The sequence below is a fragment of the Pinus tabuliformis genome, chromosome 9 (genome assembly GCF_031772625.1).
Source record: "Pinus tabuliformis cultivar Carrire ecotype Pingquan chromosome 9, CPIR1, whole genome shotgun sequence".
Classification (NCBI taxonomy): domain Eukaryota; kingdom Viridiplantae; phylum Streptophyta; class Pinopsida; order Pinales; family Pinaceae; genus Pinus; species Pinus tabuliformis.
In genome coordinates, this window is record NC_142307.1 from 1261228841 (window position 1) to 1261300929 (window position 72089).

The window sequence follows — 72089 nt, forward strand, 5'->3', positions numbered from 1 at the left end:
CCTATCTAGGGGAAAACCTAGTCGAAATTATTCCTTCAGTAATTAAGACAAGATAATACACGACTCTTGAACCTAGATACAAAATTCCTCCAACCACCATGTCAACCCTTCCTTCTAGCAACATCGATCTAAATATTTGACCCTGTAGCAGCAACACTTCGACCTAGAAAATCAAGAATTTCGACCTTCCCAGCAATAGAAATTCGACCTAACAAATCCATAACTTCGACCTTCCCACCAACAGAACTTCGACCCAGAAACTAGCCCAATAACTTTGCATAAAAAAGAGAGAAAGATAGCCCAAAAACTTTGACTTGCAATTCTTCCTTCTTCTCCTTGAACTTCACACTTTTCTGCACTTGCTTCTTGTGTATCAAACTTGTTGAGTTGGTAAGCAAATATATCTAACAACACTTGTATATATAGCCTCTTTTGTGGGTCAAATTGTCCTCTTGTAGGCCGACTTCACCAAGCAAGGGCCTAGTTGGTGTGGAGGTGTCAAATTACATATTTGACTCAATAATAATTATTTTTACATTATTCAAGGGCCCAAGTAGGGTCTCATTAAATGGAAAATGATTCTAATGAATCAATATAAAACCTAGAAGTCCTCAATGGGGACTTTGACCTATAAAATGATGACCCAAGCATGAAACTCATGCTTTAATAAGTCATTGTAATAATAATAAATTTTTCTTTTTCATTCTTTGATAAATACGTTTCATAATGACTCAAATATGAATACTAAACCTAATTACATTCTTCAACATAGATTAGATTTTTTGGTTCACAGTCGTGGGGATGCTATAAATAAATTTCGGTTGCAGTTGCTCGCACGCAAGCCTATGCATGTGGTTGAGATGCATCAATCGCACGCATGATCATTTGTTGCATGTGACAGAGACTTAGGATTTATTCTGATGTGACTTTAGATTCAGATGCCAATTGACTACAGATGACCATAGTCTGGGAAAGTTATCTAATCAATATTATGGTTGAGATCATATTTTGGATATTGTTTGGTTGATTTTGCTAGATAGTTTTGTAATTTAAGATTGGAGGATTGTACTCTCTCATTGTTGAACATTTTATGACAATCTAATAAGAAGAAGAATTTGAAAGGGTTTTACCCCTTGTCAGGTTTTTCCTTGGTCTCCAACCAATCTTAGTGTCTCTATATGAATTATTGTCTTCTATTGTTCCTTTATGTTCCACTGCATTGTTCATGATATTGTTCTTTCTACATAATTTCATATGATATAATAATTTTATAATGTTGTGGGGTGAATTAAATTTGTAAATGATAAAATGCAATTATCTAAAGCAAAGAACAATATAGCGCTAAAAAAAGTAGCAATCAAGTCAATTTTCTAGAATTCACTAGAGAGATATTGATTTGTCTCAATTAATACTAATTAATCAACCCATTTACCTAAGTTAGACATAGAAAATAATTAAAATTGGTTAATAAATTTAATTAAGACATTTTCACTTTATAAAACAAAATTGGCTTGGAGATAATTAATCCACTTGTGTTAAAGACATACTTGGATAATAACGCTCCCCCGATGGAGATCTGCTCTGAAGCACCTCAGGGTTTAGGCTAGGGTTACGGTTATCGCCCCACTTTCGTTGTCGTTGCACCCGCCATCAACTTGTAGTGTGGCTCTATCACCGTGATGGATTGTGGTCTCCTGCCATACCTCATCATCGACCCATTACCCTTGACCCCATTTATGTCTATAGCTTGTTGGAATGGAGATTAATGTTGTCGATTATTTAGTTGACTCAAATCCTTATGAGCCTATTTGGTCACTCCCTCATGCAGTGCCAGAAGTGTTAGACTCTGGAACACCATGCGCGCCTCCTCCCCGTGGACATGATCGTCGTTTGTTAGTGTGATTCCCAGACCCTTCGTGCCCTAACAATCGCTTTATGCTCTCTTTTTTTCCTATATGGGGCTCGATTTCCCTCCACTCTCACCTTCCACCCTCAATATTCTGGTCTCCTGCATATCCCCCTCCTCATCTTTCAATCCCCTATCACCTGATGCATCTCTACAAGCTTTCTCATCTGCCCAACCCTCTTCGATAGGGTTTACACAAGTTGGAAGCTTCCCACATCAATCCTCTGAATCCAGACAACCTCTCTAACCCTACCTTCGTTCCAGGGCAGTCTACCATCCCCTCAAGCTGTTTCGACATTCTAGTCGTCAATCCTCGGAAAAACTCTCTCTCCCCGTAGGTGGACACACAAGGCACAGGGGATCCCTTCAGGGATCATCCAATGGCCCCGCGATTAGGCAAGGAAAAGAATAACAAGTGTGTCAAGCCATCGCGCAAGGACCTCTCTCTCTGTTTTAGGGAAGGAGTCACTATGGGTGAAATGGTGGACACAACGAATAGGGTTCTGATGGGTCGTGTTAGGGGTAGCACATATTCAGCAGAATGTCTTTTCCTCTGGGTCATGGAGATATGGGGCAATATTCTTAAGGAACTTCCAACTATCACTACATTGGGGTGAGGCTCGTTTGCTCTTAGTTTCCATAGGGAGGAATACACTGAATGGATCCTATCCTACTTTTGGCATATCAAAATGGCCTCTATGCTTCTTAAGAGATGGAGCCCTCTCTTTGACCAAAAATGATATTGATTAGGTTTTAGACCGATTTGGGTCTTCCTACTTGGTCTACCACTGCATTTCTTGTTGAAGGATATATTTATTCACATTGGCAATGCCATGGGCACCTCTTTGGATCATGATAAGTCCTATACCTCATTAAGAAATATCATTGGCTCACATCCTGGTTCACCTTGATACCAGGGAGGGACTGGAAGAGAATATCACACTTCATTGGAAGCATTTCACCCATATTCAAAACTTAGATTATGAAGGGGTTCCCTTCAGATGTAGAAGGTGTCATAAGGTCGGGTATCTATTTAAAGATTGCCCCTATCTTCGGCAACATCACTTGCAAAAGGCATAGAGACTTCACATGCTAAGGCATCTCCGATGGGTGAATAGACTCATCGCGCTACTAGTCCGATAGCTATGGATCGGGTTACTACACAGGCAACCATTTTCATCTCTCTACGGCCTCCATTTCCGCCTATGATGAGATCTCAGATTTTTGTTGTTGCCGCCCTCTCCTCGGGTACTCTTTCTCCTCTCTACTCCTATGTTTCATTATCATGCACTGCACAAAAATTACATGTTTCATTTGCATCCATTGCATGCATGTCTACTTCCCCCCTCACTTGCCCGTTGGACCTACCTAACTCTATTTTCTCCACTACCACTCCCTCGGTTACTGGTGTAGCCACCATCTCATCCCTAGAGCCCTCCACTTCATCTTGTCTTTCTCATCCATATAATCTTTGTTCCTGGGTATCTCTTCCACCTGAGCCTTATGGAATTGGTCTCATTCCCCCTCTTAAAGAGACCAAGATCCCTTGGGGGCGTCCATCAATGATTTCGAGAGCTATACTCCTTGCTGGGGAAGATGTGGCCCTCGACAGACAATCCACTATTGACAGGGTTCTTAGAGAAAAGAACACCCTCCCCCGATTTCATCCATGAAGTGGTTGTCCTTCAACTATAGAGTGTTGGCTAGCCCTGCTAAAAAATTAGCCCTCAAGAGACTTCTGGATTCAGAGCTAACTGACATCATATTTTTACAAGAAACCTTAGGGAAGGCAGAGAAGGTCGCTCAGATTTTGCACTTGATGAAGCCTGGATGGGGTTTTCATGCCCTTCATGTCAATGGTCGATCTGGGGGTATAGATCTTGGTATAAATACTCACTCTATCAATCTCATCACAGCCTGGGGGGTGATGGATTCATTGGCATGGATATATACTCTTCGGAGATGGGAAGGAACTTCCAAATCATTAATGTCTATGCACCCTATCTTAACAGGGTCGAATTTTGGAACCGTTTAATGCATCTTTCCCTGACTAATTCCAATAATCTTATCATGGGAGGAGATCTCAACTTCACAATTTTCCATGTGGAATCCTTGGGACATAATGCACAGCTGGATCCCCTATCTGAATATATGGAACAAATTTTGGACCTACACCAAATGATTGATGTTCCCATGAACAAAAAGCAACCGACATGGCATAATAGAAGGATAGGTGATGTCACTCTGGGTCAGAGATTGGATCGTTTTCTCATGACAAACTATCAACAATGGGTAGGTTCTGGGGGTATCTATGACCATTCCCCCATCTATCTGGAATTAGCAGGCCCCTTTCAAAAACCTAGAGCACCATTCAAATTCAACTCAACCTGGCTGATGGATCCTGATTATCATAAATTGGTCATTGATTATTGGAGAGCTCACCCTCCCTCCCAGGGGTGGACTTTGGCAGAAGGTTTTTGTCGAAACCTCATTGAACTTAAAAGCCTCTCCATACAATGGGCAAAAACCAAACATGCTCGGGATGATTTGACACTCTCCTCTATTGAGGATAAGTTGGCTGATCTACTGGATGAGCAGGGTTGGGGTTTCATCTCAGTAGAAGCTAAATCTACACTCACCGATATTGAGGCCTAAAGGTCCAAAATACTTCAGGAACGAGAGGAGACCTAGAGACTTAGAAGCAAAGCCATCTAGCTGAAGGAAAGGGATGACAATACTAAATTCTTCCACAATTTTTCTAAAGGGATACAAGATTATAACACTATTTGGAAGATGCCAACTAAACATGGTCAGTTTGCACATAGCTTTCATCAGCTGGCTCATCTGGGAAGCTCTCACTTCCAACAACTTTTCAAGGCTCCACTTGGGACCTCACTTGCTGAAATTATTCACATTGGTGAACTCTTTCCTTGGTTTGTAGACCATCATGCATTAGAAGACCTTACTAAGCCAATATCTATGGGGGAATTGGAAAGTACTCTTAAATGGTTCAAAAATGATAAAAGTCTTGGACCAGATGGATGGTCGGTTGAATTCTATCTTGGCTTTTTTGAGATTATAGGAATGGACCTTCTCAAGGTTGTGGAGGAATGCCATTTCGGGTCGCATGTATGAGGCAATCAATTCCACCTTCATTGCTCTTATTCCCAAGGTAGATTCTCCTCAATCTTTCAATGACTTCCAACCCATCTCCCTCTGCAATTGTTTATACAAGATTATTGCCAAAATCATTGCCAATCGTATCAAGCCTATTCTCTCTGCCAATATCTCATCTGAAAAATTTTCCTTCCTACACAACCGACAGATTCATGAAGCCATTGGTACTGCTCAGGAAGCTCTCCATTCCATAAAATTGAAGCATCTAAAAGGAGCCATCCTCAAAATTGATCTCTCCAAGGCCTTTGACCAAGTCAGCTAGCTTTATCTAAGAATGCTTCTCACTCATTTAGGTTTCCCTATCACTTTCATTCAATGGATCATGTGTTGTATTTCCTCTGTCTCTTTCAATGTTCTTATCAATGGGTCTACCTCCAATTTCTTCCATGCTGAGAGGGGTCTCAGACAAGGGTGCCCACTCTCTCCTCTACTTTTTCTGATAGTTATGGAAGGCCTAAGAAGAATGATTTTGCACAAAAGAAGAGAAGGGCGACTACAGGGACTTAAGATCACTGATCAATGTACAATATCTCATATTCTATTCATAGATGATGTGCTTATCTTCCTAAGTGGTGGCATCTGAGACTTTTCTACTTCTATGATATCATGTTACTTTTTAGTGCTGCCATTGGGATGGAAATAAACAGGCCAAAGTCTACCATTACATTCTCTGCATGCTATCCACAGGAAACCCGATTTTCATATCTGAAGTTTCCTTTTCAAAGTCACCTTTTGGAAGATGGACTTAAATACCTAGGGTTCTATATCAAATCCCATGGGTACAAAATAGCAGACTGGATCTGGCTGGTGGCTAAGGTGGAGAAAAGACTTCTAAATTGGAATCACCATTTCTTATCCAGAGCAAGGAGGTTGGTGCTTATTAAATATGTATTGGAATCCACTCCAGTTTACTGGATGTCCTTAGCATGGATTCCTCAAGGCATTCTTTTGAGAATCCAAAAAATCTGTTGCAAATTCCTATGGAATGGGCACAAGGAGGGGAAGCCATTTTCCTGGGTGAGATGGAGTCGTATTGCATTGCCCAAGAAATGGGGAGGATGGGGCCTCAAAGATCTTCCAGCCTTTGCACATGCTCTGGTTGCCAAATTGGGATGGCTCCTACTAAAATAAAGAATCCTGTGGACATATGTAAATACACTTAGCTGCTTCACATTATGGAATGGATTCGAATCCCTACTTGGAACATACATGGTATTTCAGTTATGGTTGTGGAAATATATATTGCCTCCCACCGAACCTTGTTGAATTCCTGAATGATAGGGGCATCATCACGATTGCACATATTATGGATTTGGAGAACTCCATTATTTTTATGCAGGCTTGGAAATCAACAGCCACACTTGATATCCCTGACCAGTGGCTACAAGAATGGGAGGGTTACATCACTGCATTGACTAAATCACATGTCCGCATATCAAATGATGAAGATGATCTCATTTGGGCACCTGCAACACATGGAGTATACTCCCCCAAGGAAGGATACCCCATTATTCACACTGTGCACAAGCCACCTGTTCTGGAAGGGTGGTGGAGATCTCTTTGGAAACTTAAGGCACCCCCATGAACCCGTCTCTTTATGTGGAATGTCATTATGAATAAAACACCCACTAGTATAAACTTGATGAAACGATCCCACTATGGTCCGACTTGGTGTGTCATCTGCCAACAGGCCGAGGAATCGAATAAGCATCTCTTCCTGTTTTTCACAACTGTTCGACACATATGGGAACAAGTCCTCTCATCTCTGGCAATCACACAACAATGGGATGGGCGCAATATCTTGGAGGCATGGAATAATTGGTGGGCGGTTTCCACTAATATGAAAAATCATAATCTCCCACTAATTATGTGTTGGTATACTTGGTTAAGTAGGAATCGTATCATTTTCAACAACATGCAAATTCGGTGGCCATTAGTTATTGCTCAGATTATCAATAACTTTAATGAGGTGCCCGATGATGACCACCCACCACCTACTCGTACTATAACACCTGAAGCCATCAACCATAACCAACCTTGGGCCTATTTTGATGGATCTGCCCAAGATCAGGGATGTGGGGGGTATATTACTTCACCTATTAGTCAACCATTTTTTGGGTGTTCGTACAAACAACTTCACGAAACTCATCTCGCTCAGACACTTATTACATTTTTCCTTGGCACATGACTGTAGAAAGATACAGATATTCAGGGATTCCAAAATCATCATAAATTGGTTCAATTGCACATCTGCATGTCATGTTCATACTCTCAGAAACATTTTGGATGATGCCTTGCAATTAAAATCTCATTTTGAACATATTTCTTGTCTCCACATTTACAGGGAGCGCAACCAGATTGCAGATCAACTTTCCAAGGAGGCCTCGAACCAGCCCAGAGGTCTATGGTTAATACAAGAATAGAGGGAGGCAGATTTTTTTCAGTATTATCATAGGCCCTACATCGATCAGCTACAACAGAGGGCCGATAGGCCCTAATTTTACAATATTTTTTGTAGTACATATCAGCTATCTATGCACTATATAATTTTGTATTTTTATATAAAAATTTACATAACTATGACTGTACACCCTTGATGGGTATCTTATGTACAGACCTATATATTTTATTGGCCCTAATTTTACAATATTTTTTATAGTACATATCAGCTATCTATGCACTATATAATTTTGTATTTTTATATAAAAATTTACATAACTATGATTATACACCCTTGATGGGTATCTTATGTACAAACCTATATATTTTATCGGCCCTAATTTTACAATATTTTTTATAGTACATATCAGCTGTCCATGCACTATATAATTTTGTATTTTTATATAAAAATTTACATAACTATGACTGTACACCCTTGATGGGTATCTTATGTACAGACCTATATATTTTGAAGGCTATGGCCACAACATACAACACATGCCACAGGCATTTACAACATGTAATTTTCCAAATTAATAGAAAATTATGATTTTTCCCTGAGGAAAAAAATTAATCCACTTTTGTTCCTAGCCTCATTGACACCACTTGAGACCAGAACACTTGTCTGATCTACATAAAATAACACCCTCTTAGTGAGGAAGGTGTTCTTCACAATACCCAACTTATCTCTTTAAAAGATGAATCTTTTCTTCCACAAAGCCTTCGTCAAGTTGTCTGCTACCTGCTGATCTGTAGGTATATATTGTAGCTGATTTGCCCTATGTTGTATAAAATCCTTGATGAAATGATATATGACTTCTATATGCTTAGACTTGTCATGAAACATCATATTCTCATATAGTTTGATGCAGCTATGATTGTTGTAGTGTATCACTATCATCTCTACCTTCTGACCAAACAAGGCTACTAACAACTTTTGAAGCCAAATGGCCTTGTATGGCGCCATGCTATTTTCTATATGCTTTTCTTTTACATAACTCATTTCCATAGACTTATGCTTCCTTCTATACCAAGATACAACTCTCAATCCCATTCTGAAGAAACACCCTAAAGTGCTATTTCTATCCACTTTATTTCATACCCAGTCTACATCAGTATATTCCATCAACCTAATACCATCCGCTCGAGTACGTCTAATCCCATACTTGATTGTACCTCGCAAATACTACAACACATGATTCACTATTTTCTAATGAACCCTCGTCGGTTTGGACATGAACTGACTAAGAGTGTTTACTACAAAGAATATATCTAGCCTAGTGTTGAAAAAATACATAAGAGAGCCAATAAACTGCCTATAGGGTGTGGAGTCCACATCCTTCTCCTTGGATGTATATACCTTCCTCTAATTGGTTATCATGGGTGTAGATATGGCTCTGCAATATTCCATCCCAAATCTCCTCATATGTCTGCCACATCTTCATGCCTAGAAAGTAGTGCATAAGCCCCAAATATTTCATCTCGAACTTCGTTGCAGGGTCTCTCTTTCATTATTCTATGAGCCCCAATGAACCTATCAAAAACAAGTCATCCATATATAGGACAAGAATGAGTACCTCACCCCCAACCATTAAATAATAGAGGTTCATATTTGCCTCACTCTTCACGAAGCCCATCCTATGAAAGTATATATCAATGTGCTCATTATACCATGCTCTAGGAGCTTGCTTGAGCCCATACATGCTCTCTTAACACATGGGTATCACTGTTGTTTACTACAAAGCCTTATGATTGTTAAATTTACACTTCCTCCTCCAAATCTCCATTTAGGAATGTTGTCTTGAAATCCATCTAATGGATATGCCATCCCATTTGTGTTGCTAGTGAGATCACGACCTTGATAGAAGTATACCCAGACATATGAATGAATGTCTCCTCATTGTCTATTTCCTCCTTTTGAGAAAACCCCTTGGCCATAAAATTTTCCTTCTATTATCAATGCTACATTTGTACCATGTTTGATCTTATAGATCCAACCTAATCCAACATCCACCCTATTTGTTGGTCTAGGAACCACCTCCCAAACATCGTTTTGTGTGATCAAGGTTTACTTGTCAACCATAAAATCCCACCACACCTAATGTTGTGCGGCCTCATCATGGTTGGAAATATCACTATCCATGATCTAACTCACTAATTCCATGTATCCAGTGTACCTGTCTGATTGTCTCTACTCTCTCTTGCCTATCCTAGGCATCCCCACAAAATCATGAATATACACCACATTACTGTATGCCTCTTCCCATAAGTATCATGGCATATCTTGATCATGCATCATGTCCCTCACTACCTCTAATATGACATGGTTCTTCCTCCTAGCATCCCCATTCCACTCCATGTTGTAGGTAACTGTCCACTCTCTCTTGATCCCCTCCCTGGTACAGAACTCATAGAATGCTTTCCCTGTGTACCTGCCTCTATTGTTTTACTGAAGAACCTTCACCTTCCCCCTTGTTGAATTCTCCAAATGGCCTTTGGACTCTTGGAAGCAATTGAATACCTCATCCTTTGGCTTCAAGAAGTTTATTCAGGTTTTCCTGGAGTAGTCATCAATAAAGGTTACAAAGTATTCATACCCTTTGAGAGTCTGCTTCAACATTGGACAACATATATCAAAATAAACTAAAGCAATAACACCTTTGGATCTAGTGACACTCCTTATAAAATCTACCTTAGCAAACTTCCCCAACACACATACCTGACACACATCATTATGGTCCGTGCTCACCTCCAGAACACATGTCATTGTCTCTTGGAGCAACATAAGTGCCCCGTGATGGATATGACCCATCCTTATATGCCAAATATCTCCATTATCTCTTTGATCATTGTTTCTTACTAGTTCCTATGGAGTATCCATCTACAGCTTGTAAATTTTTTTGCTCCTAAATCCAATAACTAAGGGTAATTTCCATTCCTGACACTTTATTAGCACCTTTTGTCCTCTAAAGAGTACATTGTACCCCTAGTCTCATAAGATAGAGAAAAAATCAGATTCATCCCCATTTTTGGCACATGCAACACATCATTGATAGGGATCGGCTTGTCAAAATTCCTCTGAAATGGAATCATCCCCCTCCCAACTAGATTGCACTTAGACTTGTTCACCATCTCAATCTAGAATATGATATCATCCTTATAATTGGTGAATTACTCCCTAAATCATGTTATATGAAATGATACCCCACTATCTATATACCAAATACCATGTGAGGTCGAGCTAATTAGGCAAGCTATGAGTGCAAACTCCTATTCCATTTGACTAGAAAGCTCATGTGCATTTGTTGAAGTTGCCTTCTACTTCTTTCCCTTATTATCGCCTTTCTTCTACATCCAATTGTTGAAGTAGTGGCCAAACTCATGAAATCCATAGCACTTAACCTTTGAAAGGTCCTTCTTGTTATCCCCCTTGGAGTTGGACCCTTTGTTGTATCTATTATTTTCTTTGTTCTTCCCTATAAGGGAAACATTTGCCTATTCTGCCTCACTTTTATGGTCACAGTTGTTGCCACTAATAAGACTCAACTTAGCTCCTCCTAAGTGAAATTGGTCCACAAATGATCCCAGTCAAATTGGTCTTGTCATCCATTGTTCACTTGGAAAAACACATCCCATTGCTTTGATAACCCTTTTAAGGCAGTTCTAACAAGCTCATCATCTTCTATATTTTCTATGGAAGTTGCTAATTCATCCTTCACAAGTCTAATCGTGGTGAGGTAATTGACTACAACTTCACCCTTGTTCATTATAGTGTTTCTTAGATTGTCTCTAAGGATCACCTTCCTATTAATAGTCACATTTTGGAACAGTTTCAAGATGGCATACCACATACTCTTGGTTGTATCCAACTTTGTGATATGAGGAACGATGTGATATTTAATCTCATCCTGGATAATATGCCTAGCCTTCACATCCTCCTTCTTGTAAGTTTCTAATTGTGTCGTATCTGTTAGTATGGCAACAAATACCGTAGCATACTCCTTTAACAATAATAAGATCCTAGGTTTCTAGACACCAAAGTTTGATTCACCATCAAGTCTATCCTGATCCCTCAATATTCCAGTTGAAGCCATATCTGAACCTTCAGAAAAATATAATGAATTCCCAAGTAAATCTAGAATAAATTGAACTTGGTTTTATAAACCCTTAGTTTCCTCTCAGGTACCTTATGTTGAGCTTCTAAAATAATATTCTCCGCCTTAGATATTCTATGATACCATATGAAAATTTTATTGCAATTCATCTAGTAATTATTCTCCTACTTTTAAATGAATATTTGTCCCAATTTTATGAATAAAATCTGTATAAAAATAATACAAATAATGTAAATAACAATAACAATGATTAAATGATTTACTAACTAATAATTAGTAGGGAAGAGGCATGTCTCTGAGGACATGAAAGTTTGTGTAGGAGTAACTACCTAGGTATATAAGCATGCCCTCACCTTTATTGTAATAATTATTCTCATTCATACATTTTAATATATATTCTTGTATCTTCAATGGAGATCTTCATATTCCAAATCTTCTGGAGTATTTAACTTTTTAGTATACGAACTTTTTTTATAACATTGGTATCAGAGTGTTTACAAACTTTATTCATTACATTGGTATCAAAGCATTCCGTAAGCATATGAACTTTGTTCCTTACATTGGTATCAAAGTTGTTCGATCCCTTGGCTACTCCACTGCTGCACAGAGTCAGTATGATTTGACCTTTGGCCATCAATTTGTCGGTAACCTTGTTGTCGTCATAATCGAATCTTTTTACTACACAATGTTAGAGGTTCTCCCTTCTACTGGATTCACTGTCAAGCCTTTGGCCATTAAAAAAAAATGGTCAAAGAAAAATATATAAAAAAAAAAAAGTAAAAAATAAATAAAAAAATAAAATATACATACAAAAAGAAATAATGAAACCGCATTATATTAAAAAAAAAAATTGAAATATATATATATATATAAAATAAAATAAAAATCAAAGGTTTTATATTTAAAAAAAAACAACAACATACCTGAACGTCGTTCAACCATTCAACCTTGCACAACGTTCAACCATTCAACCTTGCACAACCACAGAACATGATAGTCTGTAATCCACAATAGTTGTTTCCTCCGCAGCCTCTGATGACCACCAACAAACCAAGGTCGCCGCTTGAGTACACCCCGTCGTTGGGCCTCTTGCCATTGCTAACTATTTGCCCTGCTATGAACTATTTATCTCGTCGCTTGCAGCTCTAGGTTTCGTCAGTTGTGACTGACACTTCCGCTAGAGAAAACATTACATCCTGCCACCGCCAACCATTCCATAAAAAATAATAGTCATATTTCACTCATCATCGACCTTGTTACGCCCCTTCTCTGCACAATTTTCGAAAAACCTGACCACCTTGTCTCACCTGTAGACCAATTGTCGTCTTTTTATGCCCAGTCTCTGTGTCGTATGCATCGGAGCCACTGTCGTACGCATCGGAGCCACTGAACAAGCGTCACCATTGTTTCACAATTAAACCATTATCAATCTCGCTAATTTTCTCGTCAACCATCACATCGCGACCACAAATCCCCCATCCATCACTTATCTAGCGCACCTCAGAAATAACGAGTCGTTTATTGACATCAAGGAAGATTTAGGTCTGAGCAATTTGGAAGAGATATGACCCATGAATTCTCAAGTTTTCTACTTAGTCACATTGTCGTATTATACATAATTAACATCTTATTTACAACATATGTTGCATGTTTGATTTTTTATTAAAGAAATTTAATAAGGTGGACGTTATATAAGTGAGTAAGACATTTAATATTAATATTGAAATGGGAGATTTTAAAGAGTTAAATAAAGTCTAAAGAAAATAAATTATTATATTCCTAAAGTTCATGAAATGGTATTTTCCAAAATATAATTAGAAGAAATTTTATAAGTTTAAAAAGGAATTAAATTTAACCCTCAGCTCATTTAAAAAAGGGAGTATAGTTCGAAAATGATGAAGGAAGAAAAAATGGAGATCAATGATGCAACATTTCCTAAAATTTTTAGAATGTGTGTTAATGCACTATTTAAAATCAAAGGATAACTTGCAGGAAAGGATGTTATAATCTCTATCAATCCTACTTAATATAATAATTATGTTGGTATTGAATGTGCTAACTAATTAGAGATTCCTTAATCGAACATAATTGAAATGATGGATTCGATGAATAATAAACAATATAACATAAGAAATCTACAACTATGCATTGGAGACTATATTTTTGCCTCATAATTCACCATTAAAACCTTATTTTTCTACAATAGTGACATTATTCTAGGTTCATTCTCGATGGAATAAGTAGGTTCCTTTATCCTAAATATGAAGAATTTTTTAGAATTTTCCTATAGGAAGAAGAAAATAACATTCCAAGACGTTACATTGAATCCAGATTCAGTAACACCAGAAGATATACAAGATATCTCAAAAGTAATTTTTCAAGAAAGTAAAAAGGCAATACAAAAGATGCAAAGGGAAGTTGACAAAATCACATCAGACAAAATTGAAGAAGTCTCTCATCTTAAGGACCATAGTGAAAAATTACTAACACAAATTAAGAAGTTTAGGAATGACAAGAATTCGTTGGAAAACAAGGTAGTACAACTTATTGAGAAGGAAGCAATGAAATATTCAAATGAATAAATTCAAGTTAAAGAGAATGGAATGAATATCGATCCAGTGAATATCACAACTCAAGAAGAATACATGTCAATTGAAGAAAAGACACATTCAATTGTTGCAGTTTAGATGATGAACATTCCATGTGAAGGTTTTGTAACTAACTCAACAACATCGTCACCTAAAGTAAATCAGGAAATTTCCAAACGCACGATAAGAGAAAATCAAATCACCAGTACTCCTTATCGACATCCAAACCACAAGAGTAGACATTCTAATCAATATATGTATCTGTATCACTCAAAACATAAACAATAAACTCATGTACTAAAGAATAATGATGTCAACACAATCCAGGTTGACGATAACAAATTATCCCAGCTATTAAGTAATTTCCAAGTTTCACAAAAAAATAATTTATGATGGTTTGATCCCTTCCCAGTGCGACAATTTTTGTTTATCACTTACAGGATCCTATCATCATGTATCAACTAATATGACAAATTCGAAGAACTCTGAAAGATATGAAAACATGAAAATATCAAGAAACAAAGGAGACACCATGTCAAGTAATAAGCTTTGAGGACAAGACTTTTTGAAGAGGAAGACAATGTTATGAATAAAATATATATAAAAATAATAAAAACAATGTAAATAACAATAATAATGATTAAATGATTAATTAACTAATAATTAGTAGTGAAGAGGCATGTCTCTAAGGACATGACCATTTGTGTAGAGGTACATACCTACGTATATAAGTAGGCCTCACCCTCATTGTAATCATCATTCTCATTCATACATTTTAATATATATTCTTGTATTTTCAATGGAGATCATATTACAAGTCTTCTGGAGTATTTAACTTTTGAGTTTACGCATTTTTTTTATAACATTGGTATCAGAGTGTCTACGAACTTTGTTCATTACATTGGTATGAAAGCATTTCTATGAGTATACGAACTTTGTTCGTTACACACAACAAATTAATTTATTGCAAGTATTGAATAAAACACAACTACATATTTCACCAAATAAAAAACCACGGGAACTGAGAAAACATCACACATAAAATAGACCCCGATATTTTTGGACAAATTATTCCTAGATAAACGCCAAGGTCGGTAAAACCAATTCTACAGATGAGGGTTTATATTATTAATTCTTCAAAAAATAGAGAATGTACATAAGTTGCTTGCCTAACACAGACAAAGCTCTAGCAATTTTCTCTTCACTTCAATTGACCAAATCGAACTAGAAAATAAAAGATCTTCCTCTGCAAATAAACTCGACCTCTACTGGGAAACTAACATTCCCTCTGTGAACTCGCATTATGCACTAAAAATATGCACTATCTATTAGGGTCATATAGTGATAGGATTCATAATTTTGAATTGGCTAAGGTTAAGCCTTGTAATATTGTACATACTTTTGCTTTCTGCAAATGTTTTCCATATTAAAAAAAATTAAAAAATGTAAAGAGGGTATGTCTTAAATGAAATATCAAAGGACAAAAAGAATAAGAAAAGATCAAAAAATGAAAATATATGAACCCCAAAAACAAAAATAGATCATAAAAGTGTGCAAGTCTAAATGCCACAACTATTTTACTGCTTTACTATCTTAAATAATGGTTGTGTACAGCTTGTCATATATGTCACAACCCATGGTATTGAAACTGTTTAATCTTAGCTATTTCATGCTTTCAATTTTATGTTTATAGTTAGAGAATAAAATCTAACCAAACAGTTTAATCTTGGCAGATCATTAGATAGGTATAGAAAATAAAAGGAGCTCAACAATTTAATCTGAGCCCTTGGATGATATAAGCTTAGAATTAGATAGTTTACTTTTCAAAAGAAAAATTAATAAGGGTCTGCTAGCCTAAATGCACCCAAATAAATGAAGAAAAGTTGTTAGGGTAAGTAATGGGTAAGTAGAAGAAAGGTTGTTGAAGTATAAAGTTGATTGGATAAAAGCACATTTATCATGCTTGATTATATGTTTCAATGTGCATGAACATTTAAGAAGGCAAAAACAATTGTTTACAAGTTCATTTAATTAACTGCCCTTCATTCTTTTCACCCTTTTACTTACTAATTTCGCCATCCACAAGTAAGTTCTAGTACTTAAATCCTTCAAGTCATAAAGGCTTAGAGAATTTCTCTGACTTTTGGTGGGCCCGGACCGTCGGATTAATGACTTATGGACATCAAGTGTTAGAATTCCCTTCATAAAATTCATTTCCTTTCATTACCCTAATAAAACCCCTTTTCCTAAGAAAACTAAATGACCCCAAGTTAAAATTCCATTTCATTCAAAAAACCCACAAAATGTGCTTTATCCTAAGTGTAAGTGTATGTGAAGAAAGTGCATCTATATTACATTATGCTTAGTGGTATGTTCACTCTGCACATTCATTTCATATTAAATTTTTAACTTAATTATATAATTCATGATATATCTTTTCCCATATATTAAATAAATACCCTATATAAATATCCCAACCCTTAGTTTTAATATAAACTATACTTTGTCCCATATTCTGACAAAACCCACTTAATACATCACTACACAGTAAAGCTAAACTAATCCCGTCATTAAGCCCCGCTCGATCATTTAATCCCATGATTAAATCCTAATTAATCCCAAACCACCAAGGATTAAAGCCCTGGGCCCCCTCGAAGCCTATGCTCATATCATCTGCGCACATCCCTCGCTTGACTGTTGTTCGATCATCAACACCTACATCCGACGGTCCACAACCATATTGGCTTCACCTGATGACCGAACTTTACTCAACCGATAAAGTGGTTTTCCCCGGCACCCCAACTTCTACATGTCAAGCACTGGTATAGATCGGGTCACCCCTCCTAAATACCGCCTCCTCCATAAAATTGGTGCGATGGCTTGGGAAACTGCCTCCCCGCTCAACCCGAAAAGCTACCCACTGTTCATTCATAAATTACCCGCCAAAAAGTGACCGTTACTTAATAAAAAGCCTGAGAATCCCTATTTCACCTTTTTTCACTCATTTTTTGTGCAAACCTCTGCAAACCAGAGCAACTCCTGAAAACGCTGAATTCATCAATTAACCTCAAATTCCACTCTTGAAGAAGCTACAGAGACCCAAATCAACCTCTCAGTCCATACCAAAGCCATTCAAACTTTTTCAGTTGTCGTGAACTTCGGATTTGAAGTTAATTCACCTAATTCTAGGTATTTGAAAACAATTACTAGTCACCCTTTCAAATTTGAAAACGTTGAGTATGTAAAGTGTTTTAATTAAGTAAAATTAATTGAAATTACTTTAAATTTAAAAGTTTGTGCCCAAACCCTTCTGAAAGCTTCTAGTTTCCGTCAAAACCTCTGAATAAACATGTATTGCCAAATTCAAATCCAGAAGAACTGAATTATGGTTGCCCCCATCGCCATGGATGTTAAACCTATCAAAACTCCCATTTGGACCTAGACCACCTTCCCCTAGCAGATAGGAATTTTCAAATCAGAGACACAAGTTCATATTAGGTCCTGCTCAAAATTCATTGTTTGAGTAAAGACAAATACCTGAACCATTCTGATGACATTGGCCTTTGGGACTCCAATTTACCCAAATACTAGTTTCCACAAGTACATATTTTTCCTGAAACTGTCCATACGTGCCATGCCTGTTATATTCCCAACCAAAGCGCTATAATGTCCCCTAACCAAAATGTTTTGTTCACAATTACAACTGAATCAATTAATGAGATGTTGCAAGTCCAACCAGGTCCAAACCTGACCCTACTCTCCATTGGGGATTTGTTAGACCTGTACACCAAGTTGAGTCCATCTAGACTGGCCCAAATATTTCAAACTTTCATTGCAGAAGAACAACACATTCCTAAAGACACCCCTCCATATGTTTCTGCCATTTCTTCTAAAAGGGGCAAGCATATTGTGACTATGATATCATGTATTTTGGGTTGTACCACTGATGAATTTGTTGAAGAGCTTATCCTCTCCTTCATGTCCATTTTCACCCTAGGAAAGCCTCCTGCTACTTTGTAAAATTGTGCCCAGTTCATAGCTGAAAGGATGCATGAGCAGTTTACCAGAATGCACAATGAGAGAGTATTTAAATACTCATCTGTACTTTACCATATGTTTTTGTATTATCAGTTAGACATATTTCCCTTCACCCTCCAGAAGCTTAATACTAGAGGCCAACCAAGATCTGTCATATTTTGGACATCATTAATCCACAAGTAGTCATCTCCATACATTTATACAGACTTCATTGACTCTTTTGTCCATCCAGTCATGACCATGCTGACAGGAAGTCCTCCACCCAGAATAATCCAAGAGATCAAAATAGTCCTCCAATTGTCCAAGCAAATTAAGGTGGGAGATTGGTACCTTTACCAAACCACACTGAAATAAGAATCTATGGTTTCCAGCTTGCCCCATACAAAATCCCCAAATACCTCCCCATGAGATTATTTGATCTAGAGTATTATAGGTAGATAATGAACTCTAATGAAGTCAACTTTGTCTTAGCTAAGAAAAGAACCCAGTTCAAAGTCAAAAATCAATTAGGCCCTTTCATTTGCAATTCTATAGAAGCAGGGCAGGAAGCAGATCAGATTCTGCAACAAATGAAGTTCCAAAATAGTTTCATGTGGAGATATGACCCTCAAAGGTTTATGACCAAACTTAGACAAAAGGTCAAATTGGGGCTGTCACACGGAATAAGTCGATCTTGCAGACAAGATAGACCTTCCTAGAATCTAAAGAAGACCTAATGACAAGCAAACCAACCAGACACTATCTTTCTCTAAATATGCTTTTATAAACAAAGGCAAACAAGTGTTTTAGGGCCTACCTTAGGTCCAACGCAAGTTTGTGGATGCCCTCGCTTCTTCAATCCAAATGAGCTCCTTTGTCGTGAATCTGCAAACACAAACAAGCAAACAAATTAAATAGCACCTGAAAAGCCAATATCATAAAACATATTTAACATGAAAGTCAAGGAGTTCATGAAACAAATAACATGAGATACTTGTTGAGAAAAATGAGTTTGATTGTATTAATTCAAAAGAAGAACTTTACAACCTGTGCCTTGACACTGTACAAGCTCCTCCCAGGGTCTAGCAAGAAGTCTCCTCTACTTTGACAAGTTTCACTCACTTCCAAATGAAGCCAAAAAGGTATGTGATCTCTCCTCTTAAGCTCAACTAGGAAGTCTTAATTTCACCAGCATTTACCCTCAAAAATCTTCAGCTTCTAACCTCCCTAGCAACCAGCCCAATGCTTGAATTTATAGTGCAATGGAGGGAAGTTACTAGGTCCTCCTTCAAAGGGATAAAGCCCTCCTTCAAAGGGATAGCTCCTCTCATCAAGGGATTAGCTCCTTCTCTTTTGGGATGCATGAACCACCTAAGAGTGGCAAATCCACGTCAAAATTCCTTCTAGAATCATCTAGAATTAACCCAAAGTGAGTTTTTTAGAATAAACTTGCGCCTTTTGACTTTCACAGGGGTCCGCACCCACACCTTTAGGGACAGAGTGGGCAGGTCCGTAGTTTTTGTAAACAGAAGGTGCGAGACCGCAGGTAATAGTGAGAGAAAGTGCGGAACCAGAGTTTCATTGATTTTTAATGTCTTTCTCTTATTTTCAAAGCTTGACTTGAAGAGCTGAGGTCTGAGACTTGCCTAGGAGGACAGTACATGTGATGATAGACCCATACTGACTGCAAATAATCATGGTGACGATATTTTTGTGTAACAGATTGTCACCTAAAGTGCGAAGTCTTTAGTAGATGAGGATTTCATTTATCATTTAGGAAGAGTGAAGTACTTTATCATTTTGAGGATCATCTTGTGGAGAGCCCAGTTGGAACCTGTAAAAACATTTAATGCAAGATATATATATATATATATATATATATATGAGATCATATCATCGCTGAGGTAGGCATTCCCATACTCAGATCAAAACTGACTTAAAAACTAACTATTGCTCTGATACAAGAATGATCTTGTAAAACATCACAAGTATAGACTCATGTGGACACAGTATGGACGCAGCCATCTGTTTATGAATAGTCCATTATATAATGAATACAAAATTCCTCGCAGCCTAGACTGTGGAAACTAGATCCAGGGTCTTCATTTCTACTTCCCAAAACAGTACGATTCTATCCATGCGAATGAATGTGTTGATGTCGAACATGGTAGAAACCACTTGATTACCAGTCAATGATGTAAACTGTTAACAAGTGTGAGAGAAACCACCAGTGATGTCAATGGCTCTCAAAGTACCCAGTACAATCCATGAGATGTGAATAAATGCGTTGATGTTGAACATGTCACGGAATCCTTTGATCGAAGGTCAATGATGCAACCTATCATCAAAGGCGAGAAACCTGCCATTGAGGCATGCAGATCCCAAGGTACTGATGATTTCTAGATCATCTTTCTAGATAATGAGTTGAAGTCGATAGAAAGCGATCCATCGCAGGCAAGCCCACAACACGAAATCATAGATCAAGTTGAAGAAATTTAGTTGCAAGGATTGAATCAGGGATGGTCGAGATGGATGACAGATATTTTGCAGATGAATGGCTTATTGGCAGTGACCTCTTGAACACATAACGACACGACAGATGGCTTGGTGATAATTGACCCAAAGTTAATACCCAGAAACCAGCTGAAGACTTTCAATGTGGTTTGATCAACTGTTAGGCAAAGGATTTCCCAACCCAGGTGAATAAAAGTGTCGTGTTCAAGAGTGGTTACAAAGTATGACAAACAGGCTCATTTTTCTCTCTTTTCCCCCACCATTTCTGGCAAGTACCTCTTTATTTTTGACAAGCTTGAGGAGGATAACATTTGCTTGATTATAAGCTCATCCTTCGGATGAGTCCAACTTAGTTTAAATTTGAACCCTAAGAAGGAGTGGTTCGTTCCTGTTTGTAATTGAACAGGTCCTTTACTGTGAAATTTTAACGAGTCCAGTATAGGAGAAACTCGGTGTTTTTCAATTTTAGAGAGTCTGAAAAAACTTAAGAAAACTCCAGGGTTGACCTTTTTCGTAAATTTGTGTCTCCCAAGCCCAAAAAAGTATAAAATACTACTTGGGAGAACCGCTTGATCTTTTACGAACAAGGAATACTTTTCGTCATTAGTTCCCTTGACCTGAAAAAGTAAAAAAGCGATTAACGACACGTCGTTTTATAACCAATATCGGATTTGAAATGACAAAAATCCGGCAATCTTTTCATGTTTTTACTGTCGGAAAAGAGCTGTAAGTGGACCGTCTTTTAGTTCCGTTTTAACGAGTTTAAAAGAAAAACTTGGTAATCTTTTCATATTTCTGGAGTCAGAAAAGAGCTTAAAGGTGACTCTAAATGTTTTTCGTCGAAAATGACAGATTTCGCCTAAATAATCCGTTATCCTGAACAAAACGCAAAAATTACTCATACCTGTTTGAAATGGATAAAAATGTTGTAAAAATACCTTTCCAAAGTGAAACATAAACAAATTTGCAATTTATTTACTCAAAAAACTTATAAAAAGGGGCTTCGTCAATTCATTTTTACCGTTTGAGTTTTGGGTGAGAAAATAGTGCTTTTGTTCAGAAAACTTCCCGTGAAGATTGCGGAAAATCCAACCGTCGGAATCGAACGCCGTCTTCTCCAGGTAATCCACATCATCCTACTCTTCATTTTTAACCATTTCATTTTTTGTTTTAGTCATTCATTTCATTTTTTGGAGGGTTTTTAGGCTTAAAACCCGCGCGCGGGGGCCCGTAGGTGTACCACTGCTGGCCTGTGGACCCCGACTTTTTCTCCATTGGGAAAAAGTCAGGGGTCCGCACCTTCCATGTAGACAAGGTGCGGTCCCACGCACTGTGTCTAACCCGGAGGGTGCGGTCCCCGCCGCAAGGGTTTTTAACCCAAAAATTCTCAAAATTGGACCAAACAAAATAATTTCTAGCATTTTAATTTATCTTTTTACTTGATGCAGAGAGTACATCATGCTAGATTGGCGTGAACAAGAGCATGAGGACGTGGATGCCGCTGCATGGAACCATCAACCTTCACTTGATGCTTTGAGGGCATGCGGCTTGTACAAATTCTGGGCCATTCCTGGCATGAGGTCTCAGGTGGATTTCTTACAGTGGTTGGTTGACAGATGGAGCATACAGGACCAGTGCTTCTTCATTGGTGGCCACCAGCTCGAAATCGAGCCGGCGGACATATATTTCTTGACTGGTTTGCCTATGAGACGCGAAGACTTGACTCTGTTTGGGGCTAGGCCAGGTGGCCAGTCTGTCGATAGCCTCCGGCTAGAGTTCTGCAACAGCCAGGCTAGAGACAAAGGGATAGACATAAAAACCGTATCCCATCCTGAACTCATGGTGATCGTGTTTACTGTCACCAGACTTTGCGGGAGTGCCGCATTACATATTGCCACCGGATCCCAGATGCGTATGGCAGTTGATTGCTTTCAAGGCACCATCTTCAACTGGTGCGATGCTGTGTTGGCCAATGTGAAAGGCCAACTGACCAGGGCCAAGAACAGACAACTAAAGACCTTTGGTTATGGGGCTTTGGTTGTGAGTTTTGGTCTGGAGAGGGTTCCCATGTTGATCCCGCAGCACCTTACTGTTGGAGCTGGGCTTCCTCGAGAGCCCAAACTGATGCGATGGGTCACAGTTATGGCCCGTCACCCGGACGAGAGGACAGAGGTTGCTCAATTCAAACCTGAGTATTTCCAATGGTTGGAAAACCAGGTATTTTCTATTCAGGACTTCCCTTACGCCGGGGTAAATTTTCGTGGCGACCCAGACATGGCTCTTCCACCAGGAGAGCAGTGGGATGACTCAGGTAAAATCATTTTCAACATTTTTCCTATTTTAATTTTTTTATTATTTTTCCATCATCCCAAAATTGATAGTAAAAATTTCAAATACAGATGTGGGTCCACAGCAACCAGCCGCTCTCTGCCTTACGAGAGGAAACAACCAATTGCAGCCGCGCCAGCCCCACAGGATGAATCAGCAGAGGTTTTGGCCGAGTTGGAGGGCCATCTCGAGTGCTTGACAAGAGATATTCCGGAGACCACTATAGATGACATTCCTCGTCGACTTCAGCGCTATGTGATTGGGGTCCCAGGACCTTTTAGGAGGTTCCTTTGCAAGGTGGCCCGTGCAGTGGTTTCTTATCGAGATCATCACCAGTGATAGGATGATCACCTATTGTGGGCACATATGACATTTTTGTTTTTTGTACTTATCATTTTTGCCGATCATAAGGTGTTTTTCAACCTATGATCGAGGACGATGTATTTTTTGACACACTCCTATATATATATATATCACTATTACCGGCTTATCTTGTAAATCATGTTATGGAATGGTTTTAAATTTACATGTATGATTATTGCAAATGTCTACTTAACATTCAAGAAGCAATTGCATCTGCTAATGTATTTAAAGATCTCGGAATATGCTGATATTCAATATAATCAAATTCACGTTCCAAGAGATGCACTCTCAAAAATAATCTTAATAATACTGGATTTCTAATGGCATACACTCTATTAAGCTGTAATACAACGAGTTCAGAATCTAACCTCACTATCAAACTTCGAATCCCAAATGAAATAGATTCAGATGATAACTCAATCACTGCACTATACTCGGCAATGTTGTTCGTTGTTTGACCGAGGCTTACCCCATGCATAGATACTAACTTGTCAGAGGGCGAATAGATAACCCAAGCTGCGGAAGAAATATTCCGTGTATTATGAAAAGCACCATCAGCGAAACCAATGTATGTCTGGAGAGGCATCGACATCTGCAATATCAAGAGTAAAACCAAGATAAGCAGGAATAATGATGAAAAAACACTCTCTAAGCTAAGCACATTGTTTAAACTAAAACACACTAGCTAGAAAGAAAAGCTATCCTAACTAAAAAATATCCATACCCATTCTTTAAGCATAATACCTCTTCAAGTAAAGACCATTTCTGGGTTTACCCAAAGAATCCCCGTCAAAGTCTACTAGTTCATAGGCCCCTTTTGCTAGCTTTCGCTTGACAACATAGGGACCATGCCACATAGGAACGAATTTTCCAGTGCCTAATTTATCATTAGCTTGATCGTAAACTAAGACTAGATCTCCTTCCGAAAAATTTCGAGGGGTCACATTTCGATCATACTGAGCTTTCATACGTTTTGCGTGAGTCTCGATCACCAATGCAGCATCACGTCGATTCTTATCTAATTGCGCCAAGTATAACAAACGCTTTTCCTCTTCAGAAGTGGCTGGAAGTAACTCAATGACCATTTGTAGTGACGAGATTTTGCATTCAATGGGTAACACAGCTTCCATACCATAGACTAGTTGGAAAGGAGTGAACCCTATTGATGTTTTTACTGAAGTTCGGTACGCCCAAAGCACTGAAAATAGCATGTTATGCCAATTTGATCGATGAATCCCAATGATTCGTCGGATCATGATGACTAAAACTTTGTTGATGGATTCAATCAAACCATTAGCTTGTGGATAATAAGGGGTTGAACTATCGTGACGCAAACCAAGCTGGTCTGTAAGTTCGTTCATCATAACGTTTCGAAAATGACACCCATGATCAGTGATTATCGCTTGCGGGACACCAAACCTAGCAATGATATGATTGAACACGAAAATTGCAGCTATCTTGCCGTCTCTCTCAAATGTAGGCATCGCCTCGGCCCACTTGGTAAAATAATCTACTGCAAGGATGATATACGCATGCCCCCTGGCCGAGTGAGGGTTACATGTAATAAAATCGATACCCCATTTGGAAAAAGGACCAACAACAATTATAGGGTGGAGCGCGCATCTTTCGATCAAATATTTGGCAGTTGTGGCATTTTTGGACCGTAGTAATACAATCTTTAAATAAAGACAGCCAGAAGTAGCCAGCGCACAATATCTTTTGGGTTGTGGCATACCCAGACATATGACCGCCACACTCCAGAGTGACAGTCATTTAGAACCCTTTCAGCTTCCTTGTGAGTTATGCAACGTCAAAAAACAGAGTCTGCTCCACAGCGATAAAGCGTATCTCCAATAATCCTGTATTGTTGGGACTGGAATTGTATTTTCCGACGTTCTGACCTTGAAATTTCCGGCCGAAAGGATTGGGTCTGGAGAAAAACGATGATATCCCCATACCATGGATCTAAAGTGCTAATTAGAAACAAGGATTCATCCGCAATGGGCTCCTCCACCACAGTTTTCGTGTCAGCACGCAGGAAATCACACATTAATTCCGCAAAAACTAAAGATTTCTTAGACTTAGATTTTTCAAATTCCAAGTCGAACTCCTGCAGGATGACGATCCATTTAGAGTACTTTCCCCCTAGCAATTGCTTGGTCAAAATGTAGATCATAGGGTTGCAATCCGAAATCACGGTAGTTTTACGTAGTAAAATGTAGTGACGAAAACGTTGGACAGCTTGAACAGCTGCCAATGCCAATTTCTCCACATGTGAGTATTTTAGCTCAGTTGGATTTAAGGTTCGACTAAGGTAATATATCACATGCTCAGTTCTGAATTCATCTTCCTAAACTAAGACCATTCCAATGGTGGAATGAGAGGCGGCGAGATACAAGAAGTAATCCTGGTTGTAGTTGGGAGGATGCAATAACGGTGCATGGGTCAACGTGTGTTTGAGTGCATCAAAAGATTTCTGAGCTATCTCGTCCCAATAGAATTGTCGTAAAAAGTTTGCTTTCCCTTGCAAACTTTGGAGTTGGCAAAGACTCGAAGGAGGAGGCAATTTGACAATAGCTTCGACCTTCGAGGGATCGACGCGAATGCTGGCTTTCGAAACTACAAATCCCAGCAATCGACCCATTTCTATACAAAAGACACATTTGTGCGGGTTCAACCGAATCCGATAATGCCTACACCTCATAAAGATTGCTCGTAAATGGACAAGGTGATCAGCTCGATGTAATGAGGCAAGTCATCGAGATGAGGTTGCACAATGTGCTTGATGTCATGAAACGCATAAGACATGGCCCTTTGAAAATTTGCTCCGGCATTCTTGAGCCCAAAAGGTAATTTGCAATAAGCAAATGTCCCCCATGGACAAATGAAAGCCGTTTTTGGTTGATCGGCAAGTATAATATTGATTTGATTGTATCGGGAAAAACCATCCATGAAGGAGAATATTTCGCTGCTGGCACAATCATCAATGATTTGATCGATATAGGGAGTTGGGTAATTGTCCTTTGGACAGGCTCGATTGATGTCCCTATAATCGATGCATATTCTTACTGTTCCCTGCTTTTTGTTAACTGGAACAATATTCGATACCCAATCCGTTAAAAAGATCAGATAAATGAAACCTGCTTTGAGTAATTTTTCAACTTCTGCTTTAATTGCACCAGCTTTTCTTGGGTGAATCTGACGCAAACGTTGCCGGTCGGATTTAGCGTCCGGGTAAGTCTTAATCTCATGAACAACAATCGCGGGATCAATTCCTAGCATTTCCTCATAGGACCAGGCAAACACGTCGTGAAATTCTTGAAATAGGGCCTTATATATTTGAATTTCGTCATCTGTACATGAGGCACCTATATGAATGTTCTCAACAATTCCAGGCTTAACCGAAATGTCAATAGGAATAGTTCGAGAGATGTTTCCCAAATTTAACTCTGAATCTGGATGTTTCAGTGGATTCTAAGGTTCCTTGACATATTCAGTCGTAAAAATTGATGAGAAATCATTTTCAAAACGATCATTCTCAGGTAAAAACGAAGATCTGTGATGGAGATCTTCCCACGGTAAATCATCTACACATAGGATTTCACGAATTTGCTCATCAGAGTGAACAAGTTCAGAAAACGTGATTAAATCTAAGCTTGATGTGAAAAGTGATTCCTCACGGACCACATTCATGAAGTCATTTTGGGTTGAAGATGGGTCGGTAAACGATTGCACGGCATCATATGCAATTTCATATGGACTCAAAGGCATGACATCACCAAATGAGTCTATCTCAGATTCAGAAGGAATGATCCAAGGATCATCATAAACAACGGTGTCTGACGTAATCATATGAATGGTTGCAAATGAAGTTGATGCGTTGATCGTAGGAAAAGGAAAAGTTCCCAGTAAACCGGCATCTTTAACTAGTCCTACTCCAACATCCTTATATGGGATAGTCGTTTTACCGACATGCTGAATACTTTCAGAAGAGGCTGGGTCGAATGAGAAGTAAGCCAGCTGGTCTATTGTTACAATCTTTCCATTATGAGGGAACTTTATAACCCGAAAGACCGATGAAACGACTGTTGTCATAGCGTAAGACCAACTTCGACCCAAGAGAAGGTTGTAATCTAGAGGGGCATCAACCACCTCCACATCTAGATTAACGGTTTTTCCTTCAACCCCTATAGGCAAATCCTGTAGAATGCCAAAAGGATGAAACCCACGGCCATCAAAGGCCTTTAGAATCATCGGGGATTGATTTAGCGAAGGAGAACCAAGCGATCTCCAACACTGTATCGACATAATACACGTTGAGGCTCCCTCATCAATTATAGTCTGATGAATAGGCCTGTTTTTTACTATCACTGGAATTTGGAAAGCCATTTGATGAGGTAAACGCGGTGTACTATTTTCTAGATCGAAAATTATTAGGTTCGAGTCCTGAACGTCAACAGCCCCTATAGTCGACAAAAGTAATTTGCGTTGTGCTGGACATGATTGCAGCACTTCCAAAGCCGACATTGCTGAGGGTGAAACAACTAAATCCTCAACAATGTTATAGTTCTGAGCCGCTCTTGCATGTGGATTGAAAGCTGACTTTCGAAGTATACCCTTGGCGGGCGGTTTGATTACCAAGTCTGGATTAGGTTTCTCGATCTGTAGTGGATCGGAACCGGGAGCTGAGGTTGATGGATTAGAATGAGAAGATTCTGCTTCTTTACCATCAACAGGACTTTTACTACCATAATCTTGCGATCGAGTTGCAATCCTAACATGGGACATCATTAGTATGGGTTATTCATTAGCACTCGAGGAAGAACCTATCATCTTACTGTCTTGAGCTGGAAAAGGATCCTTCAAAACAGCAGGAGTTTGGGAACCTTTGACAATCTTCGCAACCTCTGCTCGATGAGGGCAGTCTCTTGTAAAATGTTCATCGTCACAAATAAGACAAGGATAACAAGGTATGCGCTTTTCATCATTGGATTCCGATTTGTCAAGTTTCTCCTTTGAATTTTTGTTCGTTTTATTCTTCTTCTTTCCTTTCTTCTTTCCACCGGATTTTGATTTGACTGCAGATGACTCTACAACGTGAATATCGGCGGAAATCTCTGCAGAAGAATCTCCTCTTGGGGAATCAGGCAAGGTTATGATAGGAGAAGAATTCTTGGAAGACTTCTTCTTACTTTTAGTGTTAACCGTACCAATCATACCATCGGTGGCATGAGATCCCGAAGGAGCTACAGTGATTTGATTTTTCTTGGGAAGATTGGGGATTTTCTCATGTAACATACCTGACTGAGTATAGACCAAGTCAAGGTACTATGCTTGAGCAATTACTTGCTCCTCAGTAACAACTCCGGCTTTAGCTACATCTTCAGTGATCTTTGGCAACAAAGATTTTACAAACCACTCAGCCAAGATCTGATCCGGAATAAAAACCTTCACTAAACGTCGTCGACGTCTCCACTCATGAATATGATCTAAAATGTAAGTGGACGTCGATTGTTTTAACGAAGTTAACAATTCCGTGCCATTGTCATATCGGACTGGCAACTGAAAATGAGTTAAAAACGAGGTAGCTAACTGACTAAAATTATAAAAAGTGCCTCGTGGTAACTCAATGTACCATTTGGCCGCGAGACCAATTAGAGTGCGCTGGAAAAGTCTTAGACAGATTGAATCATCTGAGATGGAGTTAGACACACACCACAGGTGGTAAGTCATCACATGGTTCGACGGGTCCTCTCCTGATTTACCTTCGAACTTAGGAATGTCACTAGGCAACTTATTCGGCATTGGCAGCCAAAACGGAAGATAATTAATGGGATCGTTCGATAGGCGCGACAAGTCAGGCAAGTCCAAAGTTGCGATAAACGGTAACTGACGATTAGGGTCCCTAAAACTCTGGGTCATGAGACCAGCCCCAGGAGGAGGATATCCAGGATAACTAGGAATAGGAATTGCATTTGGGATATTGTATCCTCCCGGAAAACCAGGATTAACCGGAGCATACTGGGGTTGTTGAGGTTGTTGATAAGTGTACCTAGGGTACGGTTGATACTGATAGACTGGCTACTGCATAGTAGGACCGAATTGGTACTGTCCCTGGTACGGTTAATAAGTGAATTGTGGTTGACTTGTGACAACCGTACTTGAACCAAGTTGTCCTACAGGCATCTGAATCGAAGTTTGAATCGTAGATCCAGACAGTGGTAAAGATGTCTGAGGAGTACAGGGAAAATTTTAAGAACCCCCCCTAAATTTATAAATATAATAAATGGGCGAATCTCCATGGTATATAGGAAAAATGGAAGGCGATTTTATCAATAATATAATATGTATATATAATTTTTTGGCGAATCTCTCACCAGGAATGGCGAATATTTTACTCAATTATAAAATCTTGTAAGATCTTGGCGAGTCTTTCACTAAATAATAAAACTTTGTAAAGTCCTAGTGAATCTTAGCATAGGCTACATGCTGGTTTAACTCCCCCATTTAAATAGGCTACATTCCAGGTGAATACCATGGGTCAATACCATGTGCCATTTTGGTGAATACCATGTGCCATTTTTATTTTTATTAGAATATTTTACTCAATTATAAAATCTTGTAAGATCTTGGCGAGTCTTTCACTAAATAATAAAACTTTGTAAAGTCCTAGTGAATCTTAGCATAGGCTACATGCTAGTTTAATTCCCCCATTTAAATAGGCTACATTCCAGGTGAATACCATGGGTAAATACCATGTGCCATTTTGGTGAATACCATGGGTCAATACCATGTGCCATTTTTATTTTTATTAATTCTAATATTAGGGTTAATAATGGTTTTTTGCATGGTATTAATAACAATCTAGTCCATGGTATTTGTCCCATAGTATTTTGGCCATAGGTTTCACCTAAAATAACCCATTTTTTGAGTGTTCGTAAATATAAGGTGACTTATGGAGTAAATATAAAAAAATGTTTTATTTGTTTACCATACCTCTGGTTTATTTGTATTTTTATTAATTTACCATACCTCTTTTACAAATATGGTATTTGGCCCATAGGATTCACTTAAATAAAACCTCTTTCTTGAGCCTTCATAAATAGAACGAGGGTTATGGACTAAATATAAAAAGAGGTTTTATTTATTTACGATACGTCTAGTTTATTTATATTTATATTTATTTACCATACCTTTTGAGTAAGTATAAAAAGACGTTTTATTTATTTACCATACCTCCACTTTACTTATATTTTTATTTGTTTACACCCTTACATGTATATAAGGTGACTTATGGAGTAAATATAAAAAATGTTTTATTTATTTACCATACCTCTCATATATTTATATTTTTATTAATTTACCATAGCTCTTTTATAAATATGGTATTTGGCCCATAGGATTCACTTAAATAAAACCTATTCTTGAAAATGGGTGAATGGAAGGTTGTAAGTCCTAATTTCAAGGGCTAAATTTACCTTTTTTACCCTCTCCCTTAAAATAAGGTGGGCTATTTGAGGTGATTTGTAAAAATGTACTATGATACAAAATATTCGCCCACTAAAAATTTAAAACCCCTTAATTTCGCCAAAGGGCGAACATTCGCCCCTAAAATTATCCTTGGAGGAGTAGATACAAGAACAGTAGAAACCGGAGCTGTCGATACTCCGGAAGTAGGTGGGGTAGATTGAACAGATGTTGCGGTAGTTGTAGCAGTCGTTTGAGGCGAAGTACGTGGCGTACTAGGCCCAGGATGAGAAACTACCGAAGGTACAGAAGTTTGAATGTTAGACTAGACTGGTTGCTGGGGTGTACCAGAAACTAAAGGTTGTCCAGTTTGAGATGACAATTGTACATTTGGTTGCAACACCTGTTGAGTTTGCGATGGATCCCACACTATATTCATTTCGGGGTACGGACCCATAACAGGTTGAGAATATTGAGGACCATAACCGGGTTGAGGGTAGGATTGATAATTTAAAGGTACATTTCCCGTTCCTTGAACATACGATTGACCAGAGGGTGGTTGGAAACCTTGGTTCGAGTACTGACCTTGGGGTTGATACCCTTGAGGCACGTACTGATACTAGGGTTGACCTTGAGGTATAAATTGATATTGGGGTTGACCTTGGGGTACATATTGAGTCTGGGGTTGACCTTGAGGAACGTACTGTCCCATAGGTATGTACTGTCCTTGAGGTTGCCCCCCAGATGCAAATTGGGTACCTTGAGGTTGCCCCCTAGGCGATAATTGAGGCTGCCCCCCAGGCGGTAACTGGCCACCTTGAGGTTGAGGATTGGGAATAGAACCTGACATCATGAGAATGTCTTCTACGCTCAACGGCTTAGTACCATTGCTTCCAGTTAATAACCCTTGCTCAATGGGTTGAGGAGATGCTCCCGAAAAAGTACCAGAAAGTGACTGATACCCAGAGGGAACAGAAGGACCGTCGTACAATAAGGATTCGGGCGATTGAGTAAACATGGACGACTGTCTTGACATATTTAACGGAGGATAATAACCTCTAGGTGTTGGGTGATAAGGAACACGAGGTGGTGAAAAACTTAACCCTGGGTTTTCTAAGAAATTAGTCAAAGAAAGATACCAAGTACTGGTCCTAGGTGGACTGTAAAAAATTGATTCATGCTCCCTTAGTTCAATAACAGGTTGATTTTCAAGGATAGGGATGCCTACTTCTTCTTCCGGAGTAGCAAGTTCTTCAATAGCTATAATTCCAGAAGGAAGATCTTGGGTGATTACTCTTTCTACCCTAGGTAAACCAGGACCACTAGAAGCTGGAGAAGCAAACCCCGATGTCGGAGTAGCAGCAAATTCACTTTCAAGTTCAGATATTTCAGGTTCCTCACCTATATCACTAGTAGATGAAAAGCTACCAGTAACTTCGGAAACAGACACTAACTGTGGATTATAATCTGCTACTAACGCTTGAAAATCAGGATGTACTATCAAAGAAGACTCTCCCTCTTCAGGTGACCCAACTCTACTGTCTCTAGGAGTTACGAGGACTTTCAAGCCTTCAAGCTGGCTCGGTGAAAACTCAGGAGGTTGGCCCCAAAGTCTACGGGACTTCCTCGGTAATTCAGCCACGGTTAAAAACTTATAACTACTTCACACGCAAACAAAGTAAAATCTCAATGAAAACCAACTAAAGCCTCTAAAGAACCAAACAAATTTGAATGACACGCCTAAAGAATCTAGGAGATCAAACACACACAAACAGTAACTTTCCGTACTGAAAACACTGGTTGGTGATGAAATCCAACGTCACAGAGTTCAATACAGAAATGGCGGTTGGAACAGTTACCCCGGAAACCTACTTAATGAATAGACTGGCACAAGTTCCTCCACTTAACCGTCTCGAGTGAAGAGAACCCCCCAGAAAATCCAAGTGAGTCTAGCCGACGTTTGCTCTAGGTGCAGTGGGATCTTCCCACCACTGTCACCTCAGGAAGAATCCTAAAGAATATGGCCACTAAGGTTACCAACTGAAACAAATATACCTGGGGGAACAGTTTACGATCCGATACGCATGCAAGGGCAGAGTAGTAAGCTCAATCCCCTTGAAGGCTCCTTGACATAATCCAAGGTTTACCAACAAGTGACCCCAGGCTCCTCGACAATGGTTAATCCGAGGTTTACCGTTTTTAATACGTGAATATCTGGCGTCGTTCCCAATGAGGAAGGATTTATTCCCACACTGGTTCGGACACGATCTCGTGCTTCTCCTTCAAGAGGAGCTTTCCCAGAGCATAAATGTAACAATTGGATTTCTTCCCTACCACAAGATATAGCTACTTGTTTGTTTTTACTGTCTTGGAGAGTTAATTACTCTCCTAATCCAAGACACTAGCCTAAGCTAAGTTGGTGTATCAGAGCCCTAGAAATAAAAATGTTGCTAGATTAATTTTACCTTAAGCGTTATTTTTATTGGTTTTTGTTTAAGTCAAAAGGTGCAGAGATGAAACTCGTGGTATGAAGACTCGACTCAAAATCACTAAAAATGCACCTAAGATTATTTAAACAATCTTTTCTCTTCGATGAAATTCTAAACTAAGAAAGAGTTTGAGAATGCAAATATTTTGTAAACACAAATCGTTCTTAATCAATCAAATTAAAAGAAGAGCTTTTGTCCTTTCCAATGCACTCAAAACGAGACAACTAGTTATTTCACAAAAATTTCCCTTTTTCGTTTCAAAGCACTCAACCACTACAAAAACAAACTTTTTTCCAAAAGAGATTCTATGCAAAGAACTAACTTTGAGATCTATAAACTATAAAACCTATTTGAAGTCAAAGCCTACAAGATGTCTTTTTTAAGGATGTTTTACTTAGCTAGATGTAAGCTAAGGACCAATTTATGCAGAGTCACAAATCAGTCAAGAACAACCAATTTTGTTTTCTTTTGAAAATGAAAATCCAAACTTTTAAACGCAAGCTTTTCGAAGTTTTGTAAAGAGAAAACACAAAGCGGATTCCTCAACAAGGGGAGATTTCATAAATGGTCAGACTCATAAGAAGGCTGGTAGACACCAAGGTGATCTGAGGTCCCTACAGCTTCTAAGCTCAGAGCCACTACACAACCAAAATGAAAAACAAGCCCAACAAGCAAAACTCCTAGGAATTTCACCTAAAACCCTAACACTAATGAAATCAATCTAAGGAAAGCTTTTGACAGGTTATATGCAGGTCTGGGCAGTGGATAATAACTTCTAAACAAAAACTAAGCTGACTAACAGAGGAAATTTTAGGTTTTTCAAAATTTTGACAGGGTCCGCAGGCCCACAGTTAACACAGGTGCGGTCCCGCTCTGTGCTAAAAGCAAAGGTGCGGATAGGTACGCACTGTGTCAAAAGGATAGGGTGCGGTCCTCTCCCAAAGCTATGAAAAACGAAAAATAACCCTGGATCTACAAACTCTACCCAATTTTACACACAACAAGCCAAAAACAAAAACAAAAACACAGTTTCTCAGGTCAAAGTAAAAACAAGGAAAAAATCAAGTCCCCAGTGGAGTCTCCATTTTGTCACACGGAATAAGTCGATCTTGCGAACAAGATAGACCTTCCTAGAATCTAAAGAAGACCTAATGACAAGCAAACCAACCAGACACTATCTTTCTCTAAATATGCTTTTATAAACAAAGGCAAACAAGTGTTTTAGGGCCTACCTTAGGTCCAACGCAAGTTTGTGGATGCCCTCGCTTCTTCGATCCAAATGAGCTCCTTTGTCGCGAATCTGCAAACACAAACAAGCAAACAAATTAAATAGCACCTAAAAAGCCAATATCATAAAACATATTTAACATGAAAGTCAAGGAGTTCATGAAACAAATAACATGAGATACTTGTTGAGAAAAATGAGTTTGATTGTATTAATTCAAAAGAAGAAGAACTTTACAACCTGTGCCTTGATGTTGTACAAGCTCCTCCCAGGGTCTAGCAAGAAGTCTCCTCTACTTTGACAAGTTTCACTCACTTCCCAATGAAGCCAAAAAGGTATGTGATCTCTCCTCTTAAGCTCAACTAGGAAGTCTTAATTTCACCAGCATTTACCCTCAAAAATCTTCAGCTTCTAACCTCCCTAGCAACCAGCCCAATGCTTGAATTTATAGTGCAATGGAGGGAAGTTACTAGGTCCTCCTTCAAAGGGATAAATCCCTCCTTCAAAGGGATAGCTCCTCTCATCAAGGGATTAGCTCCTTCTCTTTTGGGATGCATGAACCACCTAAGAGCAGCAAATCCACGTCAAAATTCCTTCTAGAATCATCTAGAATTAACCCAAAGTGAGTTTTTTAGAATAAACTTGCGCCTTTTTTACTTTCACAGGGGTCCGCACCCACACCTTTAGGGACAGAGTGGGCAGGTCCGCAGTTTTTGTAAACAGAAGGTGCGGGACCGCAGGTAATAGTGAGAGAAAGTGTGGAACGAGAGTTTCATTGATTTTTAATGTCTTTCTCTTATTTTCAAAGCTTGACTTCAAGAGCTGAGGTCTGAGACTTGCCTAGGAGGACAGTACAAGTGATGATAGACCCATACTGACTGCAAATAATCATGGTGACGATATTTTTGTGTAACAGGGGCCTTACATTCATCACCCCATACCAGAGATAGAAGGATATGCCAATCAATCTGAGTGGTTGGAAAACACTCTTGTAGACAGGGATAGTACAAAGGTAGATGTTGAAAATACCTTGTGTGATTTAGAAAGACAACTTGATGAAAGCTCATTCCTGTAGGTACCACAACAAGAATCAACCATGAGTACCCATGCTATTTTACAAACTCCTCAGAATGGGGAAAAGAATCCCAAGAGGAATAGAGAGGGAGCCTCTAGTTCAAGTATGGACACTTCAAATGTGCAGTATGAAGCCAACCAAAGAAAAAGGCCAAGGCTCAATCCTATTTAAGAACAGGAAGACACAAAAGGCTCAACAAAAATAACTTATATTGAGTTTGACATGAGCAAAGGCACAACTCCATCTGGAGAAACACATGAGCCATCTACATCATAGAATCGAATGTTAGAAAGGCAGCTCAGTGTTGAAGTCTCCTCATTTAGTAGGCCAGCTGATAAAGAAAAGGACATAAAGGACATGTTCAAAGAAATCAAGATGAGAAATGAGAAACTGAAGGCATAGTCTTATGAATAGTATCTCAAGCTTACACCTACCAATCAAACTAGGTTGATGTCAACTTTTGATATCAAGGAAGGAAAGATGCAAACATCCTTCATAAAGCCAACTGTACAACAATCGAGGACATCAACTGATTTTAATAAGATTGATTTTGAGGTATTGGGAAGGGATATTCATCCCATTGACCAAATTGAATTTCACAAATAGGCTGGAGAGATGATTCACTCTACCTTTACAGGAAAAGCCATAGCTACCCATCAGTTGCAGAATTCGTTGAACAACATTTTAGCCCAGTATTAGTTGGAGAAAGCCTCTTCACAGGCAAAGGACACTAGAATAAAGTATTTGGAAGACTTAGTGATTGAATTGGACATGATCCCAAATACATCAAAGCCACTAAACAACTGATCAAAAAGAAGAATGATGACATTGCAGCACTCAAAAAGCAATTGAAGATACCTCAGCTTCAGCATTCCCAGAAACAAGAAGTATTGAAAATCAAACAAGGTATGAAGATCTGATGGACTTAGTCCTCAAACTAAATGATCATTTGAGGGAGACAGAGAAGGAATTGGACAACCTAATCCAATTAAAGCAAACTGATATTGCCTCTACATTAGTGAATGTCATCCCAACAGTATCAACGGATGTTACTTCCACATTGGCAGCCTCATTGGCTCCCACAGCTCCTATGGCAACAACACAACCAGTTTCCACAGAGTCTACATCAGCAGTAGGTACATCAGGAGATGAAGCAACAAAGTTGGTTAAAGCTATGGAGGAAATGTCCATACAGACTACGGAGATGAATAAGCTGAAAGAAAAAGTGACAAAATCGGAGACTGATTACAAGCTTTCCAAAATCATGCACAAAGAAGAAGTGCAAAAAGCTGCCAGAATGAGTGAGAGATTGAAAGCCATGGAGAAGGACCTAACACTAAAAGAACCCCTCAGGCAAGCTATGGAACTACTATGGGCTAATGTCATTGACTCTATCAATGATATTTGGTCATCTATTCAGGTAATTTTTGAGCAGATAGATTTAATAAAATTGGCTACAGAGGCCATCCAAAGAGTAAAAGAAGAATTAGGAGAAATGGCAGAAGAGGCCACCAGAATCATCCAATTCCTTAACAGTAAGAATAAGTATGAGCTTCAGGAATTGGAAATAGAGGATAGAACAGAGGCAATTTTGGAGGTGAGAAAGGTCCTATTCAAGAGAAATTTAATGCTAAAGTTGGAGGACAAGTGTCAGAATATGCAGGTAGCCATTGACAAATTTATGGCTAAGTTTCAAATTTTGAGAGAGAAAAGGTTACCCAATCCCTTAGTAATAAATGACAAGCTCATGACACAACAAGATTACAACAACAAAATCAGAGAGCTAGCAAAAGAACAAGTCAATACATCATCAGTCAAGGCATTGCCAACAAGAAAAGTACTCTACCAGACATTTGAAAACTTGTTTTACCTCTAGCATGAGGTAAAACACTTGTTTATCAATAAGCCTAATTTTTCCAAGTCCACCGAGGTAGATGAAATATATAGGACGATGCTGAAAATCCAATTACCTGATGATGAAGTATGGGATAAATTAACTGATTTACTATAAGAAATATGCAGTAAAAGGTTAAAGTACAGTAAAAGTAAAACAACCAGGTAAAAAGATAAAGACATATTAGCAGAGTTAAAGTGTATCAGTGTCAAAGTGTATCAGATGAAAGCCAAAAGTAAATGAAGCTTCCAGCGTGAAAGATCAAAAAACAAAGCAAAATAAAGGGCTAAAATAAAACCATAAAAGTCAGCAATACCACAATAAAAGGGACTTCATGAAGCAGTTCAATAGTTGTGTCGATCTTCTTGCAAGAAGATATTTGTATTTCCTAGATTAAATCTCAAATAGTTTGAGATATTTGTAATAAATTTTTGTATAAATACTTCACAATTCGAAGTATGTAGTGTGGATTCTATTAGACATTTCTATAGACCTTTTGATCAAGAAGAACCACAAGGTTATTATATCAGCTGATGAGCCAGCAAGCTGGATTGATTAATAAAGATCAGACTGTTCCAAGGATTCATGTATTGAGCGAATATCAGACAAGTATTTTCATGTGTCTTTGTCATTTTCTCAAATTTATTCATAATCTTATATGTGTTTCAAATCTAAATGCTATAACCGGAATAATATTTCAGAACTTGTTTAAATCACACTCTATTTTAACAGTTAAGCATTTGAATGTTTTCCTCTGATGTTTAAATTAAAGAATTCTTAATTTCTCTTTAGTTTAAATTGATTTCATAAATAATCCAAATTAAAGGATTCTTAACTACCCTTTGATTTCGATTACCCCTACCTTCCTCATTCATTATCCAGGTCTGAGAACCCTTAACTTCTCTCTCACCCCGAATGAAACCCTTTCACCCCTCTGTCTCAAACATCTGAAATGCAGTTTGTTATCTTGCCCTTGGAACATCCCCTTTAGTGAGTTTATCCAACCTTGCTTCCTTATCAGTGGACTCCATAGTCCAATGGTTTGAAAGACATCACTTTATCCATCTGTTTAATAGATCCCACCACCCAATTTCAAACAAAATCAAAACCCCTTGAACAATCATAGCTAGCCTAAAACCTATTAACTAAAACAAAGTTAAACCTTAAAGAGAGAGCCCTCTTTGAGCATCAGGAAGGCTAGGTCCTGATCTTCAAAAGTGGATAGTGGTTACCTTTGGTTCTTCCTTCTTATTACTTCAAAGGAATTATCAGAGAGATAACACTATCCCTCCTAGAAATTATCATTTCCTTCGGGAAAATTATCACACAGTTTTTTCTACCTCCAATAACTTGAATAACCCACTCGCACTACTCCATCAAATTGATATGGAAAATGTAAATTGAAACTATCTTCGAGATCTCGCATTGGTAAACTAACAACTCTCACTGGAAAATTCAACCTCCCTCTTTCAAAATAATTTGGCCTCCCTTTGTCTATCAGAAAATAAGAATCTCTATGAAGAAATTACTTTGACAAATCTCTCCTCAATTTCTAATACTAAAACCCTTGTTGTGGGTGTCTCCCATGCTATCACCATGCATCACTTCAACCTGAATAATGATCTCCAAGAGCCCCATTGATTTCTTCTTATAATCTCTTGTTGAGTGATCAATGCCACAATGTAATCAAAATTGATGGCTAAGATCATCTTGACCTCATCAAGTCACTTTTCTAGAAGTCTCTAGAGATAAATCGACATGTCTCAATTAATACTGATTAATTAACCCATTTCCCTAAGTTAGACTTAAAAAAATAATTAAAACTGGTTAATAAATTTAATTAATACATTTTCACTTTATAAAATAAACTGGGCTTGGAGATAATTAATCCACTTGTGTTCCTAGCCTCATTGACACCACTTGAGACTAGAACACCTGTTCGAGCTACATAAATTAACACTCCCTCTTAGCAAGGAAGGTGTTCTGCACAACACCCAACTTATCTCTGAAGAAGATGAATCTCACCTTCCCTAAGGCCTTCATCAAGATGTCTGCTACCTGTTGATTTGTAGGTATATATTGTCGTTGAAATGTCCTGTGTTGTATACAATACCTGATGATATGATTTCTGATTTCTATATGGTTAGACCTATCATGAAACACTGAATTCTCAGATAGCCTGATGCAACTTTGATTGTCGCAGTGTGTCACTATTGTCTCTACCTTCTGACCAAACAAGGGTACTAGCAACATCCAAAGTGAAATGACCTCACATGTCACCATGCTAGCTGCAATATACTCTACTTATGCAAAACTCAGTGCCACAAACTTCTACTTCTTGTTGTACCAAGAGACAACTCCCAATCCCAGTCGATGTAACACCCTCAAGTGCTCTATTTTTCCATTGTACTACCTGCCTAGTTTATATTAGTATATCCCATAAACTTGATACCATCCCCATAGAGTATATCTAATCCCATACTCAATTGTACCTTGCAAATATCATAGCACATGCTTTGTTATTTCCCAATGCACCCTCTTTGGTTCAATCATGAAATAACTAGGACATTTTACCGCGAAGGATATATCTGGCTTGGTGTTGACCAAATAAGTAAGAGATCCAATCAATTTCCTGTAGAACTTGAGGTCCACATCCTTCTCCTTGGATGTATCTGCGTTACTCCAATTGGTTATCATGGGTTTATACATGGCTCTACAATCTTCCATTTTGAATCTCCTCAAGATCTCAATGTAGTATTTCCCTTGCCCAAGAAAAATCTCCCCATCTGGCTACCATACCTACATGCTTAAAAAGTAGTGCGTAAGTCCAAAATATTTCATCCTGAACTCCACTGCAAGTTCTCTCTTGCATTCTTCTATGAGCCCTAATGAACTTGTCAAAAACAAGTCATCCACATATAGGACAAGAATCAATAGTTGACCTCCAACGATCAAATAGTATAGGTTTGCATCTACCTCACTCTTCACAAATCCCATCCCCTACAAGTATCTATCGATGCACTCATACCATGCCTTGGGAGTCTGCTTGAGCCTGTATAAATCTCTCTTCAGTTTGCACATGTGGGTCTCACTATTATGTGCTACAAATCCTTTTGGATGTACAATTTACACTTTCTCCTCTAACTTTCCATTAAGGAATGCCATATTGGCATCCATCTAATGGATCTACCATTCCATATGTCAAAGTCATATAAGAGAATGTCAAAGTTTGTTCCCTCCTTATGAGAAAAACCCTTGGACATGAACCATTCCTTATATTTCTCAATTCTATCATCTACATTGTGCTTGATCTTATAGATCCAGCTTGATCCAACCATCGCCATGTCTATTGGTTTAGGCATCACGTCCAAAAATCACTATGCATGACCAAGGTGTACTCCTCAACCATAGCATCCTATCACACTTGTTGCTTCATTGCCTCTTGATAGATGGAAGGATCACTATCCACATTCTAACTCAACAATGTCATGTAGCTATTGTACATATCTATTTGTCTCCACTCTCTATTGCTTGTCTTGGGGGTCCCCATAAACTCCTGAGAATCCATAACTATCTGCTGAACCTATCGGTTTCTCATACCAACTATATATGGTGGAATTTGAACTTCCACATCCTCTTGATGCATGTCTTGAATATTATGCATCTGCTACTCCATGCTCTGCAAATTCTATGGAACACCTATACATGTACTTGTAGTATCATGTCCCTAAACCTATTGTTCTACCCTTGGAGCTTATGTTGGATGCTCACTCTGATCAACTGTTACTGGTAAATATTTGGAACTATGATATGCCTTGTCCTCCATGAAGCAAACTTCTCTCTTGACAATAATCCTCCTGGTCCCTGGAAGAAATATCTTATGTGCATTTTAGGTCTCACTGTATGAAACAAAGTACCCCATCTCTGTAGTCTAATCCAACTTGGAACGTGCCTCTCCTAGAATGTGACAATATGCTAAGAAACCAAATATCATGAAGTGTTTGACATCTAGCTTCTTCACTGTAAACACTTCCTTTGATGTCATCTTTCCCAACTCCTTATGTCAGACCTTGTTTTGACTATATACTACAGTACTACATGCCTCTGCCCATAAGTATCATGGAATATCATGTTCATACAACATGGCCCTCGCTTCCTCTAATATGTCATGGTTCTTCCTATCAACAACCCCATTCTACTACAAGTTGTAAGGAACTTTCCACTCTCTCTTGATCCCCTATGTGGCACAAAACTCTTGGAAAGTTTTCCTTATGTACTTGCTTCCATGTCTGATTGAACAACCTTCACCTTCCTGCCTATTGAATTATCCACAAGATCTTTGAACTCTTGGAAGTGGCCTAAGACCTCATCATTGGTCTTCAAGAAGCATATCCAGGTCTTCCTTGAGTAGTCATCAATAAAGTTTATGAAGTATTCATACCCTCTAAGAGACTATGTCGACATTGAACCAAATATATCAAAATAAACTAAATCAAGAACACCTTTGGATATGTTGTCACTCCTTGGAAAAGATAACTTAGCAAACTTCCCCAACACACACCCCCTGTACACATCATAGCACTTTGTACTCACCTCTGGAACACCTATCATTGTCTCTTGGAGAAAATTAAGTGCCCATGATGGATATGGCCCATACTCCTATGCCAAAGCTCTCCTTGATATCTCGGATTAATTTTTTCTACTAGTTCCTTTGGAGTATCCATCTACAACATATAAAGTCTCCCACTGCTTACTCCAATAATTATGGGTGATTTCCACTCTTAGCACTTGATTAGCACCTTTTTTCCTCTAAAGAGTATAATGTACCCCTTGTAGTATAGGATAAATATAAATCAGATTCATCCCCATTAGTGGAACATGCATCACATCATGGATATGAATCGACTTTTATACTCCCTCTGAAATAGAACAGTCCCCCTCCCAACTGGATTGCACTTGGACTTGTTCCCCATATCAATCTAGAATTTGATGTCCTCCTCCTTGTAACTAGAGAAGTATTTGTTAACTCCTGTCATATGAAATGATGCCCCACCATTTATATACCAAAATCCCTATGAGGTCAAGCTAGTTAGGAAAGCTATGAGTAGAAACACATATTCCATCCGACTAGAAATCTCATATGCATTTCTTGAAGATTTCATTTGCTTCTTGCCCTTCTTATCACATTTCTTCCTCTAAAGGAAATTGTTAACATAGTGGCAAAAAGCATGATAACAATATCACTTAACTTTTGAAAGGCCCTTCTTGTTTTTCCCCTTGGAGTTAGAGCCTTTGTTGAATCCCTTCTTTTCTTTGTTCTTCCCTGCAAGGGCCATGCTTTCCTATTCTGCCTCACATTTCTTGTGACTGTTGCTGCCACTGACTATAGCCAACATAAGATACTCTTGAGTGAAATTTTTCCATAAATGATCTGTAAATTTTTCTTAGGGCAATATTGTTCTTCACTTTAGATAATTTCAATTCATTATTTACGCATTGAAATCACCCCACAACATCATAACATTATTTAACAACATATGCAATTATATAGAAATAACAATATCATCATCATTACAGTAGAAAATAAAGGAACAATAGAAGAAAAACATTCACACATAGAGACACTAGGATTGGTTAGAGATAAGGGAAAAACCCCAAAAGGGGGAAAACATGTTCAAATTATTCTTCTTATTAGATTGTCATTAAATTTTTCAAAAAAGAGAGAGTACAATAATCAAATTCTTTATCCATAATAGTATCCAAAAAAAATCATCCAAACAATCTCTCAAAGATGAACCCAACAATAATACTAATCAAAATCGCTATTCACCAACCTATGGTCATATGTCATCAACTATTGGAATTTGTGGTGAAATGCGATCAACTGTCAAAATCAAACCCTAGGTTCCAACCGCACAAAGAGAGTGTATGTGCATGTACTTGAAACCATTCAACCGTAGGAATAGGCTTGTGTGTGTAGTTACAACTGAAAATATCTTGTGGCAACCTTGTGGCTGAGAATCAAAAACCCTAATCACACATGCGAGCTTCATACCCTGCAATTTCAGACGTGTGCGAACCAACTTTTATGAACCAACTCTAGACCTGTGTGAGCCAAAAAAAGAAGAAGAATGATTGATAATCACCAAATGAGGGTCACTTGACTTGTATTTATAGCCATTCAATGGTGTCCAATTTTCTTTCAGGACGATCTGTCCTTTTTATGCACATGGAGGTTTCCATATTAAAATATATTTTTCCTTAACCAAATTAAATTCTTCCAAGGGATAGTAGGGGTCTTCCTTGATGAGGAATATTATTAAAAGGAGTTAATTTGTCCCTGAGCTTCTATATTAATGCTCCCTTTCAGCTAGGGGGAAATTACTAACTGCAACATATGTCTCATCACAAGTATCTCATCATCATCAAATGTCATATTTTTTCATCTCTTCTCATATCTTATCATGCCTACTCATATGTCTATTTATTTATGTATCTCTACTCATATGCTAAAAACTCTTGAATCTAAAAGAAGAAGAATTTGATATTGGAGGTGAGTCCAAGCTACCACCCTTTATTCATCAAGGAGCCACTGCTACCACCTGGAATCACTGTCAGCGGGGAGCCCAATGCTACTACCCAGGACACATTAGCATGTTTATCATCAGGGAGCCCTAGTCAACCTGGAACCACATCGAGGAGCACATCTCAACCCAAAATCCAATGAAAATGAGTAAGGTTCTATGGGACATGATCACCTCATGTCTATGACAGTGGGGAAGGTCATATGGGACATTCTCACCCAAAGTCATCTAATTGGGAGCATACATCTTCCACCCTATGTTGAGTAATAGGTGAGATACCACTTACCAAGTAATGATCACAACCATCTCATTTTATAATCAATGGGAAAGATACCACTTGCTATACGAATTAAGGATCATAACCATCCTATTGCCTAATGATCTTCCCAACAATGACCCTGAGGAGTCAAGTGGTAGAACACCTGCATCATAATCTAACTTGGGTGAGATACCCAACTTACCAAAGGTAAGTATCACACACCCCCAAGCTATCTCAACCCATTGGCCAGACAGAGAGTGACAATCCCAACAAGCCCAACTTGTGGGTATGATGCCAACTTGGGCATACTCTTCTAGACCAAGATAGGGGAGATATGTCTTCCACCCTATGGGTGACAAATAAGGGTGATACCCTATTGTTCATATATCTCTGAACCCCAGGATCTCTATGGCTTAATTCCTCACCTTGGAGCTTAAATAGGGGGGAATATCTAGCTCATTGTCCTCAATCAACCCTACTCTTTGTAGATTAAAAACATATCAACGTGCTCATATCCAATAATTGCTTAAACATTTCACTGAAATGTTCAATCATAATGACTCATACACTACCAAGAGATGCATACCTCTTTCGTATTCATGCAGGACATTACATAAAATATTATGTTAGAATAAGTACATGTCACAAAAGGATACCTTATTCATCCTTCCTCTCATAGAGGCATCAACCACAAGCCTAAGATTGTCTCATATAGTAGCACTATCTCAACTTAAGGAGATATCTCAGTCCCAACAATATATGGGATTTTTTGTTAATCAAATCCCACTCTTTGTTATCACAATGTATCATTCTCATATCTAGAACCTTCTCAAACAACTCTCCAAAGAGCTTCCTCAACCAAACTGCCCCACAACTAGTCATGTTAGCAACAATGTACTCAACCTCCGTTATGCTTAAAACTACAAAATTCTATTTCCTGCTCATCAAAATTTCATGGAAGATCCCAAACTAAAGCAACACATAAATGTTTTCCTTTTATCAATAACGTATCTAGCCCCGTCAACATCAGTGTATCCATGTAATCGTACATCTGTAGCATAATGTTTTGGACCAAGATTGATCGTCCCATGTATATTATTTTAAAATGTGGTTGTCAAAAACTGAATTTGTACTCAAAGTGTTTATTGAAAACCATATACTAAATGTGTGTTCTCAAGGAACATCAATGCCTCAATCAACTGTCAGACCATCTCTGCATAAATTCATGAAATTCAATTCCATCGAGGTGTCTAAGGATTTGTATTTCCACTTTCCAAAATCTCTCCAATAGCTTCACTATATACTCCCCTTGAGAATAGGAAACCTCTCCAGGTCCTTTCCAAACTTCTAATCCAAAAAAATTAATGCATCATGACAAGGTCTTCCACTTCGATCTTAGAGACCAACTCCCTCTTACTTTGATCATCGGGGGCTCATTAGCAGGTAATTTTCAATGTGGGCATACCAAGCTCAGGACAATTGCTTCAAACCATGCAATTCTTTCTGCAAACATAATACTGACAAAACCAAAATACTCAGCCTAAAACAAATCAATACCATGCAATCAAATTAACCAAGTCTACTTATGAAGCCTAGGTGAAATTTTGATTTGTGTTATTTAAACTAGTTTTTTGAGTGTATATATGGATTCAGAAAAATTCCTAGAGCACAATCATTGTATAGAGGGATATACAGTAAAGCGGCTGAGGTGAAGGATCGACCGAAAGGCTTGAATAGGAAATGACTGTGATTAGTAGAATATGGTTAAGGCCGAGAGACTGCTTTTTGATTGGGTGCCTTGTTTGATTTCTTTTTGGTTAAGGATACATTTACTTGGCGCGCAATACAATTATTTGAAATACAGCGGAAATGTATGGAAAAACCGAGACTATAAACTACACTGCGTAGTTTTGGGAGCTACGCGACAGAGGGGTTGCATGTTTTGTTGTTAAAAATTTTGAACAGCTGGTTCTGGATGCGATTTTTTAAAGTCATAAAAATTCCTATTAATATCACTATCACACTCTCCAGATCAAGTGCCAGGTAGAGCTCACACCCAAATACCAGGTTACAAACTTATCTATTTTTCTTATTAGCAAGCGTTATCAAGCAATATCAAACTTTATCAATCCATCCACATAATCATGATATGAATTATTTCTTTCATTATGCATCAAGGATAGGTCATATAAATTTCATCCATTCATTGTGATATTTCTTCAATAAGAATCACTACATATTGAATCACAATTGTTTACACTTCAATCAATGTTCCAATGCCAATGATGCCAATACATAATCAATACTGAATACCAATATTAATCACTCAGAGTCACTATGCCCGTACTATCTTGCCACATGAAGGAAAATCATCATTGCAAAATTTTATCAAAACATATCTATGAACTATCAATTATCATGTTAAAATTCAATACTACTCATCTATATTAAGTCAAGCCAACAAGCCAAATCTTGTCAAACCCTTGCAAATTTTACCAAATACTGTCAAGTACTAGTTCCGATGATAAAATCAAGACAAAATAACATACTAATATGCATACTTCAGTACGCTACAAACACAAGCTTAGTTAAGACATTCACATTCTCTATAATAAGTCAAATATTATGTAGATCTTAAAAAATTCTCTGCACGTAGAACTCTTCAACATCTGCTCCATGCTTGTAAGTTTGTCATACTCCTGGTGCACTCCTGGTCTCATGCATAAGATTTAGTTTTTGTACCCTACAGGGTCTACCGCACTCATAGGCCTTCTTTTGTGTGGCTGGGAGGCATGAAACAACACCCTTAATCCTTTCTGCCAGTGGTTGGGGCTTGGACTAGGAGAAACCTTCTTTGCTCAGATCAAAACTTGCCAAAACCTCTTAAAAACATTAGATGTTTATTCATGACCAAAATTCTTCCTTCAATAGTCATGTGTCTTCCTTTCAATTAATAATGGTGTTAAAATCTCATGAAGAGTTTCTCCCTTTGAATGGAAATCCACTTCATTCATTAACATCAACCTGTCTATCATAATGTTTTCATGTATCAACATAAATGTTAGATAATGAAATAAAACTATATCAAATTCTTAGATATATATGCATCATAGTCATAACATATCAACATCAACTACTTTATCATTACATATGAACATGAATTCAAACATTCATCGAGGGTTAGTGTCATATAATTAGGGAAGCTGACAAGTGTATCTTCATACTACAAGGATCATAATCACAACATCAATTCTTTATCACATTACTCAACCATCAAGTGAGGGCATCCAAATTTACCACATTGTCAAATTTACTAAGCTTATCAAAAACCTAACCAAGATCAACAAGAATATCCTTAGTATCAATCTTATTGTCACACTTTTATCATCATGGTTATCATGCTTATCATAAGCATTATCAATAATATCAAGTTATCATATATCAAAATCAATGTTTATAGCCAAATTTATGTCTAAAAATGTAAGATACTTGCCAAATATCAAGAGTACCAACATATCATGTGTCAGAAATCAAACTTACTTTCATATGTATGCATGAATCATTTATGAAGGTAATATTCTTGACATAACTTAGGCTTATCTTGCCATCCAATATTGCAACTTGCATACCTTATAGTATTTATATACCTTTGCAACTTATTTGTCTTTAGAAATTGTAGCACTTGCATATTGTAATTTCTGGATGCTCCTTTGGAAACTTTCAAAAACTTTCCTTAGGTACTTATTTCATTTTCCAACACCAATCTTCTCTTCTTGCATTAGCTTTCTTTTCATGTACCTTAGATGATCCTCAAGAAGGATCTACTTATCACATCTCATCTAGCATTAGAGAAATTTTGAGGTCTAAAATGGGCCTCAAAACAAAATTGTGCAACCAAAATAAAATTTATAAGAACCAATAGGATTCAAGATGATGATGTGAACCATGGAGGATGATTCACCATTTTTGGATTAAAAAAGTAAAAAGATAAAAAAAAAAAACTACTTTTTCAATTAAGAGTGGAGGCACTCATTGGATCCAAAATTTAATTCCTCATCCAAGGAGTACCCATGCTACATAATTTCAATGGACCTCACTACACGAAAAATGAGAAATACATGAAAAACATGATTGCAATAATGTTTTTTCATGTATTTCTCATTTTTCGTGTAGCAGGGTCCATCAAAAGTATGGAACATGGTTACTCCTTGGATAGGAATTAAATTCTGCATCCAATGAGTGCTCCCACTCGAAATTTGAGTAAAATCATATGGGTATAAGTTGAAAAAATAGTTTTTTCTTTTTTCCCTCTAAAATTTGATGATGTAATCTAATATTATTTTTTATTTCACTATTAATTTATAATATTATTTAGGAGGCCCATTTTAGACCTAAGAATTTCTCTAATGAGGTTAGAGGTATTCACATACTCAAATATTCATGTAGGAAGTATAAGAAATAATCAAAACAATAAGTCTAGTATCACAAAGAAATAACATAAGTTTAAAAGGTACTTATCTTTAATGATAGCTTATTAGCTCTCTCTTGAGACAACCTTCAAGAGTTAGTATTGTCCATTATCCATAATGTTTCCTTCAATATATCCAATCGTCTTCATCAACAACTAGGCCAAATTGATATTAGCCCAACTAGGGTTACATCAACTTCGTCACAAGTGCTAGAACATCTTCTCATTGATCATGCTAGGGGTTCAACACTGCAAAACTCAAACATTTATCACACTTAAGGGTCTCTTCCAAAACCTAACCTCATTATATCCATCAAACCCAAATAATCAAATAACCTAGAGTTTCCTTCAAACCGTAGTATTCTTTTAGTGTATCCTTCATCTTCTCTTTTATCAATGGTGTCTTAATAGGGGCGATCTCAATGAATTTTCTTCAGCTCATCTTTGATACCATATTAGTTTTTCTTAGGGATATATTGTTATTTGCTTTAGATAATTTGAATTCATTATTTAAACATTGAGTTCACCCCACGACATTATAACATTATTCAGAAATATATGAAATTATATAGAAATAACATATCATCATCAATTCAACGAAACATAAAGGAACGATGGAAGAAAAGAATTCACACATAGAGACACCAAGATTGGTTAGAGACGAGGGAAAAACCCCACAAGAGGGAAAACCCTTTCAAATTCTTATTCTTATTATATTGTCATTGAATATTTCAACAAAGAGAGAGTACAATAATACAATTCTTTATCCACAAGATTATCCAGGAAAAATAATCCAAACAATATCTCAAATATGAACCCATCAATAATACTATTCAAAATCACTATTAACTAGCCCATGGTAAACTATCATCAACTATTAGACTCTATGGTTAACTGCGTCAACTCACAAAATCATACCCTAGGTTCCAACTACACGGAAAGAGTGTACGTGTGTGCGATTGAAAGCTTTCAACTGCAGGCATAGGCTTGTGTGTGTGTGGTTGCAAATGAAAATATCTTGTGGCAACCCTATGGCTGAGAACCAAAAATCCTAATCACACATGTGAGCTTTAGACCTTGCAATTTTAAACCTGTGAAAACCAATTTTTAAGAAACAACCTCAGACCTATGTGAGCAAAAGCAAAGAAAGAATAATGATTGATGATCACCAAATGAGGGTTACTTGACTTGTATTTATAACCATTCCAGGGTGTCCAATTTCCTTTTGGTCTGACTTGTCTTTTTTGTGCCCATGGAGATTTCCATATTAAAATATATTTTTTCTTAACCAAATTAAATTCTTCCAAAGGCTAGTAGGGGTCTTCCTTGATGAGGAAGATTGTCCAAAAGAGGGAATTAGTCCCTGAGATTCCAAATTAATGTTATGCCAGTCAGGTAGGTCCTATTGTCCATTGATCACTTGGAAAAACACATCCCATTGATTTGAGAACTCATTCAAGGAAGTTATCATGAGCTTGTCATCTTCTATCTTTTCTCTGACAACTTCTAACTTTTCCTTGACAAGTATGATCCTGGTGAGGTAACTGACTATGTCTTCACCCTTGTTTATTTTAATGTTTCTTAGCTTGTCTCTAAGGATCAAATTCATGTTAACAGTGAAATTCTAGAATAGTTTCAAGATGTCATCTCACATCTTCTTGGTTTATCCAACTCTGGAATATGGGGAATGATAAGATCTTTAATCCCATCCTAGATAATATTCCTAGACCTGGCATCCTCTTTCTTATAAGTTGTTAATTGCACTAGATTTGTTGGTATGGAAACAACTGGCGTAGCATACTCCTTTAGTCCATACTTCTTTATAAATAATAAGATTTTGGATTTCTAGACACCAACGTTTGATGCACCAAGAAGTGTTTCCTAATCCCTCAATCCAACAAAAGCCATATCTGAAACCCTCAGAAAATATAAGAAAATCCCAAGTAAATCTAGAATAAATCAAACTAGGTTTTATAAACCCTTAGTTTCCTCGCCTATACCCTGTGTTGAGCTTCTCAAATTATCTGCTCTACCTTAGATCTACTTTGATACCATGTGAAAATTATATTTTAGTTAATCTAGTAATTATTCTCCTATGTCTAAATGATTATTTTTCCCAGTAAGTGTTGGGATGGGGTCCCTAGGGTTAAATTTTGTATTTCCTTTTTGTAAAAATGTAAAGTCTCTGCAATTTTTGAAAGCGGAGTGTGAAGATAGTAAGAGTCGAATCCCTTAGGTGGTTAGGTGTTAAGATGGTTTTGAGACCCGCCCATGGTCCGTGGACCATAGTATTGTGAAAGCAAAGGCTATAAATAGAAGATTCATAGCGAGTCTAGGAGATCATGAAAAGATAGAAAATCATTGTTTGGGCAAGTAAGCTAAGGCAGGAAAGTCTGTTTCCTATACTTCGGCGGAGGGGAAGTCTCCTACAACTGAGTGCGTGAAGACCTTGGTAAGTCCGCAAGATGAGTGTATGGGCCCCTGCAGCTAAGTGTGCAGGGAAGAAAAATATGTAGTTTGAAAGATCATCTAATAAAATACAATTTTAATCCATACTTTGTGTATCTGCTTATCTGTATTTACTTCTGCAATTTATGTGCTTCCACTCTGTATCTGGAATTGTATGAATAAGTGTTGACCTAATTCATGAAAGTCATAGATCAACATAAATTATGCATATTATGATTAATTAATGACCTTCGTGAAGATATAATTGTTGTGTATAAGATTTATTGTTGTTAACTATTCTGGAAGGGTTAGGGTTCATGAAGATATAACTAAGCCCTATAAGCCACAAGAACCCATCACACAAACCTCTGGATGTAGAAACCTGGTTCTATCATCCCCCAATACTACTTCCAGTGGGACTGTAGCCTGCGCTACGCGGGTTGTTGCTGAGAGGGCCAGCAGTTTAGGGTTTTGTTGGTTGGTGCAACTAACTTTGTACTTGGGTCAGGGCCCATCAAGCCAACAAATGGTTACGGGACTATAAACTACACTGTCCAAAAATAGGGAAGACAAAGTAAGAGGGCCACATGATGGAAGAAAGTAGGGCACTGAGGGGAGTTGCACCACAAAGGTTGGTGTCACGCAGCTTAGTCAAAAAGTAGCTGTTGGAAGCACCATAGCTAATTGGATGGAAAATTTTCCGTTAGAAGGAGAGGGGAAGGCACATTTATGGGGAGAATATTTGGAGATATGATGCCAAAGATGCATTAATGATAGAAATTTGGAGGGAATGGTTGGATTCAAATTAGAATTCGTCTATAAATCTGGCATGTTGCCCCGCATTCAAACACTTTGCTTCCTAAGAGTCGATTTTGAGCTTTTTTGCCTTGTGTTGCACCAAGAGCTGAAATGTATGTCTGAGTGAGATTGGGAAGAACTCTTCTCACGACTGGGATTGGTTAACGTACCCGAATATTTACGTAATTCATTTATAGCAAGCATGACTACAACCCCCCTGCACAACAAAAGCTACACCCTATGAAGCAACTCCCTCAGTTAAAGCAACAACTTATTTCCCTATGGAATTTCCGACTATAGTGCCTAGGTCTCCTAGACTTAAGCCCTCTACAACTGAAAAAAATAGAAGAAACCATAGAAGGTTCCAGTGACGCACTCACTGTGAAAAAACCCCACGAAATCCGCTAGAAGGGGAAGATGGATAGAGCATAGCAACCAACTAAAACCCTTGATTTGGATGGAGAATAAATGCATGGAGGAATCAAGGAGATATATGTTGATGAGGATGAGCCTGTGACTCGACTTCCAAAGTACATCCCACCACGTAAAGGAACAATTAAGGTGCCTAAGGACCCGGACAATGCCAAATTTATGGTCTCTACACCACTGCTGCTAAAGAAGGTGGTGTTTGAGGGTGTGTTGTTGGGCCGTATTCTGATGCTTAAGCTAGAGGATTGGGATTTGTGAGATCACAAGAAGTTCCCTTAGCTTGCGTCAGGCAATTACCTATCAAATATCTATTATGAGGAGACCGGGGTTACACGATTGGAACCTATGAAGTGGGTCATGGGTGTTGAGGCCACGAGCCTCCTAAACATGCTTTGGGTGTCGTAGTTCAGTCACACCATCATTAACACTATATGTGTCCGACAGTTACTCACTTGGGTTCATGATGGGTGTCTTTGGCTAGGAGAACCCATCCCAATTACAGATAAGTTGATCCACTGGATCATGTTGCTACCATATCAAGGTGTGGATCTAGCATAAGCGTTCAAAGGGAAGAAGAAGGAGAAGAAACTCATAGACCAGATGAAGAGAAAGTTTGGGTTGATTAATAAGTCATGCATATATTCCATCCGCTCCATTTCAGACCCTGCAGTGTAGTTCACCGCACAAATATTAGCAAGAAAAATCATGTGGAAGTGTCACACAGACGAGGTTCTAGCGCCTGTGATTTCTTTGGCTGCGCAATGTGCCAAAGGAATCCAATCCAACTAGGCTTAGTACCTATGCAAAGAGTTCTTGGAGAATTTTCAGAAGACCCAGGATGAGAGCAAGGCATTTCATTATGCTTGGCTACTGTTATTGATTTCATTAGTAGCATGGAGGACGTCAAAGGATAGCCAATTTCCTCCCCAATAACCTGACCTCTCAGAGGTAACGAAGTTCACTTTACTCTACGCAATGAAGGACCCTATGGGGGTTGTAGAGACCAAGATGTTCTAGGAGCTGGTGGAGATGGATTTGCGCATGGTGATCAACCAAAGGTCGAGGCTATCACCTGCCTTATATGATCAGTATGATCATTATGCCGACTTCAAGGGTGACATTCATAATGTGTATGTTCGCACTAGAAGGGATCCGAAGAAGGTATGGAACAAGTTTACTTATCTTGTTGGCGAGGTGGATTTCACAGATATTTTAGGTAAATGGCTAGGAGAGTGCCTTTACCCCTCAGATCCAAGGTAGTAGAAGGTCCACTGCACAGACGTCAGCAAAAAAGAAACAAAAGGAAGCCCATAATACTACAACTTGGGAGAAATTTTCACAATGGAAAGAGGCTGCAGCTAAGGAAGTTGTTGTTAAGGAAGATTTTGCCAAGGAAGCTGTTGACAAAGAGAAAGTGGCCTAGGAAACCACAATCGATGTTGAGGAGTCTGAATACTAGCACACAGAAGACCAAGAAGGGTTAGATGCAGAAGAGGGCAGGGGTGCGGAGCAGGAAACTCCCTTTGTGGTCAAGAAAATAACAAAGCAGACAACCTCAGGGTCGTGGAAGAAACATAAGTCGGATAGATTCACCCATGTGGATCCATTAGTCCTCACTGAAGGGGACTTAGAAGAAATTGAAGACAAGATTCACGACACTACAACAAAATTATGTACCCAGTTTAAGAAGCAGTACCAGCAGGCATTGGGAAATGTGTAGAAGGATCTGCACGATTTGCAGATCCAGACAGGCCGACTACAAGTGAGCGTAGATCAAGCAAGCAGGATTTAGGCGAGCCTGCATCAAGTGAGCATGATAGTGTTGGACACATATTGGACTTTGGATCTTTGTGTGATTCAATTTCCAAACAGGGCCCTGCGTGCTGACTCAAAAGACACTGATGCCCAGCTTTCACAGATCAAGAATCTGGGCATCAACCTCACGACACTCCCTATTCAAACCCTACATGAGTTACACCAAGGAGTATTGGATGAGATAAGTGTTAAAGAGTAGCGCGCGTTGCTGGTGATGAATGAAGTAAAAAAAAAAAACCAACATATCTTTGAAGAAAACGCACTGGAATTGAAGGTAAAGGAAGAGATTTCTACGTGTAGCCAACACTTAGAAGCAACGGTTACTCAGGCGTGTAATGAGTTGCCCGAAATTAATATTTCAGTTGATGCAACACTGAGAGAAAAGATCTAGAATTTTTCTGCGATGGTCAAAGATTTTAAAAATGAAATCAATCGAGTCTGATTTGCATTACAGCTACAGATTTTAGAGCTGCAATTGAAGCTGCAGCTAACAACTCCACCAAAGGTTCGAGAGCAGCACAAAGCTTCTATAAAGGAAGGAATGGCCACATTAGAAGTAACAATCAAGGGCTACACAAAGCTGTTCGAGTGGGTCATGGAACTATGGGCTTCTTTGCAATAGGACCCCACTCTCCAGAAGATTGGTGCAGACCTTAGAGAAAAACAATGGAAGTTCAATGAGATTAGATTGATTGTGCATACTTTGGCACCAATGCAGTGGTTCGCAAGACTACAGAAAGGGAAGCAACTTGAAAATGAAATTGAAGAGTTGCACCAGAAAGAGGCCATTCTTATGGAAAGGAAACAAACTTGGACAGAGAAGGCCGACCATCTAACTCTGTCAGTGGAAAGTAAGCTTAAGGGCATGCAACAAACTCAAAGGACCATGGGCCTCGTAGTGGAAGGCCCCATTACAGAGAAATTGGTCAAGGAAGTGCAGCAGGAAGCTACGCAGGGCACAACTGAATTGCAAGTTTTGAAGTTGGAGTTCTGTGAACTCCAAGCAAAGATTGAAATTCTAGCTGAGTGACTCGAGGATGAGTCGCCAAATTGTGTTGGGAGCCTATTGGGATGGGGTCCCTTGGGTTAAATTTTGTATTTCCCTTTTGTAAAAATGTAAAGTCTCTGCGATTTTTGGAAGTGGTGCGTGAGGATAATAAGAGTCAAAGGGGTTTTAGTTCCTTAGGTGGTTAGGTGTTAAGAAGTTTTTGAGACGAGCTGATGGTCTGTGGACCATGGTATTGTAAAAGGAAAGGAAATAAATATAAGAGTCATAGTGAGTCTAGGAGATCATGAAAAGATAGAAAATCATTGTTTGGGAAAGTAAGCTGAGGCATTGAAGTCTGTTTCCTGTACTTAGGTGAAGGGGAAGGCTCCTGCAACTGAGTGCGTGATGACCTTGGTAAGTCCGCAAGATGAGTGCGCGGGCCCCTATAGCTGAGTGCGCAGGGAAGAAAATTTTGTACTTTGAAAGATCATCTAATAAAAGACAGTTTTGATCCATACTTTGCCTATCTTCTTATCTATATTTACTTCTGCAATTTATGTGTTTTCACTCTATATATGGAATTGTATGAATAAGTGTTGACCTAATGCATGAAAGTGGTAGATTAGCATAAATTATGCATATAATGATTAATTATTGACCTTCGTGAAGATATAATTTATGTGCATAAGATTTATTGTTATTAATTGTTTCGGAAGGGTTAGGGTTCACGAAGATAGAACTAAGCCCTAGAAGCCATAGGAACACATCACACAGACATTTGGATGTAGAAACCTAGCTCTGTCATCCCCAAATACTGCTTCGGGTGAGATTGCAGCCTGCGTTATGCAGGTTGTTTCTGAAAGGGCCAGCCGTTTAGGGTTTTGTTAGTTGGCGCAGCTAACTTTGAACCTGGGTTAGGGCCCATCAAGCCAACATCAAATTAATTTATTGCAAATACTAAATAAAAGCACAACTACAAATTTCATCAAATAATAAACCACAAGAACTGAGAAAACATCACACATAAAATAGACACTAAGATTTTGGAAAAATTGTCCCTGGAAAAACCTGAAGGTGGGAAAAATTAATTCTACATATGAGGGTTTATATTATTAATTCTTCAATAAATTGAGAATGTACATAAACAAATTTCCTGACACTAGAGAATCCTGAGACTTTTTATCTTTATTTCAACTGACCAAATCAAATTGGAATATTGAATATCTTCCTCTGCAAATCAACTCAGCATCTACTGGGAAACTCACACTCCCTCTATGAACTCACACTTCCCACTGGAAATTCTCATTGTCCCTCTTAGAAATTCTCATTTCCTCTAGGAAAATGATCACACGAGTTTTTATGCCTCCAACAACTTGAATAAACCATCACATTTCCCCCAAAAAATCAATCTAGATACTAAAAATTGAAATTGTGTCTTTGGCAACTCACGCTAAAAATTTGGCATCCCAATCTCTAAAAAAACTTGAATATCTATGTGGAAATTACTCTGGAAAATATAACCTCAATTTATTCTACTAAAACCCTTGTTGCTACTGTCTCCCATACAATCACTGCGCATCACTTCAACCTGAATAGTGATATTCAAGATCCCCATTGATTTCTTCCTATAATCTCTCTATAAGTAATAAAAAACCACGATATAATCACAATCAATGACTAAGATCATCTTTACCTCATCAAGTCACTTTTCTAGAAGTCACTAGGGATAAATTGACTTGTTTCAATTAATATTGATTAATTAACCCATTTCCTTAAGTTAGACTTAGGAAAATAAATAAAATTGGTTAATAAATCTAATCAAGACATTTTCAATTTATAAAATGAACTGGGATTGAAGATAATTAATCCACTTGTGTTCCTAGCCTCATTGACACCACTTGAGACTAGAACATTTGTCTAAGCTACATAAATTAACAAAATGTTACCCATAAGCAAAGCTCAAGAAGTGAGGAATGATCATAAAACCACGAGCTCTTGCAATCCTAGATAGATTCAAATTCCACTTGATGGGGAACATACCGTTAGCGGATGTGACATCCTCCACACTACAGGGAAATATGAACCAAGATATATGAAAAACAAAATGCATAAAAACACTTTAGGATACAAATCCATGATTCCTTGCTTCACTTGTATTGCACAATTGAAATAGGGAGAGAATCTATCAAAAAATACCCTAGATGTATTTTCATTCCTTTCACCCACATCCTCACTTGATTTTAAGTATCAAAAATCATTTCCCTATTCAAATTGATATTGAGACAATACAAATCCATCATAAGCCATCACAAGGAGACTAGTAAGTACATGGGTGGGAGGGAATGACATCTCTCCTTCCTTTCTCCATAACCTGGTTTCCATATTAACAAAAAATTTGTTGCAAATATATCCTAGAGAATAAGAGTTTTTGAGACGATGTTATACCCAATCACATACTCGCCTCCATGATTACCCATTCACTACCAGAATTCGTACCCTTGACAAAAATAACAAGGGAATAGGTAAAAAAAAATCCCAAGAAAACATTTATTTGTGCCATAGCATGAAGCTCACTCTGATCTTAAGCCACATTTTCCAACTTGATGTTCTAACATATGGGCCCTAAGGGGATTTTATTTCTTTAACTTCATAAGAGCTTAGTCAAGGGAAATGGCATAATGATAGTTTCCCATCGACACTTAATTACAGCATGTTCAATTGCACCCTTTTGTTTTCCATTTTGATTGTTGCTTGATCATTAAACCTAAGAACATGGTAAACTTCAATGGAGAGAAAAAAGGGAATGATAACTCTGATCCTTTTCAACACATTCTTTGACCTGTTTCCATGAGGGAGGAAATTACCTATTATTGGTGAATAATAAGCTTTAAGTCTCCAACAACAATAAAAAAAGGGAGAGATAATGATATTTTGCAAGCATTAGTCCTTGAAATATAACACAATCTTCCACTTGATTTTTATAAAGTGATCACATGCCCCAACCATAATACAATTATACATTATCTATGAGGTCATTGATATCCCACCCTGCCACACACACTGGTCCTGCCACCCTTCGAAATTTCTTTGAAGCACCATCAAAGAAAAGTATATGAGAGGGTTAAGCTTTGATCCATATCACAATTTTTTTCTTAGGTAAGTGAAATTGCTAAGCTTCCTTATAGGACTAGTATTTGTGAGGGGAGATTTAAGGGGTTTTAATATTAAGATAAGGGAAAAAGTATGATTGTAAAGTTAAAAGGGGAATTATATATTATCTTTTTTCTTTTTCCATTTAAGTAAGAGTCATTTTATTTCTATGAGGATGTAACAAAACCCCTACTATCCCTAAACCCAGCTAAGGTTAGAAGGAGGTAGTTACTAAGCTAACCCAACCTCCAAAGTAGAATTATGGAAATGGGGTGTAATTTTTTTTCTTTCTTTCACTCTTGAGAAACCCACTATGAATTATACCATCACTTTTGTCTCATCAAGATAATTCTGATGGCATAATTTTTTCTCCGATCTCACTCCCTAATCCAATGACATGGCCATCCAAATATTAGCCATTTAATTAGTTCCACCTCGCCAACCTACCATATGGTTCCTATGAAGTCCCCACGTAGCATGCACATGGCTATCCAAGCCAAGGTCCACATGACAATCGTTGGCCCACTCATACTCAATAAGCCTATTTAGCAAGCCCCATTTCATAATACACATGTTTTATGGCCATAGTTCATGGTGCAGACCCCTCTCCCTACCACCACATCCTGAAGATTTAAATCTTGAGAATTACTTGGGAAACCTCTTAGCAGTTCTTTCAGGTTACAAACTTCTAGGATTGCATGAAACCACACAGACCCCATCACTAAAGTGAACCAATACCTATGGCATGCTCAACTCCATGTCACCCCAATTAACTATCTTTGATGTGTGCAACACTACCAGGATGACCTAACCTCCATTTAACCTTCGAGTGGTGTGGACATATGAAATGGAATCTCTCCTTACTCCATCATGGCATAATTAATGGACCACTATGCCACGTCCATCTGAAAATAGAATCTTGGGACATTGTTACTTAGCTCCGTATGATACCGCCAAAGAAAATGATGGTGAGGTGATGTGTACTTCCTCAGGTCCCTACCTAGTCCTATGATGCAGGTGTAACCACACCTCCACATTATAACAATTTAGCAATTTTTTTCCATGACAATGTACTGGCGCATGACAACCGGCCTCATCGCCATGTTATCTTGACTCTTCAATCACGACGATATTTTCCCTATCTCCCTTTGAATTTTTCGGGGATGAAGTTTCAGGGCATATGTATAGTGCCCATGCTTACTCTTCTCTACGACTCAAATCACTCTGCCTTTGTGCTTTGACATGGCTCCTAGCCATATGATGCTCATGATGTGTGTGTCTCCACACATCTTTGGGCCCTATCTTCTAGACCCCATGGCTTAAGCATATATCTTATGGGCTTTTCACTCCTCGTGTTTGGTCTCGACACCCCATCACATGGGATTATTCAACAAGAACACCAAGCCTTACAACTCAACCCTTGTTCTTTACATATGTAGACTGATAATCTTAAAGCTTTGACTTGGTATTTTTTCAAGGGCTTGTTCCTTAGCATCTAGAGACCAATAATGTACTTAAGAGGAACCCTTGCCCTAACCTTCAACACACAAGTTGTATATATATATATATATATATATATATATATATATATATATATATATATATATATATATATATATATATATATATATGTATATATATATATATAGGCTATCTCTCTTGAGCTCAAATAATCATTTCTTTCAAGTCTGTAACACATAAACCAGGGTCTACCCATTCATTTTTGTTATGGCCCTTTTGATAAATTTCAATATCATCACTGTTCACTAAGCTATAGGCATCTTGCCCAATAATGAATAGAAAATAAGCCCATGGGTACATATATGAAACACTTCCATTTATTAAAGAAATATATTTGGACACATCCTTCCTCAAGCAAGTAGAAAAAATCACACCTCATGACATACGCATCAAATCAGCAAATTGAATACATATCAGTGTAGGCCTTCAGCCAACACAGGAATTAAACCATTCCATATCCATGCATTTAAACAATAATGCTCAGCCAAGTAGGAATACCACATGACTCAACATTATAAGCCATGATAAAAAAAATACATTAAAAATGAATAAAGAATTTAGAATATGAGAGTCATAAGAAGACACTTATCTTTGATCAATTGAGCCCGGAAACTGAGACTGGGACTTCAACTCTCCACCCAACATTAAACAAACTCCAACCAAGTATTTCTTGCAGTTGTCACCCAAGCCAGATTCCAGAGCTTGAGGATGAGTACATAAGGTATTAAGTCAAATCTGGTAGCTGAAATGGGGACTCTAGAGGACCATCTACCTTTATCCACCAACTAATTCATGCAATCAATATCTCATAGAGGAATCCATTGGTTTATGCCTCCAACCTTCAACTACTTTAATAAGAAAATGTGGCTTTGCCATTAAAGGCCAAAGCAGGGAATCCAGAGGCTCAACTCTACCCAAAACTGAATGAGGGAATCTAGAGGTTTATCACCTCCACCCTTAACAAATTATTTCACGCAGTGGTTCCATCCAATCCTAGGAATCTAGAACCCACTGTATAAACTATAAAACAATTAGAGGGGGCTAAATAACTCTCCTGATAAGAAATACAAGAACAAGTCTCCACCCAAGCAGTCAAGGGAATCCAGAGACTATTGTCTTCACCCAAGGGATATTCTTACCACCTCTCAATTCTCAACCAAATATTTTCTCTACTCCTCGCCTTCTAGAAGCGACACAAAACTATGTACTCTTTTCCTTTTGTGTTGTGATTTCTTTACTTCTCCACAACATGAAAAATGCTTATGCGACCCGAGGCTTTCTCTCCTTGTCTTATTCCCTGATCTTATTTCTTCGCTGTCTTGTTTTCTATGTTGTATTCTGTTAGTGTAGAATGATCCCCTTCCTTTTTTGGATCGTGTGATCAACCTCCCCATCACACAGTCGCAACCATTTTTGGTTGCGTGGGTGTACATTCTTTGTCACCCCTGACTTCCCCTCTCAGTCACAATGGTTCTATATTTTTTGAGTGGTGGTGGGGATGTTTTTGTGTCATATCTCTACCCCATTCCTCTATTGATTGACTTCAACTATCCCAACTTCCCATGGAACCCATCCTTCATAAATTTTCATCCTTTTTTCCTTGTGAATTTTTCCACAACAAGAGTGGTTATTTTTTCATCTTGCCCAAATTTATTAATTGATATTTTCAAATCAGTATAAATCATATCTTCCAATCATTCATGGCTTCAATAACAAGTAAAACTTCCTTTAAAATCCAAGCAATCCCTTCTCCAAACTCTAGAATTGGTGTCCCAATTCTCAAGCCCTTTTTAATTTATAATCAAAATACATGAGACATTTACAATGTATGTAAGAGGGGAATTTTCCCAAAGGGGATGTCACAAACCCCTCCCCCATGGAGGAACACCATCCTTGATTTTCTAATCCTAAACACAATGAAAAAATACTTAGTCCCAACATAATCACTATGAGTTTTATAATGCAACTCACTTACGCTCACATTATATATATACACACAATTTTCTTGCCCAACAACTAAATATGCCTGAATTCTTTTTCCTTTAATCATACACTTTCTGTGGCTCCTTGCAATCTTCCTGATGCTCTTATTGCGCACTCTGATATATTTATGATTTTTCTTGTTTATGTTGCAGGAAACTCCATTCACCTAGATTGGGCGATTCTCGTGCTTTCTTGTAACATTGCATACAATATTTTACAAGATTCTTCATAAAGAAATTGTTGTTATTTAAATTATACCTCTTGTCATGTCCATTAGTCTATCAAGGGAGTCCATAAGTGTCCCACCTCCACCCTTTACGAAAACAAGGGAATCTAGGGGCTTTCACCTCCACCCCCAATCAACAACAAGGGAATACAAAGGCTCATACATCCACCCTCGATAAAACACAAGGGAATCTAGAGGATTTTACCTCCACCCGTAATCAACAACAAGGGAATCTAGAGGCTTATACCTCCACCTTCATTCTAAAATAAGGGAATCAATAGGCTTATACCTCCACCCTCAATTAGAAACAAAGGGATCTAGAGGTTTATACCTCAACCCTCAAATCAATAACAAGGGAATCTAGAGGTTGATACCTCTACGCTTAAGGGAATCTAGAGGCTTATGCCTCCACCCTCAAATAAACAAGGAAATCTAGAGGTTTATACCTCCATCCTCAAGGGAACCCCGAGGCTTATACGTCCACCCTCAAATCAACAACAATGATTTCCAAATTTTATACCTCCACCCCCAAATCAACAACAAGGGAATCTAGAGGTTTGTACCTCCACCCTCAAATCAACAACAAGGCAATCCAATGGTTTATACCTCCACCTTCAAAACAATATCAAGGGAATCCAGAGGTTGATACCTCCACCCTTAAGGGAATCCAAAGGCTTATCCCTCCACCCTCAAATAAAAAAGGGAATCTAGAGGGTGACACCTCCAACCTCAAGGGAATCCAAAGGCTTATACCTCCACCCTCAAATAAAAATAAGGGAATCTAGAGGTTTACCGTCAAATAAAAAACAAGGGAATCTAGAGGTTTATACCTCCACCCTCAAATTAGTAACAAGGGAATCTGAAAGTTCAAACCTCCACCCTCAAGGGAATCTAAAGGCTTATGTCTCCACCCTCAAATCAACAAGGGAGGCAAAAGTATGATACCTCCACCCTCAAATCAATAAGGGAATCTAGAGGTTGATACCTCCACCCTCAAGGGAATCTAAAGGCTTATGCATCCATACTCAAATCAACAAGGTAATTTAGAGGTTGATACCTCCAACCTCAAGGAAATTAAAAGGCATATACCTCCACCCTCAAATCAATAGGGGAATCCATAGGTTGATACCTTCACCCTCAAGGAAATCCAAAGGCTTATACCTCCACCCTAAAATTAGCAACCAGGGAATCCAAACATTGATACCTCCACCCTCAAGTGAATCCAGATGCTTATGCCTCCATCCTCAAATATGTAAGGGAATCTAGAGGTTGATACCTCCACCCTCAAATCAATTCTTTTACATGGCACACGGCCCATAATTGTCTAATACCTCTCTATCTCGACACATTACACAATGCATATACACATGCACTGGGCATAATATAACATACATGTGGCACAATATGTTGGCATTATGATACAGGTGTTGTCCTTGATGGCAACTCACTCAGAGGTATGGTACAGATGGCAACTCAATCAGATGACAGATCATAGTACAACAGGTCAAGAGAGAGGTATACGCAGGTTAACCTTGATGAAAGTGCGTATACATGCGGATGAGCATAACAGAAGACGTGTATATGTACACACGCAGGTTCACAGAAGGAAAGGCGTGTACATGTCGGAAAACTAAGTTTTGGTCCATGGTATTTTGGTATTGGTCCATGGTATTTGGTCCAAAGTGTTGACCCCAGGTATTGGGTCCAAGGTATTGGTTCAACATGGTTTTGGACCATGGTATTGAGAGAAGCCTAAACCTATATAAGGAGAAGATCATTAGGCCAAGGTGGGCAAGTGTGCAAGGATTGAATATCTGATGAAGGGTAGTATGCTGGTTATAGGTTTGTGATGCTTAGCTTGATCTGAATCAAGGATGCACCTATGCGGTTGATGATGGATCGGGATCATAAGGCTTGGAATGTATTATCATTATGTGGTTTGATCATGGATAGACTAGATCTGAATTATTAACACATGTTTTATTATATGAATGTTATGATCTGGGTATGACTGATGTCTGGAACAGCTACAAAGTTATGAGTAAATATTTGCAGATCTGTACATGGGTTGGCCTTGGTGAAAGCGCGTATGTACGCTGGTTTGGTTCTTCATAGTAGCATATACATTATGAGATATGATATTTGAAGTTGCAGTTGGATCTGGTTATTGTTGCAGAGTTCTGTTGTCTGTTTTGTGTTCTGGTGACTGTGTTGTTGACAGGGTTTCAGTGTTTCAGTATTGGGTGATTCAGAGATTGATGATGCAGATGTAGTTGATGGGTGTATTGTTGTGATGATTAATTTTGTGCTTCAATGTTTTTGATGGGTCCAGTATGAAAATTGGATGAAACGTGGCCTTCAGATTATGGTGTTGTGCTTCAGGAGTATCCAGTATGAAAATTTATGAAACGTGGTCCCTGGAGGAAGAGAGAAGATCGTAGAGTTCTGTAGGCTGGCACCTATGTACTAGTAAACATATCGGCCAGTACAAGAGCCAGGGGGTTGTAGCTCCCTTCCAGGAGCAGCTGGAAAATGAGTGAAGGTTGGAGCCTTCAGTAGGCCAGCACCTACGTACTAGTAAATGGATCGGCTAGTACAAGAGCTAAGGGGGTTGTAGCTCCCTTCCAGGAGAAACTGGAGAATGAGAGAAGGTTGTAGCCTTCTGCAGGTAGAAGCCTGCGTACTAGTATAAGAATGCACCAGTACTTAAATATTGTAAAAAGAAGTTTCTTATTAAAGGAAGATAAAGACGAATTGCAGCAGGTGGTTTTCACCCACATTGGGTTTCCACCTTATATCATGGTGTTCATGTGTGCTCCTTATGTGTGATGATCTGTTCTATTTTACTGCACCTGTTTACTGTTAATATGGTTAATAATGTTCTGATGCACTCATTGAAGATCAACTAACTGAATCATAAGTTTACTGGATACACGTTAGTTTCATTAAACACAGTTGCATATATACACGGGTATCCTTAACTGAAGTAGCGTATATGAATCTGAGTATGAAAAAGAAAAGATTATTGATTTGATAATACTGATTCACCCCCCCCCCCTCTCAGTATTATTTCCAACACAATATAACATATACACATATACAAAATGACATATATACATGACACAACAAAACATGCTCCATATCACACTATTTTTGTTCTGTTGATATATCCTTCAACATTCCTTGTTCATAATGCAACATGGCCACAATACAAGAACCATATTCACATGATATTAAAATTGCAGAACAGTTAGGGCTAATTTTTCCCACTTGTTTCCTCACTCAAACAAAAATCCTACATGCCATCCATAGTTTCATTAAATCAAATAACCACAAGAATGATTCCTATCAAAACTTGTCAGTTGTAATGGTATATAAACATTGGCATAATCATGAACATATTATAGATTTACAAATGTAAAATGAGTTAAGGTCAAGACAACCTCCTTCGTGACATTTTCATGATTTCCATTTCACTTCCCATTCTTTTCCATGGACTCAACCACCCTTCTTGGTTGTTATACTACTGCCTATGTAGTTATGGACATATCGAACATTAACACATGTTAAGTAAAACCAAAGTTTTAAAGAGCTCCTTGTAGAGCCATTTTCATTCACATGAACAATTTTCAACCTGTACATAATTTAATTTCTTTTGGCTATAATATTTAGGAGTTATTCTCCCACACACACCAACAATGGTATTTTCCAACCATTGCCCAAGCCCAACCTTTCTCATGTTCTTTTTGTTCATACTCTTCATCTATGCATTGGGACCCCTCGGTTCTCTTACAAAAGCTCGGTGGCTTCTCTACCATACCCAATGAATTTGTCCTAAGAGCCCAAGCATGAAAGTTTCAAGGAAAAATTCATAAAGAAACAAAGGTCAACAATACAAGAATAAAAGTCACAATAACAATCATAAAATTCCAAACAAAACAACAAGGCCATGCAAAAATCAGAAATCAAGGCAATAAACAATTTAGGAGGACAAAAAAATTGATACCTCCACCCTCAAGGGAATCCAAAGGCCTATACCTCCACCCTCAATGGAATCCAAAGGTGTATACCTCCACCCTCAAATTAACAATAAGGGAATCTAGAAGTTTATACCTCCACCCTCAAATCAGCAACAATGGAATCCAAAGGTTGATACCTCCACTCTCAAGGGAATCTAGAGTCTTAAGCTTCCATCCTCAAATATACAAGGGAGTCCAGAGATTGATACCTTCAACCTCAAATAAATTATTTTACATGGCAGAAAGGACAAAACTGTTCCATACCTATCTATCCCGACACATTACACAATGCATATACACATACATTGGGCACAATACAACGTACACATGGCACAATACAACATATACACATGTACAACATGAAATCTACACATGGCACGACACAACATGCTCTAGATCAATCTGTTTTCATTCTGTTGATATATCATTGAAAATTCCTTGTTCATAATGAAACAAGGGCACAATACAATAATCATATTCACATGATATTAAAGTTTTATAACAGTTAGGGCTACTTTTTCGCACTTATTTCATCACACAACTGAAAATCCTACATGCCATTCACAATTGCATTAAATAAAACAACCCATCATTCTCCCACAAGAATGACTCCTATCAAAACCTGTTAGTCATAATGGTATATAAACATTGGCATGATCATGAACATATCACAGATACACATATGTAAATTGAGTTAAGGTTAAGAGAACCTCCTTCATGCCATTTTCATGGCTTTCATTTCACTATCCATTATTTCCATTGACTCAACCAACCTTATTGGTTGTTATATACTCCCTACTTATTTATGGACATATCATACCTTAACACACGTTAAGTAAAATGAGAGTTTTAGAGAAATCCTTGTAGCACCATTGCCATTAACATAAAAAAATTTCATCTTGTTCATAATTTCATTTTTGTTGGCTATCATATTTAGGAGTGATTCTCCCACACACACCAACGATGGTATTTTACAAACATCGCCTAATCCTAGCCTTTCTCATGGTTTTTTTGTTCATACTCTTCATCTATGTGTTGGGACCCCTTGGCTCTCTTTCCAGAGCTCAGTGACTTCTCTACCATAACCAAGAATGTTTTCCTAAGATCCCAAGCATGAAAATTACAAGGAAAAATTCATAAAGAATCGAAGGTGAACAATACAATAATGGAATTCACAACATCGTTCATAAAATTCAAAAAAAAAAGAAACAAGGCCATGCACAAATCAACAATCAAGGCAATAAACAATTCATGAGGCCATTAAATTAAAAACACAACATGTAAGAATTAAAATAAAGAATTCCCAAATAATTTGGCACAATTCCCATAAATATTGAAGTCCAGCACATCCTCCATTTTTACATACACACACACACACACACACACATAGTTTGAAACTTTTCCCAAGGTTCTTAGCAATCTTGAAGTCCCAACTCCCTTCAAGTAACTCATAGGGGAATCCTTTCCAATATATGTATCCATATATTATGGAGCGTAAGGGGATGCACCCTCTCCCTTTTCAATATACTACATTACAAATTCATGTCCCTAAAGCTTGCAGGGGTTGTCCTCCTTCTTTTCCTTCCTGCAGGGAAAATCCTTTCTCAAGTGTTCCTCTCCACGAGACCAACATGAGATGGGCTTATGTTTTCTTTCCAGACTTGTAGGGCCTCTTCTTGGCCTTGGGCAGTAGGAATTTTGTCCACATCTCAAAGATTAGGAGCGTACTACAGCAACCCTTGAAGGAGGGACATTTTTTCCTCCATATGGAATTCAATTCTTACTGGTTCTTTTAGCTCCTAACAAGGCTTTGATTCTCTGTCTTGAAACTTTTAAGCTCAAACTTCACATCCTTGAGCTCAGCTCTAATGTGCTTGACCTCAACCTCCAAATTCCTTAATGTACGTTTCCTATGGAGGAATTTCCATCTTTCTTATTCTTGGTGGACTTGATCCATTTCTCATTGCACCATGCCACTATACATGCTTCCTTTTACTACCACTGAGTCTTGATATGTGCTACCACACACACTCAACTATTGGTTCATTAACGAAATAATATAAATAAGTATACCAGCTTCCATCTTGCCATGAAAATCCAAGCACAAACCCTGTAACTTTTCACACATCTTCAAAATTCTCATTAGCCACATGTCTCAATATTCAAAGCATTATTGGGAAATTTTCAAAAATCATAGCTCTGCATGATCATGCATATACTGGCTAAATTACAATCTGTCAGGCCAGGGTAACTCCTCATTGAACGAGAGAAAACACTGATTTTTCTATTCATTAGCTAACACATTATTTATACATATACAAAACGGATCAGTTCATCTTCTAGATGACTGTCCAGCTTCACCTCATCCGTTTCGGATTAGGTGTCAACATTCCCCCCCTTAATCTGAAGGGATGTTGGTGAGTCCAAGCATCATTCTGAATCTTTCAAGCTTTTCTCTTCCAAGCGCTTTGGTGAAGATGTCTGCAATTTGCTCGTTTGTGGAACAATGACGGAGATGGATTGTTTTGGCCTCAACATGATGTCGGATCAGATGATATTTAGTATTGATGTGCTTAGTACGATCATGGAACTTTGGGTTCTTGGCCAACTTTATTGCAGATGTGTTATCAATCATGAGTGGAGTTGATTGTATTTGTTTTACCTGCAAATCTTCAAGAATTTTCCTGAGCCACACAATTTCTTTCGTTGCTTCAGCTGCTGCCACATATTCTGCTTCTGTTGTGGAATCTGCTGGTACTGATTGTTTGCGTGATCTCCAGGAGACAACTCCTGATCCAAGACTCATAGCATATCTTGAAGTAGATACCCCAGTTTCTTTGTCTCCATCGAAGTCTGAATCAGAGTATCCAATCAAGTTGAAGTCGTCCACCTGTGTATACTTGATTCCAAGGTCTTGAGTTCCCTTCAAGTACCTTAGAACTCTTTTTGCAGCAGACCAATGTCCCTCACAAGGCTTTTGCATAAACCTGGAGAGGATTCCAACAGCAAATGAAATGTCTGGTCTGGTAGTAGTGAGGTAGATGAGACTTCCTACAAGCTGTCTATACTTTGTTGCATCCTCAAATTCTTTTCCTTCAATAGATGTGAGCTTCAAGTTTTGTTCCATTGGAGTAGAAAGGGGATTGCACTCTGTCATGCCAAATCTGTTTAACAAATCTCCAATGTATTTCTTTTGAGAAAGAAATATGGACTTTGGATGTTGGGTTACTTCAATGCCAAGATAGTAATGAACATAGCCCAAATCAGTCATTTCAAAAAAATTTCCTAATTCTTTCTTTATGGATGCAATATAGCTTTCATTGTTCCCTGTCATTAAAAGATCATCTACATATACCACAAGATATACAACTGTTTTGCCAACTTTCTTGACAAATAAAGTTGCATCATCAAGATCAAAATGTTTGAAGTTGAGTTTCAGAAGATGCTCAGTTAGTTTTTCATACCAGGCTCGTGGTGCTTGTTTGAGGCCATACAAGGACTTCACAAGTTTGCATACTTTGTGTTCATGTCCTTTCACAGCAAATCCTTCAGGCTGGGACATAAAAACATTCTCTTTTAGGTCTCCATTCAAGAATGCAGTTTTTACATCCATTTGATGGACTTTCCAACCGTTCTGAGCAGCTAGTGCAAAGAGTGTCCGGATGGTGGCCCATTTTGCTGTGGGAGCAAAAGTTTCCTCATAATCGACCCCTTCCTTCTGTGCAAAACCTTTTGCCACAAGCCTAGCTTTGTGCTTGTCAAGTGAGCCATCAGCTTTGTACTTGTTCTTGTAGACCCACTTGCAGCCAATTGGTTTGGTTCCAAATGGAGGATCAACCAGCTTCCAAGTGCCATTCTTTATGAGGGCATCATACTCCTTCTGCATCGCTTCTTTCCATTCATCATGAGAAGCAGCTTCTTTGAAGGAAGTTGGTTCAAAATCTGTAGACAAGTTCAACTCACAATCATAAGTAACATCCATATCAACAGGTGAATTAGAGTTATCTACATCACCTACATCTTGTCGGTTTGAATTTCTGGTTCCTGTTTTTCCAATTTCATCAGGATGAACACTTTCAAGTGTCTTTGTCAGCCACTTTGGGGGACCTTTCTGAGATGGTCCAGGCTGTTCTGTTGATTGAGTTGGGTCTGAATCAAGATTGAGTCTCCCAATTCTATCAATTACATCACTTAAAGCATCATCCGTTGTTGGAGTGTCATGCAGGGGAGATTGTTCTTCAGAAGAAGATTCCACATGTTGATCTAGTATAGGAATCCCCCCTTCAAGATGTGGAATCTGATTATCAAACTCTTGAAATGATTTCGGTTTTGTGAATCTATCCAAGTGATCAAGTTGCCGCTCAACAACACTATCAGATTTGGATGATTCAAGAAAAATGACATCTCTAGATAAAACAAACTTCTTATTTACTTCATCATAAAGGCAGTATGCTTTAGATGTGTTTGAATACCCCAGGAAGATACACTTATGACTTCTAGCACCAAGTTTGTTTCTATGTACCTTTGGTATTAAAGCATAACAGGTGGAACCAAATATCCTGAGATGTTTTACCGAAGGAACATGTCCATACCACAATTCATAAGGAGTCTTGTTTCTTATAGCACTAGATGGACATCTATTCTTTATATATGCAGCACATAGAACAGCATCAGCCCAAAACATTGTCTTTACATTTTTGAAGAAAAGCATGGATCGTACCATATTCAAAATTGTTCTGTTCATTCTTTCAGCTACACCATTCTGTTGAGGATTATAAGGCACAGTTGTTTGATGTTTAATCCCATGTTGGCGAAGATAGTGTTCAAATTCATTTGATGTATATTCTTTTCCATTATCAGTGCGAATAGACCCAATATGAGATTGTGCATCATTTTCAATCCACTTATGAAAATTCTTGAATGTTTGAAAAGCATCAGATTTGTTCTTCAATAAATAAACCCAACACATTCTGGTGTAATCATCAATAAATGTCATGATATACTTATTTCCATTTGCAGAAGGAACAGGCATTGGACCACATAAATCTGAATGAATAAGTTCAAGCTTCCTATGTGCTCTTGAATGTGAATCATGAAAAGACTGTTTGCTATGCTTTCCTAGAATGCAAGCATCACATTGTTTATGTTTTCTAGGAATTGTAGGCAAACTAGCAACACCATTTTTCTTCAACAAGCGGAGACTATCATAGTTTAAATGTCCAAATCTAGCATGCCATAATAAACTTGATGGAAGTGTACCTTCATCATGATGAGAAATATATGAAAAATGTTGTGTATGAGCAGAGGTTCCTTGCAGTTTAAGAAGTCTTTCTTCTTCTATACCCCTCATGACAAGTGAATGGTCAGATGCCTTTCTTACCTCAAGCTTTCCATCAAACATATGAATGGAGTGACCTTGCTGGCGGATGTGGACCAGGGACAGCAAGTTTCTCTTGAGCTGTGGGAGATATAGAACATGATCCAGAAGAAAGTCTGGAAGACCAGGCAGTTTAAGCCTGACTGTGCCAAGCCCTGATGGCTTGATTTTTGACTGATCTGCAAAGTATACTGCTCCATCAACATTATCAGTGAAATCTTCAAAAAAATCTTTCCTATGAGTCATATGACAGGTTGCTCCTGAATCAAGCAACCAGTCATTTTTCGAAGAAGTAAGTGAAGCATTAAACAGATCTTCATTTACTCCAATGTTACATTGTGCCTCAATATAGTGAGCGGATTCAGGTGCTTTACCTTTGTCTGTGTCATCAGTTTTACCTTTCTGTTGATTTCTTCTCTGCTCAATC